Raw genomic sequence first — 70827 nt, forward strand, 5'->3', positions numbered from 1 at the left:
GGCTCTACCCTTCGCCCGAGAAATTCCTCAGCAGTTCACAGCCACGTCTTCTGCTGCTCAGACCAGGCAGTTGCCGGGAATTTGGGCCAGCCTCCTTTTCGCCCAGATGTTGGACCAAGTCCTTTGAATTCCCAGCAGAAGGGAGAGGTCCACAGACATCTCAGAGCTCAGATTAGGACTGTGGACTGTGGCTCTCTAGCCTGCTTTGTGGCGAGCTTGGGAAGTGACCCTGTGGCGTGGCGGCTGGCGAGTGCCTTCAGCCTGGGCAGCAAGACCCTTTTTCATGAGCGTGAACCGCCCTTGGCCCCGACGAAACAGCAGCGGGTTCCAGGCTTGAGGTTGTGCCCACAGGATTCGCTGAGCCCAGCTGGTCAGCCCAGCCAGAGACGCAGTCACCGAAAGCCACAAGAGTCCCACCCGAGGGACCTGTCCTGCCCTGTGCAGCTCCCCCCCCGGCCCCGCCAGGAAGGGCCAGCCCAGTCCTCCCTAGGAGGGCCCAGTTGCCGGGAGGGCCCCGTGTCAACGCGGGAGGGCCCAAGACTTGTGGCCCCCGCGTTGACAGGCAGTGGGTACACAGAGAGACGGGTGTGAGTGGAGCGCAGGGCCCCTGGAGCAGGGGCGTCGGGAGTGACTGGATTGAGGCCAGCATACACAGGCCCTGGTGGCCTTTCTCCTGGACTCACAGGAGGGCTGATGGGCGTGGGGTGGGGCGGGGCGAGCTCTGTATTTAGGTCCACGCTCCACTGGAGGACCGCTTCGTCCGTCCACATCGCTCTGCCTGGAACTGTGTCCGGTAACTAGTCGGCCCTTGGCACTGATGGCAACTCCGCTGTTCTGGTGTCTCTGGCTAAAACCCAGAGGTCACCCTTGAGGCCTCATTTTCTCGCATCTCACACCCAAACGCTGGGTCGCCTTATACTGGCTCACCTGCAAAGGGAAGTCCAAGGCCAGCTGCTTCTCTCCACCTGCACTGCCTCTGCCTGGTCCAGGCCGCCATCTTCTCGCCTGGGCCATGCTGTGGTATCCCCGCTGTGCTGTGTGTCCCCGTGAGCCCGCCCTCACCCTGCGTGCTCTCTCCCAACGTAGCAGGCCGAGGGATGCGTGGAGAACTTGACTTCCGTCCGCTCCTGGGCCTCCCCTCTCAGAAGCCCCCAAGGTCTTTCCATCTATACTGAGGTGAATAGCATCCCCCCGCCAAATTCACATCTGCCTGGACCTGTGAGCGTGACGTCATTTGGAAATAAGGTCTTTGCAGATGTAATCAAGTTTAAATGAGGCCAGACTAAAGTAGCCCTAATCTAATGACCAGGGTCTTTATAAGAAAAGGGGAATTTAGGCACAGACACAGAGGGAAGACACATGTGTGAAGACAGAGGTGCAGGGGGGAGGAATGCAGCCACAGGCCAAGGACACCTGAGGCCACCAGAAGCCAGAAGAGACAAGGCAGGATCCTCCCTGAGAGCCTTCAGGTGGAGCCTGGCCCCGCTGACACCTTGATTCCAGACTTCTGGTCTCCCAAACCGTGAGACAACATACTTCCGTTGTTTGACGCCACCCAGTTTGTGGCCATTTGTTATAACAGCCACAGGAGACTAATGCCGCCTCCTCTATCTGCCGTGTGGAGATTGCAATGCTCATCATCTAGCAAAGCCCCTGAGAAATTCTGCAAGTGAGCACGTGTTCCATTTTCCCGAGCTTATCCCATCATGCAGGCATCCAGCTGCAACTACCCTTTCACCTCCCATGGGACCCACTTTGGGAAACGTTGGACTAGAAAATTCCTGACGTCCCCTCCAGGCTGAAAGTTCTGTTGCTTTTGGAATTGGAAGCCAAGCCGTGAAATACATAGAAAAGTGTATGCGTGATTAGATACTAATTTTAAATATAGTCAAAATGCTCCTGCAATTGTGGGGAAGCAAAGCGAGTCCGGGGAAGAACAGCTGCTCTAGTTAAGCAGTCGGATGTGAACGCCACCGACCCCGTAGGAGCTCAGTCTGAGGTCGGTCACTGTGGGAATGAGAACAGTGTAGTGGGTAAGACTGTTTCCTTGGGCTGTGTTCCTAGAAGTGGACTTGCTGGGTCAAAGGTTTTGCATTTTTAAGACATGAGATTCATAGTGCCAAACTGCTCTCCAGAAGGTTGTACAGGTTTAAACTTCCACTAACGCAGACCAGCGGTACCCATTCTCCCATCTGTGCCAACACTGGCCATTATCCTATTTGACATCTATAAATTGTCCTGTGTGTTTTGACCACAAAGGTAAATAGAGCTTTTATTGAGTTATCTCAGTTTCTACCGAGTCATGCCCAGAGCAGCCTGCCCACCAGCCCATCGCTGCCAGCAGAGGACTCTTGCCAATGACTGGGCAGCGGTGCCCTGAGGTCAGGCCAAATTTTTGGAGGAAACAGCAGACCACACTCAGATTTGGCCCGAAATATTAAACTCTGAAAAAGAGAAGATTCAGTGTCATAGGATCCTTCCCCGGAACAGAGTGGGAGAGAGAAGAGACGTTGGGATTTGGAGTCAGGAACGCCCGAGGGTTTGTCCTGACCGGGCCCCTCTCTAGCTCCGTGACCTTGGGCAACTTACGCGAGCCTTTTGCACCTAAGTTTCCTTAGCTTTGATGTGGGATAACGACAGCCCCGACCTCTCTGAGTTTGATGGGGATTAAATCATTTCCTCGTTATGAGATGGGCTTTGCGTGTGGAACCCTAAAACAAGCTGAGGTTCCAGGTGGCCCAATCCAGAGAGCATCGCAGAGAGGTGTAGTCCAGCCACCAGAATGGGTTAGGAAGGAATCTGGATTCCCCCTTGCCCTTCTCTCAAACGTCAAGGGGAATCCACTCCTTAGCCCACAGTTGTGTTTCTTAACATCCTGCTTCCTCTGCCCCCTGCGTGTCTTGCGTCCATCCTGCGGCAGCTCCAGGACCCCCGCAGCCCCCCAATCCCCCGCAAAGGTCAGCTCTCACTTTTGCCCCTTGCCCCCTCCACTTTGCTTTTGTCATGGAAATGAGCTTCCTCTCTCCAGTTGTGCTTGTTTCCTCATGGCCTCCCCTAGGATCTAGATTCTCCCCAAGAAAGGGAGGATCCTCCCCTCTGTTTTCTGGCCTCTGTGGGTCCTGTTCCCCTCTACCTACTCCCGCCTCTGCCTACAACGTGGAACCAGTCTGAGAAAGACAGAACTCTCTTCGGGAAGCGGGGTGGGAGGGAGCTGAGTGGGCAAAGACAAAATACTCTTTAACTGATGTGGGCCCGTTCTGTAAACGTATCCGCGTGTGCTGCCGCTGGCTCCCCTGCTTCCGTCACTTCTCCCTTAACTGAAGCTTTGTAACATCTTTGGAGCTTTCCCTGTAGTGAACATGTTCTTTTCTTCCTCTGAGTCTCCCAAAAGAGAGGTGAGGGGGGGCAAGTTCTAACCCGAGTTTTGGGGCCAGACCGGCATGGCGGCCCAGCCTTGGGAGAGGCAGGCGTGGGAGGTTGGGGCTGGTGGGAGGTCGTCTTCAGTGGCTGCCTCTTTCTCTAGCCTCTTCCCCCCATTGTCAGAGGGCCCCGTTGATTGCACAGCATGTGTTCAAACAGAACCCACCGAGGTCGCCTCTCCCTCCGCCACCATCCTCACCCTCCTGCTGGGGTCCTGAGAGCGCCAGGTGCCGAGCCCCCCCTGAGCCTTGCCCTGAACCTTATCGTGTTCCCTGAGATGCAGAGCGTGCTCTGCTCCTGTGTGTCCTGTCCAGCCCTGACGGGAGGGTGGAGCAAGGTTCGGGGCTGGGAGAGCTGGAGAGGTGGGGTCAGCCTGGGGTCAGCCCTTCTTAGGAGCTGGGTGGCCTCACGTAGGGTGCTGCGCCTCTACAAGCGTCGCCCTCCTCATCCGCGAAGTGGTCGTGATGATACCTGCCCCCTCACGGCACAGGGCTCGGAGGAAGCCGAACCTGCTAGGCACGCTTAGCTGTGGGCCGCCGTGCATTCCCTCTCTGTGCACCAGGCATCTGCCGGCTGTCCATTCAGCACTCCGTGCCGGGCGTCCCGCCAACTCCTGGTGGTACCCGAGGAGTAGCAGCTGCCGGGGTGGTCGCTGACAGTCTCACCCAGTGGGTGTAATTGCTTTGATGAGAGTACGGGGCCTGTGGGCTTAAAGGGGGGCCTAACCCAGCCTGGGGTGACCAGGGAAGGCTCCCTGGAGGAGGTGGTGACTGAGCCAGGCCTTAAACAGTGTGTGAAAAGTAGTCGTTCATTTTTCCATCTGTGTGATTAACAAGCATCTATACCATGTCTACAGAGTAGGAATGCCAAGTCAGGTGTTGGGAAAACGAGGGCACATCAAGTGTTGGCCCTGGGAGATTTGAGGCCAGGAAAGTGGCGAGGATGTCTCAGACCTCCCTTTCCAGGCTGCACGGGGCCAGGGCGTGGCCAGGCTGGGTGAGGGAGTGCTGGCAGGGCTGTCCCCACGTGAGGGTCAGAGCCAAGGGCCCCGCACCCCGTTAGGTATGGGAGAGCCGTGTGGTGGAGTAGCATGCAGCCAACGACCTCCAAGATACATCGTTAAGTGAAAAACAAAGTGCCAGACTTGCAGGATGGGGCCATTATGCTACATACGTGTGCACGTGTGTGTGTGAGCACACGTACGGGACGCCCAGGACACGGACTGGAAGTCTCTCACCCACCTGAGACCCTGCTCCTGGGAGGATGTTTGCTGCTCATCTGAGGAGCCCACGGAGTTGCAGAAAGCCAGCAGGGCCGGGGGGAGAGGGGACAGGCCCAGAGCAGGCTAGCACAGCTGGCGAGAAGGCCCCCCCCCAACACGGGGTTGCCGCGTGGCATTGAGGTGGACGCTTGTTATATGCATACAAGCATGTGATGGGGTGTTACTCAGCCGTGACCCGCTCCACCACGCGTGAGCCTCGAAGACGTGCTGAGTGAAGGAAGCCAGGCACAGCGTGTGAGTCCGTCCACAAGCAGTGTCCAGAGCAGGCCAGTCCATAGAGACAGAGTGAAGGGTCGCTGGGGGCTGCGGAAGCGGGAGTCAGTGATGTTGGGTCTAGGGTTTTTTGGGGGATGATGGAAATGCTTTGGAACTAAACACAGGTAGTGGTTACACAACACTGTGAGGGTACCAAATGCCACTGAATTGTCTACTTTAAAATGGTCAGTTGTTTTTCTTCTTTTTTTTTTATTGAAGTGTAGTTGGTTTACAGTGTTGTGTTAATTTCTGCTGCACAGCAAAGTGACCCAGTTGTACATATACATTCTTTTCCATATTCTTTTCCATTCTGGTCTATCACAGGATATTGAGTACAGTTGCCTGTGCTCCACAGGAGGACCTTGTTGTTTACCCATCCTCTGTGCAAAGACATAGCTGCTCACCCCAAGCTCCCACAGTCCCCTCCCCCTTGGCAACCACAAGTCTGTTCTCTATGTCTGAGAGTCTGTTTGTGCTTCAGAGATGGGTTCACTTGTGTCATATTTTAGATTCCACATATAACTGATACCATATGGTAGTTGTCTTTCTCTTTCTGACTTACCTCACTTAGTATGATAATCTCTAGTTGCATCCATGTTGCTGCAAATGGCATTATTTCATTGTTTTTTATGGCTGAGTAATATTCCATTGTGTATATGTACCACATCTTCTTTATCCATTCCTATGTCGATGGACATTTCGGTTGTTTCCACGTCTTGGCTATTGTGAATAGTGCTGCTGTGAACATAGGGGTGCATGCATCTTTTTGAATTACAGTTTTGTCTGGACATATGCCCAGGAGTGGGATTGCTGGATCATATGGTAGCTCTATTTTTAGTTTTTAAGGAACCTCCATATTGTTTTCCATTGTGACTGTACCAGTTTACCTTCCCAGTAACAGTGCAGGAGGGTTCCCTTTTCTCCACACCCTCTCCAGCATTAATTATTTGTAGACTTTTTAATGATGGCCATTCTGACGGGTGTGAGGTGGTACCTCATTGTAGTTTTGATTTGCATTTCTCTAATAATTAGCGATGTTGAGCATCTTTTCATGTGCCTGTTGGCCACCTGTATGTCTTCTTTGCAGAACTGTCTATTTAGGTCTTCTACCCATTTTCAGTTGGGTTGTTTTTTTGTTGTTGAGTTGTATGAGCTGTTTGTATATTTTGGCAAGTAAGCCCTTGTTGGTCACATCATTTGCAAACATTTTCTCCCATTCTATAGGTTCTCTTTTCATTTTGTTTATGGTTTCCTTTGCTGTGCAAAAGCTTGTAAGTTTGTTTAAGTCCCATTTATTTTTGCTTTTACTTCTGTTGCCTTGGGGGACTGACCTAAGAGAACAGTGGTATGATTTATGTCAGAGAATGTCTTGCCTCTATGCTGTTCTAGGAGTTTTATGGTTGTCCTCTCTTACATTTAGGTCTTTAAGCCATTTTGAGTATATTTTTGTGTGTGGTGTGAGGGTGTGTTCCAGCTTCATTGATTTACGTGCAGCTGTCCCGCTTTTCCAGCACCACTTGCTGAAGAGACTGTCGTTTTCCCATTGTATATTCTTGCCTCCTTTGTCAAAGATTAATTGACCATAGGTGTGTGGGTTTATTTCTGGGCTCTCTGTTCTGTTCCGTTGATCCATATGTCTGTTTTTGTGCCAATACCATGCTGTTTTTATTACTGTAGCTTTGTAGTATTATCTGAAGTCTGGGAGCGTTATGCCTTAAAATGGTCAGTTTTATGTTATGTGAATTTTGCCCCCATAAGTTCTTTTAAAAGAATTCAAACGTTGTCCCGATGACTGTGCATGTAAGGACGGCCGCCCCGGGCCCCAGGCTGCTGACCAGGGAAGAATGGGGCCCAGGCAGCCATGAATCTGCATTTCTAGGTGAAACCTCCTGTTTTACAGATGGGAGCAACTGACTGTGGGTATTTGACCCACCCATGGGGGCCGGTTCCAGGTCACGGCCACAGTCTGTCGCCGCTGCCCAAGAGCATCCACCCTTGGTCCAGAGTGCCTTGGTGGCTGCCCACAGGCCTCGGGCTTTGCTGGGAAACAGGAGGGCCGATGGAAAAGTACCCCCGGTGGGGAGAGTCCCAGACAAACTGAAGGCGCTGGTGGTTTTCAAAGACACGAGCTGCAGCCTCTTAAAATTCCCCAGGCCTCCCTGCCATGGATAAAGTGCTTTCTGGGGAGATTGCAAATGTTTGCTCTGGTGGGACTTTGTTATAAATGGACTTGGTTTTGTTTAGTTGGTTACGGTTTTATTTGGTTAAAAAAACCCAACCCTACAAGATCATCTTAACTGAGGACTCCATGTTAATCCAAAAAAACCAAGAAAGGGCAAACAAGATGGACCAGTAGTCCGACTGCCCGCTGCACGTCGGGTCTGGCTGCAAAGCCCTTCATCGGACCAGCCTGTCATAGTTGCTACCGTTTCTGGAGTGCCTACTGTGTACCAACCGTCCCGGTCAGCCCTGTATGGTTCCTTCTTTCTAATCCTCCCAAAGGCTTCACAAGGCAGGAACTGTTGTTGCATTGTTTTAAAGATGAGCAAACTGAGGCCCAGAGAGGTGAAGGTGCTTGCCCCAGGTCACACAGCTGGAAGGTGGCAGGGATGGACATTGTAGCCTGTCTGGCTCTTTCAATGGTATCTCACAGCCACTTAGGCTGAAAGCCAGACCTGCCCTCAGAGTAACCCTCACGGAGGCCACCTGGTCACCGAGATTTCTGGGGCGATGAGCAGAGCCCTGTGTCTGCCAGCGAGCCTGCAAGGCCACCGGTGAGCAACCGTCCCCTGGTGCCTAGATGGCAAGGTGTCACCCAGGCCGAGGCCAGAGAAAGGCCATGTGCAGACCCCCCTCCCTGGCCACTTAAACCCGCACCCCTGCATCCCATTGGGGTGGCTTTCCACAGCAGATGCAACCCCTGCTCCCACCAAGGACCCCTCCCTAACAATCCACCCAAGACGGAAATGTCTTTGAAATTCCTGATCTTGAGAAGTCCGTTTGCTTTGCTCCTGGGCCCTGGGGGAGATGGTCAGCCCATCTTTGAGAAATCAGCTTCAGATGAGCCCCTGCCCCACCCAGCTGATGACCTTTGTGTCTGTGCACACGTGTTAACCCCTCAGCATCTTCTCTGAGCCTGGTAGGCTGACACGTGAGCTTCACCAGCTCTTCCAACCCCAGTGTTCTCTGATTTTAACCAGCTCCAATTCTGAGTTCACTGCCAAGCCTTTCCCTGCCCCAGGGCCTTTGCACAGTCCTTCCCTCCCCCAGGGGCCCTCCCTGATTCTTCTGTCTCTGTGATACTCTCGCTAATGCTCCCTCTCCCTGCTGCTGTTCTTTTTTTTTTTTTTTTTTTGCCTTATGCGGGCCTCTCACTGTTGTGGCGTCTCCCGCTACGGAGCACAGGCTCCGGACACGCAGGCTCAGCAGCCATGGCTCATGGGCCCACCCGCTCCGCGGCATGTGGGATCTTCCCGGACCGGGGCACGAACCCATGTCCCCTGCATCGGCAGGCAGACTCCCAACCGCTGTGCCACCAGGGAAGCCCCCTGCTGCTGTTCTTTTATATCACGAATCGCAGCATATAATTATACATTTAATTTCTTATGTTTGTGTTTACTGAGGGCAGAGGCCTCGCCAGCACACAGTAGGTGTTCAGTAAATATTTGTGGACCGGCCAGCTGGATGCGCCAATGTTGTAGGAATTTTTCTGTGGCCTGAGCAGTGTGCAGTGCCCATGCATTTGCTATCCCATGGCGCCCTCTGGTGGACATTAGGCAGATGCCAGGCTGAGACTAACCCCTTTCTCCTCTCCTCTCAGCATCGTCCCCAGCCCCGTGCCACCCGGGACCTGGCCACCAAGGTGTGGCCACCATCGGTGACGTGAGTACATGAAGCAGCAGAATTGGGTCTTCCTGGAGTTCTGTGAGCTGCTTCTGGATGACAAGGTGAGTTTGAAGTCAGCCAGCTTCTCATTATTATCATTAATAATATTGTCATTGTTATTAAATAGCGTTAGTAACGTTCAACATAAACACTCATTGTGCGCCACCCATGGGTCCCTGAGCAGCCTCTCCCTGTCGTCGCCTGGGTCCCTTCCCTCTCTCCTCTTGCAGGTGGTGATGGAAACCGTGGTGGGCATGTCCCTGTCATTAACCCATCTCCGTCGCCCCTGGATTTGCATTAAAGCTCATGGGGAAAAGGTCAAGCGAGTTTATATCCCGAGCCAGGGAATGTGATGCTGTGGGACACACATCCCAGACACTCAGAAAGCAGAGTCTGAATATCCGAGGAAGCCCACAAGTGCCCGGTTGGGCCTGGCACCTGCACACATGCTGAGCACAACACAGAGCTTCCGGTGCGGGGGCGGGCGCAGCTCCGGGAAATCGACAGCCATTGCTCAAGGCTGAGGGAGGCGCGACTCAGCCTGCAGACAAGGGTGAGGGTCATCTGGCATATGCTTTGCGGTTCAAACCCTGAACTGAAGATATTATCGAAAAAACCTCGGTGAAGGTTTTATTGTTCTCGACTCCTCTGTTTATTCAAGAAGTTATTATTTTTTTTACTGTTTTTACTTTAAAAAATAAAAACAGAGAAGGATCTAGGTTAGAAAAAAGTGCTTTTATTCTAGCCAAAACGCCCGTGGGGAATCCCTCCTTTCTCCGTACCTGTGACAACCTGGGCACATCCTGTAACCTTGAAGAAACTCAGTTGTTTTGGTCTATAAAAGGGGTACACTGTTACCTGCCTGAAGGTCGTAGGGAAAATGCAATCAGATCATGTATAGGAAGGCATTTTGGAGACCGGAAACGTCAGAACTGCGTCCTGGCGATCATTACTATTCTTTAACCTTGCACTTGGAGCTCTTCTTGGAACTCGAGCAAGTTCTTCCAGCCTGGGGCCGGTGCTGGTTTGTCGGAGGGCTGGTTGCTGCCTGTGAGCCTCAGCTTCCTGGTGCCCACGGGCCTGTCGAGCTTGGCCGTCCCATGCCGGGCACCTGCTTGGGAGAGGATTTCAGGGCTGGTGCGCCTGTGGACTCAGAACACTGTCTCTCGAATGAGCCAGAGCTTGTGTACCCAAAGGACCACGTCCGCTTCAAAGTGGGCCCCGGCCACCTCCGCACTGATTTGATGATGTCTCCGGACCTTAAGACAGGCCTGCCACTTAGGGGAAGTGGCTTCAGAGCTGGGTGAGCCCTTCCTCGGGGTGGCTGGGAAGCAGCCAGGGTCACTGCAGGGCGGCAGGTCAGCGAGGACCGCCCTGCGCTGCCGCAGGTCTCACCAAACTCCAGCAGCAGCCGGGATGCTAGCTCTGCAGGACTGCTACTCTCCCCTGCCACGTGACCCCGCCGAAGGCCCCCCCCCCCCCCACTGACCGACGCGTTTCCTGCTTAAATAATCGGCCTTTTCTTGCCTTTTCCTTCGGCCTGTATGAGCCGTGCCACCGTCCAGGCTTGTCTCGTTAAGCCGCAGGCTGTCCTCAGAATGAGGAGGCTCTAAACACCCTTCTAAAGTCGACGGCAAGCGGCTCGGCTCAGTAGCCTGCTTTCTGGGTCACGTACTCAAAACACTGTTTATTCTACAAACCTATGAGGACTTAAAAATTGAGATTTTCTGAAAGGCTCGTCACCTCAGCAAATCCAAATGCTCTCCTTGCCCTCTGTTCCCCTCCTGTTTCGACTTTATACGGACGCGCCTGTGTGCCCGTGCATGTCATCCTGACACAGGAGTGTAACCGAGGGTTGTCCTCTTCACTCACACAAGCGAAATACGTTTCAACGTTGCCAAATAGTTAATACTTTGACTGCGCAGCTACCATAGGGTAATTAACGCTTCCCATGTTGGCTGACATCTAGACTTTGCTACTCAAAGTGTGGGCCACGGACCAGCAGCAACAGCACCACCAGGAGTTGGTTAGAAATGCAGAGTCTCAGGCCGCACCCAGGACCTGCTGAATCAGAATCTAGTTTACCCGGATGCAGGGAATTTGTGTGTCCATGAAAGTGTCAGTGTGTAAAATGTTGGATGTATTTGGACAACACGGTGATGTCCTCACGAGAAGAAGGCCTTGCAGGGCGTTCACTTCTGTGGGTTCTCGTGTGTGAACGACTCTTGAGAAGAACCTGGGGGCTTTAGGGACCCGAGTGAATGTCAGTGCTTGCTCCCAGCTCTCTCCAGTCAGCCTGCAAAGTCGTGCTTCTCTGGGATGTTCCAGCACTGGAAAAGAAATCACAACCATAGAGCCAAGTGTCTCTGGCCCACCTGGGTGGACAGAGGAGATGACCAAAAAATGGGCCGGATGTTTTTAGGAACGATGGGCTGACGCCACAGGAAGGGAGACGGCATAACGGTGGCAACACCAAGTTTCATGAGTTGGAATTAAATGACGTCATCGCTGATTCCTGCAGCTGTTTAGTCTTACCCGGAGTTGCTGTGTTTGTGTTACTTGGAAAACGTGTGGTGACCATGTGACCTGCAACCAGGTCACCGTTCCTGCGGCGCCATCTTTAAAGCTCTGGGAGGTCCACGTGGTCTGGAGCAGCTCGTCACCCTTGGTCTGGGGCTGGGTAGGAGCCTTCATTTCTCCCTTCTCGACTCGTTCCACACGATGTCCTCAAGGACGACAGTGAGAACGAGGAGATGCAATAAAAGAAGCAGCATAATTAAACCCCAAATGTGTCATTTGGTTTGAACATTGCTTCTTTATCAATTTGAGGTCTCAAGTACCTCCCCCCAAAATTCCTCAAAACAAAGTATGTGCCACTAATGCTTGCATTGCGGCCCCCAGAGCAGTGACGCCGACCATTAACTCTCTACCAGACCCACCGCAGCACCCACCTCGGCTGGCGTTTTCAAGTGGTGTGCTGTTTCTTCGTGTTTAGTCTTGGTAGGTTTCTGATTCTAGGAATTGATCCTCTTCTTCTGGGTTATCCAGTTTGCAGGCCCGTAATTGTTCGTAGTGGTCTCTTGTGACCATTCTTCTTCCTCTGGCATCGGTTATAATGTCTAGTTTTTCATCTCTAGTCTTATTAAGTCTGCACAGACCTATAACTAATACAGAGATTGAGTCAGTGATCAAAAATCTCCCAACAAAGTCAAGTCCAGGAATAGATGGCTTCACTGGTAAAGTCCACCAAACACTTAAGGAAGAATTAATGCCATTCCTTCTCAAACTCTTTCAAAAAACTGAAAAGGTGGAAACACTTCCAAAGTGATTTTATGAGGCCAGCATTACCCTGATACCAAAGCCAACGACACCACAAGAAAAAACTACAGGCCAATATCCCTGATGAACATGGATGCAAAAATCCTCCATAAAACACCAACGAACTGAATCCAACAGCACATTAAAAGAATCGTATGCCATGACCAAGTGGGATTTAGCTTTGGAATGCAAGGATGTTTCAACAAACAAAAATCAATTAATGTGATACACCATATTAACCGAATAAAAGATAAAAGATATGATCGCCTCTATAGAAGCAAAAAAAAAAATAAAAAAGCATTTGACAAAATTCAACCCCCTTTCATGATAAAAACTCTCAACAAGCTAGGAATAGAAGGCAAGTAACTCAACGTAATAAAGGCTATATATAAAAAGCCCACAATTAATATCATACTCAATAGTGAAAAACTGAAAGCTTTTCCTCTGAACCAGAAACAAGGCAAGGATGCCCGCTCTCACCTCTTCCATTTAACACAGTACTGGAAGTCCCAGCCAGAGCAGGTAGGCAAGAAAAAGAAGTAAAAGGCATTCAGGTTGGAAAGGAAGAAATAAAACTGTCCCTGTTGGCAGACAACATAATGTTGCAAACTCTAAAGATGCCACCAAAAAACTGCTAAAACTAATAAATTCAGTAAAGTTGCAGAATACAAAATCAGCATGCAAAAATCAGCTGCATTTCTATACCCTAACCACAAACTGCCTGAAGGAAATTAGGAAAACAATCCTGTTTACAATGGCACCAAAAAAAAAAAAATACTTAGGAATAAACTTAACTAAGGAGGGAAAAAAAAAAAAAACTTAACTAAGGAGGTAAAAGACTTGTATACTGAAAACTACAGAACGCTGATCAAAGAAATTAAAGAAACAAACAAATGGAAAGACATCCATGTTTCTGGACTGGAAGACTTAATATTGTGAAAATGTCCATACTACCCAAATATATCTACAGATTCAGCACAATCCCTATCAAAATCCCAGCAGTATTTTTTACAGAAATAGAGAAAACTCTAAAATTCATATGGAACCACAGAAGATCACAAAGAGCCAAATCACTCTTGAGAAAGAACAAAGCTAGAGGCCTCACACTTTCTAGATTCAAAATATATCACAAAGCTGTTGTAATCAAAACTGTATGGTACTGGCATGAAGACAAACATATAGACCAATGGAACAGAATACAGAGCCCAGAAATAAAACCACGTGTGTACGGTCAACTGGTCTTCAACAAGGGTGCCAATGTTACACGATGGGGAAAGGACAGTCTCTTCAGCAAGTGATTTTTAGAAAACTGGACGTCCACACATCTTACACCACAGAGACTGGACCCTTACCTTACACCGCACATAAAACACATCAACTCCAAGTGGGTCAGACTTAAGAGGCCTGAAACTCATAGCATAGCACACAGGGGCTGAAAACAGTGTCCATACAACCTGTGCATGGATGTTTATGGCAGCTTTACCCATCATTGCCAAAACTTGGAGGCAAGCACGATGCCCTTAGGTGGACGAATGGATAAACCGTGGCACAGCCAGAGAGCGGAATACTATGCAGCACTAAAGAGAAATGCCCTGTCAAGCCGTGGAAAGACACGAGGAACCTTAAAGGCATATTACCGTGTGAAAGAAGCCAATCTGAAAAGGCTACTTTATGGTTCCAACTCTATGAGATTGTGGAAAAAGGCAAAACTATGAAGACAGTAAAAAGATCAGTGGTTGCCAGTGTGGGCAAGGGAGTGGAGGGATAGGTAGGCAGAGCACAGAATATTTCTAGGGCACTGAAAATACTCGGAGTGCTGCCATAATGGTGGACACACAGCATCAGACGCTTGTCCAAACCCATGGAATGTACACCACCAAGAGTGAACCTAATGTAACTGTGGACTCTGGGTGGTGATGATGTGTCAGTGTAGGTTCATCAGTTCATCAGTGACAAGTGCACCATCTGGCGGAGACGCTGACAGCGCAGGGAGGCTGTGCGTGTGTGGGAACAGCGGGTATGTGGGAACTCTCTCTACCTTCCTCTCAATTATACTGTGCACCTTAAACTGCTCTTAAAAAAGAAGTCTTTTATAATACTCTTGGAAATTAAAACTATCACAGCCTGAATAAAATATCCAATAATAGAGATAGAAGACAAAGTTAGGTATATTTTCCAGAAAACAGAGGAGACAATGAGAGGAAATCAGAGGAGAGTCTAGGCAGCCCAATGCGTAAAAGTCAGAAAAATAAGAAACTGGAGAGGGTGAAACTCCCAAAGACAGAACACGGCAGTCTTTTTTTTTTTTTTTAAACTTTATTTATTATTGGCTGTTGGGTCTTCGTTGCTGCGCGCGGGCTTTCTCTAGTTGCGGCGAGCAGGGGCTACTTTTCTTTGCGGTGCGTGGACTTCTCATTGTGATGGCTTCTCTTGTTGTGGAGCACAGGCTCTAGGCACGCGGGCTCAGTAGCTGTGGCTCGCGGGCTCTAGAGCTCAGGCTCAGTAGTTGTGGTGCACGGGCTTAGTTGCTCTGCGGCATGTGGGATCTTCCCGGACCAGGGCTCGAACCTGTGTCCCCTGCATTGGCAGGCGGATTCTGAACCACTGCGCCACCAGGGAAGCCCCTGGAACACAGCACTTTTGTCAGAACCGAGGAGCACGTGTCTAAGGTGGAAAGGGTCCACCAAGCATTGGCATCAAGGCAGAGGACTGTTGACTTTGAGGAACCAAGGACTAAAAAGAAGATAGTGAAGGCTTCCTGAGTTAAAAAAAAAAAAAAAAAAAGGTCGTCTGAGACAGGAACCGAAGTTCCCAGACCCTCTCGGCGGCAAAACTGGGAGGCCGCAGTGGGGTCTCCAAAGTACACAGAGACCCCGTAATTTCCACGCCTGCCATCAGTCCTGGGGCAGAGCCATTCCTTCCGTAAACATCAGCACCCGGCTCGGGGAGCGCTCGCTGACGCAGCCGCACACCTGCAGTTGGCCGTAACTTCCCTGTGTCCTGTGCGGGGAGCGATCCGGTTTCATACTGGATCCTCAGGCAACACTGTGGGCAGCTGGCCTGTCACTGAAGCCTCCAGAATGCTACTTTGGGATCAACAAGGATTTTATGGGCACCCCGCCCACCATTCCCGGGCTTTTCCCAGGCTGTCTCCCCTTCAGGATACTTCTCTCTGCTTAAGCTGCGAAACCCAAATCTAACGGAAGACGGGATTCAGCCACCTTCCTAGTTGGGTCATCTTTTCATTTTCCATTTTAATGCAGACGTCATCTGAGATGAGCCTATAAAACATTCCAACAGGAAGAACACAGAACCGCGGCACAATTCTGCAGAGCCACAGACACAAGCCTGAGGGCGGCTGCCGGCGCAGCGGCGTGCTCGGGGACGCGTCCGCAAGGCCGGCCAGTGCCTCCCTACGTGGCGGCCACCCTCGCCTCGCCTCTCTGGGTCCCTCCCTTGACTGCAAGTACTAGACACACTGTTGAATGAAGTTGTGGGCACCTGAGATGCTGGATGGAAGAGCGTGATCTTTACAATTTTTATTTCCAAGCGCACTAAAAAAATGAAGGGATGTTTAGGACAAAGCTAAGTGAGATCAGTTGCGTCGACTGGAAGTAAAATGTTAAATGTGGAGACGGCGACCTTTGGGAGAGCGGCTCACTTGTCCCCGGCGAGGATGGGGCTCTGGAAGCAGCAGGGGGGACCGCAGCGGCCCGGGTGCCGGTGTCAGAGCCGAGCACGGAAACACGCCAACGACCCACCAAGAACCGCGCCACTGAACAAAGGGCTGGAGAATGTCAACTGGTGGCTTTATTTCTTAAAAAAGTTACATTGAAAGAAGAGGTTGAAAAGTCAAGTATACTTGATTTGCACGTATTTGCCAAGTCTCACAGGATTCAACCACTTTGATAATTGTTTTTATTGATAACCAGGATATACATATGAAAAGCCTCACATTGAAGCCCAATACACACGTCCAACCCAGACGACAGATGCTGCAGAACAGTCTCGGGAAACCCATTAGTCTCCTGTTCTGTTAGTCCTCCGGCTGCGACTCGGCGCCCCCCGTCACAGCCCACGTCCTGCAGTGACTGAGTCCATTTCACACCCGTCCCACAGCTCGCTTACTCAGCTAGACTGTTGTCCAATAGGCCCTTTGTGGTTCTGCGCCAGCAGTGGTAGAAACCCTGATCAGGACAGGGGACGGGTTAATGCAAACGAAAGCAAAACAGCTCACAGATGAGCAGAGAGGTGTGGAGACCAGGAGGGAGACGCCCACTCTTCTCAGCGTGGGACGTGGGCTCAGGGGACACCACCCCCCCCCAAGACCTTGTCAGAGATGGCTTCCTCCTCAGTCCCGCGAAACACCGACAAACCAGGCAAGTTTAAGGCGAGTCCCCAGGGAGGGGAGCTGTTTGCTTTCTGGCATAATTTTAAGCTCTGCACCAAGGGTCCTATTTTATCGCTTGTGACGTGGGTAAAGAAACAAAATGATGCCCCAAAAAGGTAAAAACTGAAAAATCAAACAAGCTGTCGCCATCCTGAATGGTCTGCAAGCGAGGCCCACGGGGCCCAGGGGCTCCTGCCTCGCGGCCCCCTCACCTCGTCGGGGCCGCGTGCGCCCCCTGCAGGCCATCTGCGCGAGCATCAGGCTGCAGGTGCCAGGCCGCCACAGACGCTGCTCTCCTCTCACGGAGGGGCCGTTTACACGCTGCTCATTTGGCCAGAACCAGACAGGTCAGTGCCAAAGCCCTCTCACGCACTCAAGATTTTTGTAAAAAAAATTAAAACAGGAGGGCAACAGAAGACCACACAGGAATGATTGTTCTTTGGATTGAGATATTCTCCAATATGCAATACATTCATAGTAAACCCCACGGGAGGGGGGACCCCGCGCAGCTCTCCCCTCTTCCCTGAAACGTCGGTTTCTAAAAAATAGCTTGTCTGTGGCACACGCCCATAACGTGTTATGTTGCCTGAACAACACGGCCCACTTTAAAACACACGTGCACGCACACACACAGACACACGTGGACTTGCCCACAGGGTCAGGGCCCACCAGCCCCGGGCGGGGAGCGAACCTGCAGCCCTGATGCTCCGTGCAGCGCCTGCGGCTCCTGCATCCAGGCCCCTCCTGGACCGAGGCGGACCCTCGGGTATCACGGGGCCAGCGGGAGCTCCCCGAAGCCACCAGCCGCAGAATTCCTGGTCACTGGCTTGGCTCGTTTTCTTCATGAGTGAGAAAAGCAGCTCAGCACACAGGATTTTAATAACCCGTGTAACAACCCACGAAACTTCTTAAAAGATGCCAAGTACGTTAACAGAACTCCTAACTGTGCAGGAAGATAATGACATTTGGCTTCTCCGTGCCGCCACGTCCCTTTGTTACTGGACGGTGACACGCATCAGAGCGCCACCCAGTTAGTGTGGGAACTCCGCCATCTGTGACCGGAAACGTATAAACTCTGCTTGCTGCAAGCAACTGCTCTCCACTTGCCCTACTGGCCACAGATGAGCTGCTGATACCCTTTCCGACCCCAAATAGATAAAGTCCGTGAACAAGTCTCAGCACGATGAGAGCCTCACACCGAGAACTCGGGGCCCCCTTTCCTAGGTCTCGTCTGCAGTCGCCTGAATCGGAAGCCGACGAAGGGGTTCATCCAGAGCAGCGAGGGGGGGCCCCCAAAGACGGACTTCATCCCTTCCCACCGCAGCCTCCGCTCCCACGTCGGCTTCTCACTCTTCAGCCTCTCAATCTCCTGCGGGAGAAAGAAAAGCAAGTGGGCGGCAGCGCCAGGAAAACCCGCAGCAGGTACGGGTCAGGCGAGCGGTGACAACAGGGGAAGCACCACCAGACTCACACGTCCCTCCCTCTGCACGTGGGAACGAGGCGTCGGGGTCAGCAGCGGGGCCTCTCCTGGCACCAGCCCCGCGGCCCCCGAGCACAGCCAGGCTGCAGCCACCAGCGGGGTGGACAGCCTAGGCAGCCCCAGAGGCAAAGGGGGAGCCAGCCCTCCGGGCCAGGATTGTCTTTTTTTCCACGCACTATATTATTACAAATGCTGATGAAGCGCCTGCTCTGGGCCTTCAGTTCAAAGACATGAAGGCGACCAGCTCCCTGCAGCTGCCAGGGGGCGGGGCCTCCTAGAAACGGAATGTACCGGCTCTCCCCGCCTGGCTCTGTTGACTCTCACATCACAGGTACGCTTGAAACCCGAGCTGCACGCAGCGAGGGGGGCGCGTGCGGTGATGCTGTCGCGGCCCCTCGGGGCTGCCCCGTCCACCTCCCGGGTTAACACGCGGGCCCCGCTGTCCACAGCAGTGCTGCCCGCCGACTCGTGCCCGCACGAAGGCCGCAGCAGACACAGCAGACGAGGAGCGTACCGTTTCATCATTGCATATGGAGTGGATCTGGGTGCCGAACATCACTGCGGTGAAAGTGAAAAACAGCAGACCCTCAAGGCACAGGAAGATCAGCAGGATCACAGTGACTGGAGGTGAGAAACCACTGCATTCTGTGAACGAGAAGAGCTGGCTGTGGCCGGACATCGGAGCGCGGCGAGCGGCCCCGGCTCTGTGCCACCCTCAGGCCGGCGTCCACGGAGGAAGGAGCTCGTTTCGTAAACAGGCACACCCGCTGTCCACCAGGGGCGGGAGGCAGCCCTGCCAGGCAAGAACCCACACCACCACTTCCTGGTCGGCAGATGTGGAAGGTTCTGTATTACCCCGCTTTCTACTGAGACTGTATTCGTGTACAGCACTGCGTACTAAGATACAGCAAAAGCCAGAAAAGATGAGAGTCGCGTGTGCCTACACCTGTGAGCAGGCCGCACACCCAAGGCCAGGGCCTCCCAGCTCGCGCCTGCCTGGCTACACTCGCGGGGCGACTCGTACTCAGCCATGCACGCTCGACCAGCCAGAGCACACACAGGCCTGCTGGGAACAATACGCATTCTCACCCAGTCTCAAAAATCTGCAAGGTGCATAAACTATTAGCTGACTAAGGAAGACCAAGTGTATGTACATGGCTTCATTATAGCAAAATGGCAGTGTGAGAACTGTCCCATACTCTTTTCTTAAAAAGCTCATTTAACTCCTAAAATAACCAAGACGATTTCCTTCGAAACTGGAGGATCCCTTCTTCCTCTGCCTCCCCTCTCCCCCCACAGCGTGCACGTGCAGGGGGGCCTGCACCTGCACTTACCAGTCCACTGCCCTCGGACGCAGGCGACGAACTGCAGCCCGCAGAGCACGAGCGCGTGCACGGACGCCAGCGCGATGTACATCTGCGGGGAGACACCCATTAGCCCATGCGAGGACGAAAGGCCGCTGAACTGTACGTTTACTCCTGATCTCATGGGTCAGTGAAAATGAGTGAGGGAAGGAGTAACAGCAGCAGTTGACATCCGCCTCGCCAGGACCACACTGGACCAAGCACAGAAATCCACATGGGGAAATACGTTCTACCACTTCAGCAAGAGCCTATTAACAACTGGGGTTCAAGGTATCTGGGAGAGAATTAAATCACAGTAAAACACCCAGAATAACACAAGCAACGTACACTCATCTGGTGGACTACTTCCTACCAGTGACAGCACAGGTATAATTTGAGTCCCAGAGAAGAGGCTGCAGGGCTGACGTCAGAATAAACTTACTCGCTCCAGGTAAGATTCCAGATAAAGAACTTAGTACAAGTCACTCACTCCATGCGTATCTTTACTCACAGTGAAGAGCACGAAAAATCTCTGATTCTTTTCTCCGACACAGTTGTTCACCCAGGGGCAGTGATGATCCATTTTCCGAATACATCTTTTGCAAATACTGAAAAGGAGCAGTTAGATTTTCACTATTCCACGCTCGGAGGAAACACCGCCCAATGAAGACAGTACTGGGAAGAAGCCACCCAGGGGGCCTCCTGCCCTGTGGAAGGGGTCGCTGCAGGGGCTGGGGCTCAGGCTGCACCTGCAAAGGGTTCCATCCAGTGGTGGGTGTTCACACTGCCTGGGGAAGGGGTCCCAGCAGCACTGGGTTCTCTGGCTGCACCGGGGAAGGGCTCCCTCCAGTGGTGGGCACTTGGACTGCACTATGAAGGGTGTCTGCAGATTGGGCACTCAACATGCCCTGGGGAAGCCGTGCCTGCAGTAGTGGGGGGCTCAGCCCCAAGTAAGGGGTTACAGCAGTGGTGGGTCTATGGCTGCTGGGGAAGCGGTCCCTCCAGTGGTGGGTACTCAGGCTTCCCTGGGGCAGGGATTCCAGCAGTGCTCGGTACTCTGGCTGCCCTGAGGAGAGGGTCCCTCAGTGGTGGGTGCTCGGGTTGCCTAAGGAAAGGGGTCCCCGTAAGGGTGGGTGTGGGTGAACAGACTGCCCTGGGGAAGAAATCCTTCAGCGTGGGCTCTGGCTGTGCCGGGGAAGGGGCCCCTCCAGTCGTGGGCACACGGGCTTCCCCGGGGCAGGGGTCCCAGCACTGGTGGATGCACTGGCTGCCGCAGATAAGGGGTCCCTGCAGTGCTGGGTGCTCTGGTTGCCCTGGCAAAGGTGTCCCTTCAGTAATGGGTGCTCGGGTCACCCTGGGGAAGGGGTCCCTGCAGTGATGGGCACTCGGGTTCCCCTGGGGGAGGGCCGCCATACCTGCAGTGGTGGGCGCGCTCGGGCTTGATACAGCAGCACTTGGGGCATTTGTAGATCACTTCTCCAGGCTTCAGCTGCAAACTCTCCATGTATTCCTTAGTAGCATTCCCTTTGGGTACTGCCCCCTATGGTTTAATAACAGTGTATTTTAGCTGGGCGGAAGGAAACATCAGTGAATTTAGGAATTAGTCTTGGGTGTTATGTACCATGATATAATTTATCATGCTGTAGTTGCCACTTACATTAATATGAAAAATAACTATTACTCAGGCAGGACCAGAAGTTTTATTTTTCATGAAAAATAACATGCTTTAAAATGAATTCAAAATATAGAGTGCGTCATCCTTCATAAGGTGAGTCACCTGGGTTTTTCAAACTTCATGCAGGACGTGCCAGAGGTGAGGTGTGTTTGGAAGCCACTCCAGCCCCAGGGCAGCTGGTGTCCCCAGGGTGCGCACACTTCCTGACACACAGGTTTCCTATCAGCGGCAGCAGGGAGTGCTGAACAAAGCAATCTCAAAAAGGACTTTATCTTGTGTGTTTGAAGTTGCCAACCTAATCAGGAGCCGTCACACACGAGCCCCAAGCACCCCCCTCCCCCAGGCGTCCGGGCCCAGGGGCAGGAACAGTGGGGCTGTAAGTGTGTCTGCAGGAGCCCTGAGCGCTAGGGGAGCTTGAGAGGGACCAAGAATCTGGAAATGGGAGCAAGAGCCGGACAGCCCCGCACACGGGAGGGCAGCGGGCCCGAGTAGGCTGCAGAGGGGGAGGAATTGTTCTCTGGGCAGTGGAGACAGGCAGTGGAAATCACGTTTGGAAGATCATTCTGGGCACCACGGCCTGTGGACAAGGCCAGGACCCCGTTTCTGTGCCCCATGGAGCCTGTCCTTCACACAGAAATGCACGTTTTTGGAGAAGGAGCCCCACTGGGAGGGAGGAGTAGAGCAGGGGCGCAGTGACAGGAGAGCACGGGGAGACGGGGGCGCAGTGACAGGAGAGCACGGGGAGACGGGGGCGCAGTGACAGGAGAGCACAGGGAGACGGGGGCGCAGTGACAGGAGGGCACGGGGAGACGGGGGCGCAGTGACAGGAGGGCACGGGGAGACGGGGGCGCAGTGACAGGAGGGCACGGGGAGATGGGGGCGCAGTGACAGGAGAGCACGGGGAGACGGGGGCGCAGTGACAAGGCACGGGGAGATGGGGCGCAGGGCACGGGAAGACGGGGGCGCAGTGACAGGAGAGCACGGGGAGACGGGGGCGCAGTGACAGGAGAGCACGGGGAGACGGGGGTGCAGTGACAAGGAAGGCACGGGGAGACGGGGGCGCAGTGACAGGAGGGCACGGGGAGACGGGGGCGCAGTGACAGGAGAGCACGGGGAGACAGGGGCGCAGTGACAGGAGGGCACGGGGAGACGGGGGCGCAGTGACAGGAGGGCACGGGGAGACGGCAGGCACACCACTGGCAGCAGGAGCTGCGCTGGAGCTCTTGAAAGCCCACTGTCTGGCTGCCCGAGCCAACCTCTGCAGGGCCAGGGCCAACACCCACATCTGCAAAACCCAGCAGGCACGTGTGGAGACCCAGGACCACTGGCTCCAAGGCCCCCGGGGAGCCGGAGAGGCGGCCCTGTCACCAGCAGGAGTGAGGTCCCACAACGTGCCCCGGGTTCAGGGGGCAGTACAGGAAGGGCTGCAGGCAAAATGGGAAGGTTCACTGCCCGACCCTACCCTGCAGCTGACTGCCCTCCAGATGGGCACCGGTCAGTCCCCCATCCTAACACAGGGAAGCTGCTGTGGTCAAGATCCTGGCCTTAACATGCCACCTGTCTCCTTAATCTACAGTGTAAAAAAAGTTCAGGGTTTAAAGGTTCATTTTTGAGAATTCACATCAGAAGGTCAGGTCCAGCATTTTACTCAATTTTCCCAACACCCTCTGGAGTCTTTCTGGTCCCTCAACCAAGCCAGGACCCCAGCCCGCCCCACGCCTACCGCCGGCCCCGTGACACTGTTCTGACTTCAGGAGCTCCCACCTTGTACAGCCGCTCCTGGTGACAGCTCGGGTCACACGTTTCATAAGACGATGGAATGGAGCAGGTTTAGCCACACACACGCTGCTTCCACAGTAAAACACGTGACCTGACACTTCTGCGGAGCACGGCACCCCACGCTGCCCGCTGGTTGGAGAGCGCTCCTGCGATGCTCACGGAGGACAGGTGTGCATCTCGAGGGGGCGACACGTCAGATAACACGTAACCACCAGCCCACGTGGAGATGAAGGAATCTTCTGGTCCTTCTTGCGGCTCAGAGCCCTGGGCAGGCAGGCAGCCCGTCTCCCACAGTGCCTCTCGATGACTCACCCAGGTCCCCGCGGCTGGCGATCTACACTTCGATTCCGTAGTCCGATGTGCTCTCGCAGGCCAGACGCAGAGCAGAAGGGCGGGCCCGGGTCCGCTCAGCACCGGGTCTCACCAGGTCACACCAGAGGAGCGCCCGCTTCCTCGGCACCAGTGGGCCCCTCTTCGCTCCATCAAAGAAACCTTCCGAACAGGTGAGGCACGTTCCTCAAGCTCGCGTTCGCCTTCGAACCATTTTCAGGGCATGTTTTTTCTAAGACGCATCTTGAGTGTTTCATCTGTGTCTCGCCAGGACTGTGCTCCCTGCCATAGCCACGCCTCCTACCCCAGCACGGCCCAGACGGCTCCCCTGTGGCACAGCGTCCTCTTGACAGCTTTTCCATTCGCTGCTGCTGCTGGCGCCCGACGTCTCACACCTGCACCCACCCACCTCTGATCCGCCCTGGAGAAGGAAACCAGGTGCCCACTCTTAGGAAGAGTGCTCCCAACCACGGCATACATATATCCAGGGAAGTTATGATTTGCAAAGCACATTTCCCCCCCATATCTTTCCATCTTGACGCCCTGATTCCCTCCCTGTCACGCATCCTGGATCCCCAGGACCTGACCTAGGGGCACAGGAGTGTGGCGCTTCCCCTAGGTCTACCTGCTAATCCATGGGCAGCACAGGGGACGAGGAGCACGTTAAACCACGTACAGGGATATAAGCTGAAAACCCCAGAGCGGAAGGAGAAAAATGAGACACGTCAACCAGTCACAAAGGATAGATCTTATTTGGATCCTGATTCAAACAAAAGAATATAAAAGGACTGAGACGACTGAGGAGATGTGGACTCTCACTGGACACAGTAAGGAATTCTTCAACCGCTCCACATGAGCCACTGACGTTGTAGCCATGCTTTTATAAAGAAGAGCCCTTCTGGGACTTCCCTGGTGGCTCAGTGGTTAAGAATCCGCCTGCCGATGCAGGGGTTGAGCCCTGGACGGGAAGATCCCACATGCCGCGGAGCAACTGAGCCCGCGCGCCACAGCTACTAAAGCCCGCATGCCACAGCTACTGAGCCCACGTGCCACAACTACTGAAGCCCGCGCACCTAGAGCCCATGCTCTGCAACAAGAGAAGCCACCGCCATGAGAAGCCCGTGCACTGCAACGAAGAGTAGCCCCCGCTCGCCGCAACTAGAGAAAGCTCGCGCGCAGCAACGAAGACGCAACGCAGCCAAGAATAAAAAATAAATTTATATTAAAAAAAAAAAAGAGCCCTTTTTAAAGATACAGTTATTTACAAATAAAGTTTTATAATGTCTGAGATGTACTTCCAAATATTCTGGGGAGGGAAAGGAAGTAGGCGAGGATATCGCTGACACGAGATTGACCACGAGGTGATAAGCAAGGTTCATGACCCTCTTCTCTCCACTTCTGTGTATAATGAAATGTCTGTAAGAAGTTAACGAAAAAGCAAGGGCTTTGGCAACGGATAACTGTTCAAACCCCAGCTTTGCCTCTTGCCAGCTGTGGGTCTCACCTTCTAATGTGATGTACGCCCACCTCCGCAAGGTGCTGGTGGGTTAATGAACGCCCAAAGGCGTCCCAGGGCGCCCGGAACAAAGGCGCCTTAGTGGGCCCTCGGCACACATCTGCTGCTAAGGCTGATGCTTGTAGAACAAGGCTGGGGACAGAGGAGAGCAGGCTCTGGGCGCGGGGCAGCGGGTGGCCTTGCACAGTCTCATGCTTCTGACACTGAGACTCGCCTCCAGAGGTGAGCTTGCTGCCTTGGGATCGATCAGCTCCCTGGTCCATCACATGTCAGAGACCCCAACTTCCTTTCTGCTCCCCCCTCAAAGTACCAATAACTTCTCAAGAAACAACCCAGGCCAGAGCCAATCCTAGCAAAGACTGACTGTTCCTAATGGCTTAGTAAAAGGACGTCCGGCAGAGAACTGGCCTCACCCGGGTTGCGTGACGGCTCTCGTTCAGCCCAGACTGGACCCCGTGTTGAAGGTGATCCTCAGAGAGGAGAAAGCAGCCGCCCCGAGGAGAGGACGGAGCAGACACCCGACCCCGCCGGCCACGCAGTCTCCCCCACACGGTGCGTCTGGAACCCAGCGCTCCCAATTCCCTCTGGTGTGAGGGGCCACCGTCTTCACTAGGCGGCAGAGGGCCAGATGCCAGGAAGGACAGGGGTGCCTGGGGGCTCAGTCGGCCTCTCCCCTGCCTCCTTCCCGAGAGCTTCCCCACCCCAGTCCCAATGCCTGCCCGCGGCCAGACGCACCCCTGCCCTGGGCTCCTGACACCCCGCGGGGTGCCCTTGGTTCTATTCACACCGACTCCCGGTGGTTTCTGTAACTTGCCACTGGAGTCCTGACGTGTGGCATGGCGGAAGCAGTGACAGCCAGATGTCAAGACGGAGGACGTGAACGGACCGTCCTCCAAAGACCTACAAACGGCCGAGAAGCCCAGCATCCTTAGTCATCAGGGAAATGCAAATCAAAACACAATGGGGTACCACCTCACAGCCGTCAGGATGGCTCTCATCAAACACATGAACATCACCTGAGGAGGTGGAGAAGCAGGAACCTGTACACTGCTGGGGGGACTCTAACGCGCTGCAGCCGCCACGAAAAACCACCCTCAGCAGTTCAGCGTAGCGTGAACATATGACACGGTACTTCCACTCCTGGGTCTCTACCCAAGAGAAACGAAACATGGGTCCACACAAACCTGGTCCACAAGGGTTCACGGCAGAACTGTCCATAACAGCCAGAAAGTGCGAAGGACCCCGATGGCCACCAACTGACGATGGCTGTAAACAAAACGTGGCCCAACCCCACAGTGGAACAGTCTTCAGCCGTGAAGAGGAACGAAGCCCTGACAGTGCGCGGTGTGGGTGAGCCCTAGGAACCTCGCGCCGCGAAGGAAGCCAGACGTCAAGGCCATGTGTCCCTGTGTGATTCCATCTATGTGATCTGTCCAGAACAGGCCAGTCCAGAGACAGAAAGTACATCAGCAGTTGCCTGGCGCTGGGGGACCTGGGGGGGGCGGGGCGGTGACAGCTAAGGGCTGCAGGGTTTCTTTTTCGGGTGATGAAAATGTCTAAAATGACTGCGGTGATGTGAATACATGAAAATTATCGAACAAAAGGGTGAATTTTGCGGAATGTGAATTAAATTTCAATTAAAAAATGCTTGCATCCAGGACTCACACCCTCCCCCACCTCACACTCCAGCCCTCAGCGCTTCCATCCAGCTTCTTGGCAGCGAAACAAGTGAAGCGAACACGCCCGGCGGGAGCAGAGGCAGCGCCCTACACACACCTGCTACCCGACCCCCGGCTCTCGGGGCTTCCTGAAGAGCTGTGAGGCCTCTTCCCGCGGGAGAGGGGCTGTAGCAGGAGCGGGACCACGGGGGGAAGGACGCCTACACTGGTCAGAAGACACAAGCACTGTGATGAGAGGGGCCCAGCCGGGTAGCCCTCCCTCCCCCGGCCCCACCGGGCACACCGCAGCCTGGCACCTGGGCACCGACGTGGTGGCCTCCTCGCCGAAACGCCTTCAAACGATGGACCCAGCCCCGTTTTCAACATGCAGGAAGATGGCTGACACTACCAGCTCTTCCTACAGCGAACTTAAAAGATAATAGCTAACCTGCAGCCCAAAGAAGTTAAATTAGTTGCGTGTGATTCGTAAAGTGGTGAAACCTAGATGCCACATCGCTCAGCTTTCAGTCCATACTTCAGAGAAACAAAGTATTTAAACTAGAAGGGGGGACTTCCCTGGCGGTCCAGTGGCTAAGGCTCCGTGCTCCAAGTGCGGGGGGCGTGGGTTTGACCCGTGGTCCAGGAGCTAGATCCCATATGCCACAACTAAAGATCCCGCATGTCGCAACTAAAAAGATCCCGCAGGCCGCAACGAAGATCCCGCAAGCAGCAATAAAGATCCCACGCGCAGCGACTAAGACCCAGCACAGCCAAGTAAATAAATAAACATTAAAAAATAAAATAGGATTTCAGGCATTATTCAGTACACTTTCTTCATCTGAATAAACAGCTCAGTGTAATGTTTTCCATGAATATACCATGACATCACCTCTCTCTGGGCGCTGGGTTCTCTCCAGCGAAGCCACAAACAACGCCACCAGCCTGTATCCAGGAACTCGTGAACCCCGAGGCTGCGGGAGCATGAGGCCCTCCGCCCGGTGCCGCTGGTGCCTCCCCAACCCAGACCCGGCCGAAAACCCCAGCGAGAGGGCAGGTACTCACGGGGTCGGTGAGCATGGTCCTCAAGTGAGAGGACAGGGCAAGCACCGCCAGGCAGTTAAAAACGACTCCATTGACCACGGAGTACCAGAAGTCTTTGGAAGGCAGCAGCATGACAAACGTCACCACGAAGTCCGCGTACACGACCAGTAGCCACGTCACGACAGCACAGATCATGCCACAGCCGTCGCGGATGAACCAGACCCTGTCTGCCACGTCGGCCTCGGATGAAGAGGAGGAGGAAGAGTCGTAGTTGTCATTTTCGGTCAGGAGAGGATGGTGTTCGACATCCCGGAGCCGGTGTCCTGATGACGGCATGGTTTCCCTGGAGGGGCATGGGACACAACTGGTGAGGCTCCCGGGGACACACGGTCACCTGCGGCTGGCCCCAGCCACACTGCACAAGGACGACGCAGGGCAGGAGCTAGACACCCTTGGCACCCAGGCTCCAAGCCTGGGCAAGACGAGGCCTGGGGTACCACGGCCCCATCCACGGTGCCAAGGCCCGAGGGCCCGCAGCGCACACATGCCAGCAGCTGATGAGAGGCTGACAGACAAGGGGCTCTTTCACTGCTCGTTTCCACCCCGGCCCACGACCACAGAGCCCAGTTCTCGCCTGACTCTTCCCTGTTTCACTGAGTTCTTCACTCTCACTTCTCCCTCGTTTGAACTGTGACAACGTACGACCATGTTTTTGAGGCAGTCTTCTTTAACTCTGTGCTGTTTCTAGAACGCCCTTCCTCTTTCAGTCTTTTAACAGTTTCCTTCACTTATCTGTTCTTTCGACAACTCTCCCATATTTCCTAATACCCGAGAACACACAGGGTCAGAAACTAAAGGAAAACTTACACTTTTCCTAGCAAACATTTGCTGCTTCTTTAAACCTATAACCTCCTGTCATCAGTGTCTGATATGAGTAGAAATACTCATGATAAATAAAGAAAGGGAAACAGAGTCAGTTCATGTGGCCCTGTTGTTCGTGCAGGGGATAGAAAAACACTGATAGCACTTTATCAAACGACCCAAGGGCTTTCTCCACTCAGGCTCGGCTTCTTTCAAACAAGCACAGAGCAAGCGACTGTGGCCTCCCCAGCGTGGCGGGGGAGGAGGGATGAGAGTGCTCTTGGGGCCGGGTCTGCTACAGCTGACGCACAGCATCCGCTCGGAATCCTGGCATTACTTCCTTCCTTAACTGTAACTGGAGCACGGGAACGATGAAAACATTACTGAATGAGTGAATCTGCTGGTGAGAGTTCCTTCTGCAAATATTTTGCAGGTTTCCCTCTCGATACAAAGATACTGACTAGTACAAGACAGCAAGGAAACTGTTCCCCGCAGCCTGCTCTTAGATCAGACAACAAGAGCTTTAAAATTACTGAAGTGAAAAAACTGAAGATAAGAATTTGGGCAGCCCCGAACCAGCCGTTCTTCAGCCAGCACACACTGGACCCGACGGCTGCCTTCCTGCTAAGGCCTCTGCCGCAGAGGCCACCCGCCCTGCAGCGCCCGAGGCTTCTCTCTGCCAAGCAAGTCATCCTGCAGAGGCAGTCCTCGTGCCTCTGAAGAGCACTCTGCAAAGGGACTCTGAACAGCAGACACGGCTATCTGGAGAGGGTGCTGGAGCGCGGTCCTGTCTACACCACTGTAAAGCCTGATGCCGCCAGGGGGCTGAGACTCTCTGGGAGGAGGACCGGCTCGGCAGCTCCACGGGCAGTGCGCTCAGCACTCCCTACCCTGAGAGGGCGTCCGTGTCTCAGCCCTGGGCTGGCTGCCAGCCCTCGTGGGAAAGGCCTGGCTCTTCTCTCCGGGCTCCCCGTCGGGTGCCCGCACGCCCCTGGGCTCACGGCAAGCGCGCATCTGTTTCCAGGCAGACGCAACAACGTGAATTGGTCCCCGTCTCAGATCCAGAGAGAGGCCTAGTGATGGCCACGGAAGTTTTTTAGTGAATCATAAATGTTCATCAAAGCCTTAGCTGAAAAACTCCCCTGACCAGAATCCCTCTGCTCTATGGCTACTCCTCAGGTAAGACGCTTTCTAGGAGCAATGGGTGCCCGCCTGCTGGGCAGCGAGCAGTCGCAGGGGCCACGTGTCCAGAGACAGGCCAGCTTTTTGTCAGAGCACACTCGTGCAGCCCGAGTTCTGCCTAGAAATCAGAACCTGAGTCTTCTGGACGCCTGACCCAGTCCCGATTAACCTTCCCGGCTGAGGCACTGGTGACAGCAGCCGCAGGCCTCCCCCAGAGGGGCAGATGGCAGCTGTATTTGTGAGGAAGGGTGACTGCACACATACCAACCCAGTGGGCGGGAAGGGACATTCCCAGAAGCACTTTAGGATACTGAGGCATCACGCCTGTGTGCTTCAGAGCTGAATTTGTAAAATCCACTAGAAGGCAAAGGGAGAACAATCTGATGCCCAAAAGTCACTTCATTTGCAAGAAAGCAATCGGTGAACACGGCGAGGTTAGGCTGAACACATCCGGTTATCTGTCATCAAGAGCAGGCGCCTTCCGCTGAGTCACAGCACTTACACTTCATTAATGCAACAGGAAGGGAGGGGAGGAAATGAAGAAACAATTCCTTTACACTCAACTAATCTAAAAATGCTGGGAACACAAGAGCAAATGGCACGGCAACTGGCGATGCGAAGCCAGGGCAAGGGCACAGCCTCACTTTGTGCTGATACCCGTCACTGGTGACTGAATACTCTGCGTGATCACGTCTGAAAAAGACCTGAAAGCACTGTGCACTGACCGACGGTTTTTCTACTTTAATGTCCAGTTTAATGGGATACTGTCTACACTCCGAACCTGAGCTGTTTATCGTCGTGTTAAATCAAGCCCCGTTTCCCAGAACGCTAAGAGCAACATTGCAGACCCCCATTATTGAAGGGACAACCACTCGAGCAAAACCCTTCCAGTGGTTTACATTTGAGAACTCCCCTCATCTTGTAATACCTGCTAGTAACTGATCAATTCTCTTCATGGAATCTTCCTCCAGGGACACACTCTCCTTTTAGCGTAGGTGGTAAGCAAACCCAAAGACAATACGTGAAGAAAAAGATCTACTTGTCACCATTAACCATCTGAACTGCCCGTATTTGCCTTTTCAAAGGTGTGCAAGTTAGTGTCAGCCGTTAGAGAGGAAACAGTGATTAGAGACCTAAATAAGCAATCACTTACCTCACAAATTATTTTTAGACATTACTTGAACGTTTTGTGTCTTTTCTTCAGGATCTTAAGGTGCATACTGTCCTATGTGGTAGGATCTGAAAGATAAGAAAATCTGATTAGAAAAGTTACTTATTTTATGACCAAGGCGCATATACTATTTCTCAGTGCATATGATCAACTTTGGGAGCACATGTAACCGATGTGACGCTTCACACCTGAAGTTCCGTTGCTCAGAACCATCTTTAACTATGAAATCATGACTCCTCTAGGTTTTCGTTACTAGTAAACTGCTTGACAATCCTGAAAATTAAGTAATTTATTCTAAACCTGTCCATTTTACACTCTTGTTACTTTAGCCCTGGTCTTAAATACAAATCTCTAAGCCAAAATCCCTGAGAAAGAGCCCCAGGGATAATCCAGACCAAATCTGGTCAACCTGTATTTCAACAGGCAGCAAGTGTTCACCGTTCACCAGCCACAGCAGAGGAATTACAGAAAAGACGAGAGAGAAAGAGGTGAGAGGTGCACCAGGCCCCGCTGGGGGAGGGTGCCCCAGGGGAGGGGGCACGGTGCACCAAGGAGCGGGTGGAATGAGTGAGGGGCGTCCCAGCCTGGCAGCGTCCCCCACTGGGTGGGCAAGCAGACGTAGCCTCCCTAGAAGCACTCATCTGGCCCAAGAAAAGAGGCTGGAAGACACCAAGAGGCGGCGTGTCCCCCTCCCAAAGAGGTCAGATTGCTGCCAGGTTTCCCTAAGACCAGGGCCACAGAGGACAAAGGACCATGGACGCAGACGCTCCAAGCACACGCTCCTGGTACATCTCATCCTTAAATGTGAACCAAGAGCCAACAGATGTTCTGGAGAAAAGCTCAGACAGGTCTCATGGAAGAGCCCCAGAGAGAAAAGAGAGAAACCGGGATTTAGAGCAGGCATGATGCACAGAGAAGAAGACTTACGAGGAATAAGAGGCTGCATTTGTGAGACAAAGGGGAGCGTTCTGAGAACTGCCTAGCTACTGAAAAACAAAAATATGATGGTAGAAGTTTTTAATCTTACAAACAGGACTGGAAGAGAGAATGGGGAAATTTCCCAGAAAGGAGAACTAAACAACAAAGGGGAAGGGGGGAAGGATAAACTTGGAGTTTGGGATTAACATATACACACTATACAGAAAATAGATTAACCAACAAGGACCTCCTGTATAGCACAGGGAACTGTATTCGGTACCTTATGATAACCTATACTGGGAAAGAATCTGGAAAAGATTAGATATACATATATATAAAACTGAATCAGTCTGCTGTACACCTAAAACTAACACAACATTGTAAATCAGCTACAGTAAATCAGCAAAAAACAAAAACAAGACAAAGACAAAGACCTTAGGAGAGAAAATGAAATGAAATCAGAGGACCAATCCAGGAGGTCCATCTTCCAAACAACAGGTCTGGCAAAGGCACCCCGAACAAGACGTCCTTCCTCTGCACAGCTCCACTGCCACCCAGGCCGGCGGCCCCGTGTGCCTCGCAGCCTGTCCACTCTCTTTGCATCTGATATCCTTCCAACGTAACATTTTTCTCTCAGCAAACCCTCAGTTGGTGTCTGTTTTCTGAAACCAAGACCCCTGACTAGGACACCAGGGGGCTGGCGTGGAAGAGGGTGAGGGGACTCGGGGGTCGAGGGGTGGGCAGGGTAAGCTCCCCTGGTCTCCTCCCAGTAACTGGAGGCTGCTCGCTGCTTCCTGACCGGGAGTGCCCCTCCGCCGGGCCCGGCTCTGCTGTCAGGCTCCCCTGCCCACCCGACCCTACAAGTCTCCTCAGGACCCGTCCTCCCTCCACAAGGACGTGGACAGCCTCCCCGCACCCGTCACCGCCACCCTGCACACCAAAGGTTCCCTAGCCTATCTGTGGCTCTGAGTCCCCTCTGAACTTCTCAGTAACAAATGTGGCCGTGAACCACAAGCTGCTTAAACTAACGGAGGTGACTTGTAAAATATGGCATTTATATATATGTATACATGGTAACTCTATTCAAATACCTATGCAGTAGCCAACAGCTTTAAACGCCAGGTAACGTGCTGAACCAGTAACGCCTGATCATGCCTAGTGATGCTTTCAACTTTGCATTCACATTCATTTTGAGTGTCTTCAAATGAGCTTATGTTAGCACTGTTTTAAAAGAAAACCGGCATTGCAAAACCCAGGACTGCCCATCGCAGTCCTCAGGTCTACAGCAGAATCTCTACAATGAGACCAAACCCCGTTACTTTTATAAATTTTTAAAAATAACCAAAATGGCAACCACGTCGGAAAGCGGCCTGGTACTTTCTCAGAGTTAAACCAACACCCTCCCTGTGCCTCGGCAATTCCACTTCTAGGTATTTACCTCAAGGTGAATGTGAACACAAAACGTGTACAGAACTGTTCACAGCTGCTGCAGTCATTAAGTCACCAAAGCAGAACAACCCAAACACCCCTCGCCAGGAGATGAATCAACAAACCACAGTATATTCATACAAGGGGGACTGCGGACGGATACAGGCCACCGTGTGGGTGCATCTCAAAAAACCACGCCAAGTGAAAAACACAGTATGTACAGTAGGAGTCCATCTGCACGGCACTCTGAACCAGGCGAAGCTAATTTATTTTGAAAGAAATCAGAACGGGGTTGGAGCACAAGAGGGAATGACGGAGAGTCCAAGGTAACTTTCTGAGTTGACGGAAAGGGCAGCAGGCGACACAGGCACACGCACTGTCAAACCAAATTCAATGAGCTGTTAAAATTATACACTTAAAATTGTGCATTTCACTGTACGTTAACTATGCCTCAGTTAAAAAATGAACAGGAGAAAGAATAACCAGCACAGGTACACGTGCAGGTGTAAAAGGGTGTGGTAACAGCCAGGTTCTAAGCGCTGCTGAACCCGGTCTCGCCCTACAGACGCTGCCTTCCGAGCCAGACCCTGTCACAGTTTACTTTTAACAGTATCTTCGGGCAAGTGTCTTAAACTCTTCCCCTCACTTTTTTCCCCGTGTCTATAAACAGAAGATGCATTTCTCATAAACAAACTGAAGACAAGTAAACAAAAGACATCAATATACTTTAGTGATCAGTTGCTACAAAAAAGAATGAAGAGCCAATGACTTTCACTGTTGCAATAAAAGGAAATGTCTACCCTAGAGTCTGGTATTCACGTGTACGTTAAACACTGCTTAAACTCATCACTGTTTTACTATTCATACGCCCACTGCTGACCTATAAGAAACAGGAATAAGCACATCTCTGCTTCAGGCACAGAAGCAGCGTGTGAGGCAAACACAGGCCGTGAGATGTGCTGAATTCAAACGTGGGGGCGGGGCCTCTAAGCTGCAGACTCCATGTGAGGCCCAAGGATGCTCAACCTCGGACAGGCCCTCAGCCCACGAGGGCTCATGGGAGAGAGAGGCGGGGACCAGCCTGGTAAACAACGTGCTCGGTGTTATCCCCAGTGGCAGGCAGAGGGCGATGACGGAGAGAGATGACAATCGCTTATCCCGTCCAGAGGAACCAGAAAAGTGTCGGTTAGGACGACAGCAGGAGTGGGCCCACAGGACAGGCAAGATCGCACAGGAGAGGACAGTGCGGGAGGCACAGAGGCTGGAAGGGGAATCCGCCGGCTGCAGGGCCCTGGGCTCAGCGCGAGGGAGGGCGGGAAGGCAGGGAAGGGGAGGCCAGGGCCCTGAAATTCTGTACGTCATTCTGCTGCAAAGGGAGACTGGAACTTCGGTCAACAGACAAATGTTTTAGAAAGATAACTGGTGACAAACTAAGATTAGGATGGAAGGAGGAAGACGGGCAGCCGGGAGGCGGCGGCCATGCCCCAGAGCAGAGCTGACAGACGCAGGGCCAGCAGGGGAGCGGGGCCTGCAGGGGACGAGCAGGGGCTGGGAGCAGGAAGGCTGGCTGGAGCAGACAGCACACCAAGGGGCCGCGACCTTCTCCCAGCAGTTCCGGTAAAGAGCCAAGAAGCTTGCAGACTGGGTGGTGAGCAAACTAAAGAAGCAAATTTGTTTAAATGTGGTTAAGTCAAGGACATACGTAGCTGGAAGGAAAAAACAATTTTTCAATTTCCCCTCTTACGTATTATCTCATTTAAAGCTACAATGGGTCTTCCCTGGTGGCGCAGTGGTTGGGAATCTGCCTGCCAGTGCAGGAGACACGGGTTCGAGCCCCGGTCCGGGAAGATCCCACATGCCGCGGAGCAACTATGCCCGTGCGCCACAACTACTGAGCCTGCACTCTAGAACCCGCGCTCCGCAACGAGAAGCCACCACGGTGAGAAGCCTGCGCACCACAACAAAGAGCAGCCCCCGCTCTCTGCCACTAGAGAAAGCCTGTGTGCAGCAACGAAGACCCAATGCAGCCAAAAATAAATTAATTTAAAAAAATAATAGAGCTACGATGAACCTCTCAACAAGACAGAATTCTATTTGTTGTGTAAGCTGACTTCACCCTCACTGGCTCCCAATAAATAGAATTAATGTGGCTTCTGCAACGAATTTTAATTTGTGTAACAAATGATTGCTTTGTCCAAGTATTTAATTGATGTGATACCTTGTTTTCATTTTATATAAAACCCTTTATACTGTTCCAATAAATATCTTTATTAGTAAAAAAAAAATAATAAATAAAACAAGAGGACGGGACCAAGATGGCGGAGGAGTAGGACAAGGCGCTCACCTCCTCCCACAGGAACGTGGAAAGCACATCTGCACGTGGACGGCTCCCACAGAACAGCTCCTGAGCGCAGGCACAAGACCTCAGACTTCCCGAAGGGCAAGAAAACCTCCAGCTAACCTGGTAGAACAAAAGGAAAAAGAAAAAGAAAGGAATGTAGACGGGGCCTGCGCCCCAGGCAGGGAGCTGTGGAGATCAGCCTGGACAGGCGGCGAGCGTCGGAGCCTAGCAGGAGAGCACAGGAACCAGTCCGCGGAGGGCAGCACAGAGAGCAGCCTGCAAGGAAGGTCGGCGCCGCCACCCTGCGCTCCCCAGCCTCAGACGCTCATCCGTCAGTGCTGAAGCTCAGGCTTCGGAGGTCAGACCCAGGGAGAGGCCCGGGGCGGGATGCACGGAGACAGCTGAAGAGGCTGGACCGTGGCAACTGAGGGTGTGCTCGGAAGAAGCCGGGGCCTGTCAGAGAGCCAAGGCGCCGTACTGAGGGGTGCACGAGGAGAGGGGAGGGACCACCATAAGAGCTTCTTTCCTTACGAGCGCTCCCAGGCAACAGGACACTGCCTACAGGAGCTCTGGGGGCGGGCGCGAGTCGCTGCCGCCATCGTGCGCTCCAGAGGCAGGCACAGGCCACCGCTACGAGACCTGCGAGCAGTCGCCAAGTGCTGCCCCCGCCCTCCCAGTAGCGCACAAGGGCGGCTGCACCTGCACACCCCGTATCAAGGGAATAAAAGCCAGCAGGTGCTGAGGAAACAGACAGCAAGCGTCCAAACTAACAGCAGCCCCTCGATTCTGGAAAAGATGGCGGAGTAGAAGGATCGAGCTCACCACCTCTCACGAAAACAGCAACATCACAACGAACTGCTGAACAATCATCGACAAAAAAGACTGAAACCTACCAAAAAAGATATTTTACATTCAAAGACAAAAGAGAAGTCACAATGAGACGGTAGGCGAGGTGCTTTCGTGCCAAGATAATGAACAAAATGGCAATAAGAACATACATATAATTACCTAAAATTTAATGGGATTCGTAATGGATACAAAAACAAGACCCGTATATATGCTGTCTACAAAAGACCCACTTCAGACTCAGAGTCATGTGCAGACTGCAAGTGAGGCGATGGAAAAACGTATTCCATGCAAATGGAAATCAAAAGAAAGCTGGAGTAGCAATACTCTTAGCAGACAAAATAGACTTTAAAATAAAGAAGGTTACAAGAGACAAAGGACACTACATAATGAACAAGGGATCAATCCAAGAAGATATAACAATTGCAAATATATATGCACCCAGCATAGGAGCATCTCGATATATAAGGCAAATGCTAACAGCCATAAAAGGAGAAATCGAGAGTAACACAATAATAGTGGGGAAATTTAACACCCCACTTACATCAATGGACAGATAATTCAGATAGAAAATCAATAAGGAAACACAGGCCTTAAATGACCATGAAACCAGATGGACTTAATTGATATTTATAGAACATTCCATACAAAAGAAGCAAAATACACTTTCTTCTCAAGTGCACATGAAACATTCTCCAGGACAGATCAGACCTTGGGCCACAAATCAAGCCTCAGTAAATTTAAGAAAACTGAAATCATATCAAGCATCTTTCCGACCACAGTGCTATGAGATTAGAAATCAATTCGGGGGACCTCCCTGGTGGCACAGTGGTTAAGACTCTGCGCTCCCAAAGCAGGAGACCCAGGTTCGATCCCTAGTCCAGGAACTAGATCCCACATGCATGCTGCAACTAAGAGTCCGCATGCCACAGCTAAGGACCTGATGCAATCTAATAAATAATCAAATATTTAAAAATAAATAAATAAATATTTATTTGTTTATTTTTGGCTGTGTCGGGTCTTCGTTGCTGCACTTGGACTTTCTCTAGTTGCGGCGAGCGGGGGCTACTCTTCATTGCAGTGCACGGGCTTCTCACTGCAGTGGCTTCTCTGTTGTGGAGCACGGGCTCTAGGTGTGTGGGCTTCAGTAGTTGTGGCACGTGGGCCCAGTAGTTGTGGCTCATGGGCTCTAGAGTGCAGGCTCAGTAGTTGTGGTGCACGGGCTTATCTGCTCCATGGCATGTGGGATCTTCCCGGACCAGGGCTTGAACCTGTGTCCCCTGCATTGGCAGGCAGATTCTTAACCGCTGCGCCACCAGGGAAGTCCCAATAAAAAGAAAGAAAGGAAGAAAAAAGAAAGAAAGAAAGGGAGGAAGGAAGGAAGGAAGGAAGGAAGAAAGAGAGAGAGAAAGAGAGAGAGAAACAGAGAGAGAAAGAAAGAGAGAGAGAAAGAAAGAAAAAGAAAGAGAAAGAAAGAAAGGGAGGGAGGGAGGGAGGGAGGAAGGAAGGAAGGAAGGAAGGAAGGTAGGTCGGTCAATTCTGGGAATAAAAAACACAAATACACGAAGGCTAAACAATATGTTACTAGACAACCAATGGATCACTGACGATATCAGAGAGGAATTCCAAAAATACCTAGAGATAAATGACAACAAAAACAAGATGATCCAGAACATGTGGGACACAGCAAAAGCAGTTCTAAGAGGGAAGGTGAGAGCAATACAGTTTTACCTCAGGAAACAAGAAAAATCTCAAACAACTTAAACTTACACCTAAAGCAACTAGAAAAGAAAGAACAAACAAAACCCAAAGTTAGTAGAAGGAAAGAAATCATAGGGGCTTCCCTGGTGGTGCAGTGGTTAAGAATCCGCCTGCCAATGCAGGGAACATGGGTTCGAGCCCTGCTCCAGGAAGATCCCACATGCTGTGGAGCGACTAAGCCTGTGCACAATGAAAGCAATGAAGACCCAACGTAGCCAAAAATAAAAATAAATAAAAGAAAATAAGTAAATTTAAAAAAAAAAGAAAAGCTATGATGAACCTAAAGAAGGACTTGGTCTCCCTATTTTACAGATGAGCCACCCCGGACCCCCAGTTAGTCTGGGACCTCCACACAAGTCCCACCATGCTGCTTCTCGGTTTGAACAGGCCACACTTTTAAAAAGCCTAGGACAGCCCCAAAGAGATGTAACGAAGAGAGACTGAGGACGAAATGCCTAGTTAAGCCAACTAAACAATCAGATTAAGAAACTATAAACCAAGAGGTCCTGGCATGGTTGCTTTTTTCTTTCTCATTTTATGGTTATTTGAGCTTTTCCTGCAACTACAAAAGCAACACAGGCTCATTTTTTCTGTTTTTAAAGAATAAGGGTCCCAGTCTGCAGACGCAGGGGCTGACAGAGCAGAGGGACCCTTCTTCCCTAGGCGGGGGAGGGTGGGGTAGAGGGTACGGAGAAGATGGACAACGCGGAGCTAAAGCAGATCCCACCCCACACGCCGTTCTGAGCGGCAGGAGGTGGGCTGTGGGCGCTGGAAGTGGAGAAAAGCTGAGGACGGCGACTGAGACTGGAAAAAGGAAGGCGGGTAGGGGAGGTGGCAAGAGAGAGCTGAAACTCAGCACCGTGGGCCAGACAGCGCTGGAACCGCGGTTGCCAATAAACGCCACAACAGCCAGGCCTTTCATGCACAAGCGCAGCCTGGACCCACAGCCCTGCAGGGGGCTGGGGGTTCGCCATGGAGGGCAGGACGAAGGGGAGCAGCGTGCGAAGCCAGGTGACAGGAAACTGCGAGGGACTGGAGGTCCTGAGGCCTGCAGGATGTGCAAGGGAGTCAGGTCGCGGCAGGGGTGTGCGTGCGTGCGTGCGTGCGTGTGTGTGTGTGTGTGTGTGTGATTTATCCTCTTCAATGGTACATTTTCCATCATTTAGTCTAAATTTCATTCTTTCAATTTCTTGATATTCTCTCAACTTAGTATGATGTAAGATACATAAGTATGACCAAAAAAATAAGCCTGCAAGGTGCAATTTTAAGAACTCAGAGGAGAAAAAAAAATTTTTTTTTAATTAAAAAAAAAAAAAGTTTCTTGGGCTTCCCTGGTGGCGCAGTGGCTGAGAGTCCGCCTGCCGATGCAGGGGACACGGGTTCGTGCCCCGGTCTGGGAAGATCCCACGTGCCGCAGAGCGGCTGGGCCCGTGAGCCATGGCCGCTGAGCCTGCGCGTCCGGAGCCTGTGCTCCGCAAAGGGAGAGGCCACAACAGTTAGAGGCCCAAGTACCGCCAAAAAAAAAAAAAGAATGGAGCATTCAGACAGCCTACCCCAGTGCCTTGGCTCCAGTGCATTCAGTGCCACTGCAGTTATGTTCTTGTATGTTCTTTCCATCAATCTGCAGTCATAAAAGGTTTAGTCTGTGCTTTCAAAGCAGACCAGTAATGTATGCCATACGAACCAGTATCTTCTTCTCAAGTTACTGAATCTGAAGAACAGAATATTAACCTTTAAGGGAAAAAACCAATGGAATATTAAGTGAACAAAAGCCAGGTCTCAATAATGTGCTGGCACACTGTCCACACTGTGAACAGTAAACTTATGTAACCTTTCCAGAAAGGTCTTTGAAACTGCAACAAAACAGGGCAAACTGAGAAACACACAAGGAGCCAAGGCTCTGGGAAAGGAAAGCCAACCTCACGGGGGTGGGGAGGGGACGACACTGGGCTTTTCCCCATCCCAGCAGCCACTCTTCAGCCTCCTGCCAGGTCCTTCTCCTCCACAGACGTGGAACTGTGGCGGTGCCTGGGCTGGGTCCTGGGTTGTCCTCTTCAGCTACATGCTCTCTGAATAATCTCCCAGGATCTCAGGCCCATGTAGTCAGAAAAGATGCCCCTGGGAAGCTGCCAAGCGTAGTGCGTTACTGGGCGTCTCCAGTCCGTCACTCAGCAACTCCACGGCAGGGTCAAAGCAGAAACCCCTCCACCCACCAAAACCTCCTGAGCCTACCTTCTCGTCTCCATAAATGGTACCAAGGTCAAAAGCCAGGACACACCCTTCATTCCACTCTTTTCCCAACCTCCCCACACCTAACCCATCAGCAGGTCCTGTGGGCTGGACCTCCAACACCGACCCAGATCAAGGCTGCCCCGCCCGGGCAGCACAAACCAGCGCTCCGTTTCCACACTCACTGCCTCTGTGCGCCCATAACCCACTCCCCGATCAGCACCCAGGCCCAGCTTTTACAGATGTAAGTCGGGTCCTGCCACTCCCTTACCTATTAAAACCAGCCAATTGCTGCCTCTGGTTAGAATAAAACCCAAAGGCCACCCTGTGGCTACACAGCCCTACCTGGCCCGGAGCCTGCGGACCACACCTCTTACCTCCCCTCCCACCCGGGCTGTCTCGTTCCTCTGTCATCACCGCAACAGAATGTTCTCGTAATATCCCCAGCACACCCCGAACTCCGCAAACCCTTGTTCAGTGAGAGAAGGAAAAGCAAAAACAAACCTCAAAGGAACCGGAAAGGAGTAAGAAAGAGGGTCAAAGTGGGAGGCCTGGGGTGGGGTGGGATGGGATGGGGTCAGACGGTCCGGGGAGCTGAAGGGGGAGAAACGTGGACGGGTTAAGGGGGGAGAGGGAGAAGGGGAGGAAGGAGAGAGACCCACGCTGGCAGGGCTTTTTCTGGGTGTGTCACTGGGAGCACACAGGCTGCACGAGGCAGCCTCAAAGGCACGTGTACACAAATGCCAAAGCTTCCACCTTTATCCCCATACCAGAGCCACAGCCTGAAAGTCAAATGGAGGAGCTATTTTTAATCCCAACATGGTAACTAAACCCTCAAGAATTCCAAAGCCAGAGACAAAAAGACCCCCAGAGTCACCAAACGCTTCAAGTGTCCCGTCCCAGGGAAAAGCTGAGCCTGAACCAAGCTGGTGAATCCCCGCCTCTTTCCTTATCTTCCTAAATGGGGTTTCTTTGTTTAATAGGAAATGAACTTTTGTAACATCAGACTTGCCCAAACCTGCAACACGAGGCCCATCTGACCCGCTCACAGTGAACCTAGCTCTCAGATGCAAGTTAACGACAATGTAAGATACTGGAATGTGAAAGGACAGGCCAGTTACTGAACATCTGCCATGGGTCAGGACCTTTGTATACATCACGACGGTGAACCCTGCCGCTACCCTAAAAACGAGGTGCTCGCTAAGGGATGAGGAAATTGCGCCTTCGAGCTGCAGTACCCTGCCCAAGCTCACGGCCAGCAAAGTGTGGAGTCGGGGCTGTTCCGACTCCAAAGCCCATGCTCTTCCATGAAAACACGCCATCTCCCTGAGCGCTTGGTTTCAGAAAACATGTTCTGTAACGTGGACACTGAATCTGGGAAATACGGACCGCTAAGAATTCAAAACGTCCCGACCAGAAATACTGTAAGAGCCTGTCTCAAGAGAAACTGGAAGCTTCTCTATCCTGCCTGCCCCTGCTTATTACTAGGTCTGCAAACGCACTGCGCCCTGTCCCAGAATGACCCAAACCACCAGCTTAACACAGAGCTGGCCTCTCCTTCCATTTACTGATAACACTCCTCACACAGCCAGTATTTACTAAGCACCTTTTTTTTTTTTTAATGTTGAGCCTTCTTTTAATTTATTTATTTTTATTTTTGGCTGTGTTGGGTCTTCGTTTCAGTGCGAGCGCTTTCTCCAGTTGCGGCAAGCGGGGGCCACTCTTCATCGCGGTGCGCGGGCCTCTCACTGTCGTGGCCTCTCCTGTTGCGGAGCACAGGCTCCAGACGCGCAGGCTCAGTAGTTGTGGTGCACGGGCCCAGTTGCTCTGCGGCATGTGGGATCCTCCCAGACCAGGGCTCGAACCCGCGTCCCCTGCATTAGCAGGCAGATTCTCAACCACTGCGCCACCAGGGAAGCACTACTAAGCACCTTTTAACCTCTGGACACAAGGCCTCTTCTTCCCTCATTCCTACATGCTGCCCACGCTTCCTGCTTACAGCTCTGACCCTTCCCTTCCCACCTTTCTCACAACCCAAGCTTAGGCACCCTCACCTCTGGCTGTACCTCTGTAGAACCCTAACCAACAGAGGTGCCAAACCTTGGGACCATGGCATTCAAGGCGCCACTGAATCTGGCTCCCCTGCCCTTCCAGGCTCTTCCACGCAGCGTTCATCCTGCTTCCCCTGCCGGGCCTGTTCACACCTCTGTGCTTCTGCTCCCACTGTTTCCTCCAATTAGAAGACTCTCGCTCTCTGCCTATTTACCACGCACCCACTATGTACAAACCACTGCAGGGTAAGTGTTTTCAAAACTGTGAGGTGCTGTACCAATATAAGGCATTATCTTGGCCCCATGAAGAGTCTGGATTTATTAGACAATTATTAAAATTCTACTGGAGGTTTTTCAAGAATAGAATGAACTAGTAAGCAAAACAAGAATACGTCTGTAGATAGAGGCAAAGAAGTGAGTGAAAGAGAAAAAAAATCAGAGGCAAGTGAGAGTAAGTGACTAAATGCCGTCCCCTAACAGGCAGACCAAAGTACAGACACACGTTAAACTGGAAAGGAGGCGTTTTCTCCTCCTCAGAGGCAAGGGGAAGAAAAAGACTGATGGGCATTCAGAGCTATCTCAGCTGTAATGGAGTCAAAGTTGACAGAACTCTCCCAGCAGCCTCTGCTCTATGATCTATAAGGGAGAGTCCTCTGTCAATGGTAAAGCAAAAAAAAGTGTGTGTGTATATATATAATATAGATACACATATATACATAATTTTAAGTGAGGTATAGTTGATTTACAATATAGAAGTTTCAGGTGTATGGCAGTCACAATTTTTAAAGGTTATATTCCATTTATGCTGCAACTAAGGAGCCCTGGAGCCACAACTAAGGAGCCTGCCTGCCACAACTGAGGAGCCCACATGCTGCAACTGAAGAGCCAATGAGCTGCAACTAAGGAGCCCGCCTGCCACAACTGAGACCCGGTGCAACAAAGCAAATGAATAAAAAAATTTAAAACCTGGCTGTACCCCTGAGCTTTACAATATACCCTTGGAGCGTACTTATTAACGATGGTTTGTACCTCTTAATCCCCCACCCCCTTCTTGCCCCTCCCCTTCCCTCTCCCCACTGGTAACCACTGGTTTGTTCTATAGCTGTGAGTCTGCATCTCTTTTTAAAAAGTATATTTTTAAGGAAGGTACCATGAATGAAGGAAGGATGCTGTGTAATAAAGAATTTAACCACGCTCAAATGAAGGTCTGGGCTTTATCATCGGCTGACCATCTGATTTAGGGTGGGGACTGGCCACACCAGAAAGACCAACATGATTTAGGGTGGGGCTCTGGGTCACGCAGTATCAGTTGACCTGGAAACTGAGATCAACCTTGTGGGCGGTCAATCAATCAATCATTTATGCCCATGTCACAGAAGCCCAATAAAGACTGCAAACACCAAGGCTCAGGTGAGCATCCCTGGTTGGCAATACCCAGCGCACAGTGTCTCGTGTCGACACCAGTTACGCACCACGTTCCAGCCCCTTGGGGAGAGGACAATGGAAGCTCCGTGTTCGGTGCAGCCCCAGATCCTGTCCTGAGAGCCGCTTCACCTGGCTGACTTTAATAAGCCATAACTCTGAGCACAACAGCTTTCAGTGAGTTCCGTGAGGCCTGCTAGCTAGTAATCCAACCTGAGGGGGGCTTGGGGAACCCCCAGACTTGCAACTGGTGTCAGAAGTGACGGTGCTCTTGTGTGGACTATTCCCTCTCAACTTTGTAGCTGACCAACTCTGCAGGTGGCCCAAACTCTTCTCAGGTGCTTCAGCTGAAGGGTCACACACAAGTTGCTAACCTGACCCTGGAAACTGGCTTTGGGGACAAAAGGGAGCAAGAGTGAGTGTTTAGATTCTATACTTTATGCTCTGCTCCAGTGTTCGAACTTCTTTTTTTTTTTTTTTTTAAACAAAACAAGCATGTATTACCTCTGTAATTAAAAAATTACTTTAAAGAAACATACCCCCAAAAAGCTGCTTTAAGAAAACTATCTTGTAGAGTTGCTCAGCACGGATTGGAGCAGGGAAATTCTGGAATCATCAGGAAAACTACTTCTCAATTCATCCCAAGCATTAACTTCACATGTGAACTTACTGCTCGTTCCATTTCCTCACATTAACAAAGATTATGTGATTTATGTCACCAAAGGGTCCAAGCCTTGCAGGTAAGTTTCAGAAAGAATGTAAAAGCGTGTCCAGACTTTTGACTGGCTCAAGGCTGCTCTTATACAAAGTTCCTTTCAGTACTTTCTCTCTGTCGCTGAGATGGTCATTCTATTCATGCTAATATTTGTCCTTTCTAGAAGAGGATTTCTGCTTTCATAGTGCATTGATTAGCAAGGCTGAAAATTCCCAATTCACTCCTTGTAATCGAGGCAGGCTCTGAATCATTGGTAAAAAAAAATAATAATAAAAAATAACAAAAGAAAACTTCTGTATACATCTCTACCCACTTTGCTTTGACGTGAGATGTGTGCATAAAGAGTTCCAGTTGTTGGGCTTCCCTGGTGGCGCAGTGGTTGAGAGTCCGACTGCCGATGCAGGGGACACGGGTTCATGCCCCGGTCTGGGAAGATCCCACATGCCGCGGAGCGGCTGGGCCCGTGAGCCATGGCCGCTGAGCCTGTGCGTCCGGAGCCTGTGCTCCACAACGGGAGAGGCCACAACAGTGAGAGGCCCGCGTACCGCAAAAAAAAAAAAAAAAAAAAAAGAGAAAGAGTTCCAGTTGTTGATTTATGAATTATTTAGGAAATTACTATCAAATAGTCTCAGGCTCCTCCACCTCACAACTGAAAAGCCCACCTACCAGCCTCACTCCTGAAAGCACACAACCCAAATAATGTCAGTCACTTGACGCTTCTATTTACCAGAATCTTCAAGAGGTGCAATTTAAGACGTCTGTTCCATTCCGTTTTTCAAATATCCCAAGAGCCTCTCTCTTTAATCAAGTACTCTGGGGCTTCCCTGGTGGTCCAATGGCTAAGGCTCTGCGCCCCCAATGCAAGGGGCTTGGGTTTGATCCCTGGTCAGGGAACTAGATCCCACATGCCGCAACTAAGAGTTCGCATGCCGCAACTAAGTTTGCATGCTGCAACGAAGATCCCGCATGCCGTAACTAAGACCCAGCACAGCCAAAATAAATAAATATTAAAAAAAAAAAAGTATTCTGACTTCCTAAGAAGCAAATTTACTGTGCGGGCTTTCTCTAGTTGCAGCGAGCGGGGGCTACACTTCGTTGTGGGGCGCGGACTTCTCACTGCAGTGACTTCTCTTGTTGCGGAGCATGGGCTCTAGGCGTGTGGGCTTCAGTAGCTGTGGCTCGCAGGCTCAGTAGGTGTGGCTTGCGGGCTCTGGAGCGCAGGCTCAGTAGTTGTGGCCCACTGGCTTAGCTGCCCCGTGGCATGTGGGATCTTCCCAGACCAGGGCTCGAACCCGTGTCCCCTGCATTGGCAGGTGGATTCTTAACCACTGAGCGACCAGAGAAGTCCCCAAGGTGACTTTCTAAAAAGGCGACTTCAGATAAGTAAACCTTGTTAAGACAGAATCAAAAAGATTAAATCTGACTTTTAAAAAGGTGACTTTAAGCAAATAAAATTTGTGAAAGTATCAACAGATTAAATTCATCATCTTTAAGGTGAAGAGTCTAAGAAGAAATATACATTGGCCCAGATTTCTAGACCATTTGAGACAGCAGTAGTAAAACAGATAAACCTATGTGCATTAAGTACAAGCACTAAGCAGACTGCAAACGTTAAACACTGTAGCATTGCTTGGACAGCCCTTTACACCACCTGGTCAGTAAAAGAAGCTACAAAGCAGCTACGTCAACAGTTCTTAACCGCCCCCCCCGCCAAAAAAAAACTGGTTACCCATAAGCCAATAAAGTGTGTCCATCCGACAGCGAAAAGAGACTTAGTTTCAGCAGCAATGACGCCTCAGGAGAGATGAGCCTTGGCGACAGCAAGAAAAGATGCAAACATTGCCCTGAAGGCTGACCTGATTGTCCCAGGTGCCCTGGCAGGGGAAGGGAAGATAAGGAAGAAGGTGGGCAAAGAATAAAAAAGGAAAATTAAAACTTACAAGGGAGGGAAGAACTGGAGCATTCATTCGAGAAGCCATGGGTGACGTGAGAGGAAGCCCACTGTAACGCATGCCTATAAACTACTCCTTACAGCTTACACAGGATTTACTGCCACTCTTCTAACTCCAACGACAACCCCGTTATTAGTTATTAAAGGAGAAAACCGCGGCTCGGAGCCCTGAGTGTCGCACCCAAGGTCAGGCAGAAAGCTGGGGCTGCAATTCGGGCCCTACCCCGAAAGGTGCACTAAGGAGTGACAAGGAGACACCTGGAAGAGAAGTCAAGCGCTGGCACAGAGGTGCCCCGAGGAACTCGGGAAGGTCGCAGGTGCGGGGTGGGGTGGAGGAAAGGGCGCAGGGGGCTCGGGGCTGGCGGACGGGGGCCTGGAGTGGCCGGGAGACCCGGGCGCGAGCAGCCCGCCCCGGCCCACCGCACTCACCCGAGGCCCGGGCGGGGTCGCCCGGCGCTGCGGCTCCTCCCGGCCTGCGGCGGCGGCGGCGGCGACTGCAGCGGCCGAGGCAGGGACGCATCATGCGGCCGCACTCATGGCCGAGCCGGAGGGGGCCCCGCGGCTCGGCTCGGTCCTGCCGGGCCGGTCGGAGGGAGGCGGCCTCCGAGCGGACACGAGAGACGGAGCCCAACCTGGAGAGCTTGGCGGCACGACCCCCGGAAGTGAACCTCGCGTGGTCAGCGGCGCCGCGTTTGCGCAGTTCCGGTCGCGCCGCTCCCGGCAGCGGAGAAGGGTGTTTGAGGTGGTTTGCTGGGACTCGGCGGCCGGGATCCCTTTGGGACAGAGGACCTTAAAGACTGACATTTCCCAGAGAAAGGCGACTCTTAGTCGCAAGGTCCCCTCGCTAAAATAAAGGGACCCATTCAAACTGAGGTCCGGAAGAGAAAGGATGAGGGCTACGTGCTACCGCAAGGTCCAAGCCGCGCGGCTAGGCTTTTTGACTCGGGGAGGAGTTCTTGCCCGGGTTTACTGAGCCCGTGGTGGCCCTCCTGAGCCAGCGTTAGGTGTGACCTGGACGGCGTGCGAGGACGGAACACGGGTTAATGGAGAAGCGCGAGTGGGAACGACGGAGCCAGAAAGCACGTGGGGAGTAGGGGAAGCGCCATTGGATGCGCGATTCCTGATTCGCTGAGCCTCTGGTTCCCCTCTGAGCGACCTGGAAACCATGGCATCCCAGCGATTCCTTCCAGATGCTAAGTCCTAAGGTTTTTGAAGGTGGAAACGTGGTTGGGTTTTTTGGGGGGGTGGGAGTGGTATTTCCTACAATATTTGGGACAATTTCCGCAGGGCTGGGAAGTAGGCGCTCAGTGTTTGTTATTAAACTCTTTAAGTACCCACTAACTTGTAAGATTGATTAGAAACAGTCATTGCAGCTGCGGGATCTATCAGACTCCCACTGCCTGCAAGCCACCTTTTCACAATTTACCGTTCTTACTCCCAGGAACGCTTATCCAGCCAAGCTTTTGGAAGTAAGGGGTGCATTAATCATCAAAATTTGAACTTTGAAAGCTTAAAATTTTGTTACTGTACCTCTGCACTCACAATGGGACTATGCATTCAGTCAACCCTCATTGAGCCTCCTATCTCCTGGTCTGTTTATTCCCACGTGGAAGAAAAGTGGGGTAGGCCTCCAATCCGTGGTCAATTCTTTTTGCATAGGCTGAAAGAAAGGATGATTGTGTTTGGAGAACATCAAGACTACAAGTGCCTGCTATGCTTAAGATATACTTGCTATGAGCAAATTAAGAGTATCTTTTTTTTTAATTGAAGTATAGTTGATTTACAATATCGTGTTAGTTTCAGGTGTACAGCACAGTGATTTCAGTTATACATAGATATACGTATGTATCTATTCTTTTTCAGATTCTTTGCCCTTATAGGTTATTACAAAATATTGAGTGTAGTTCCTTGTGCTATACAGTAGGTCCTCGTTGGTTATCTATTTTATATATAGTAGTGTGTATGTTAATCCCAACCTCCTAATTTATCCCTCCCCCCAAAAGAGTATCTTTAAAAAAAAAAAGAAAAGCTTAAATCATGACTGTCATACAAATATAAACACATGTCAGAGATTTCATTTAACTCACTGATTCATGAGGAAGTAGGTAAGGTGATACATGTGGTTCAGAGATGAGTCCGAAAGGCAGGCACGTGTGCAGTGAGGAAGGCCGCAGTGAATTTGCTTAGTAGCTGCTTCTGGCTTCTACAATGGGGAAGTCAATTGAACTTCTACCAGACGAGATTCATTTGTATGTCTGATGTCGGTGGACAAAAATTGTTACCAGGTTGGTCAGCTGGACCTGCGCCGGGGTCCTAGCCCCAGCCGAGACCTCTTGTCTTTTTCCGATCAGATTCGCACAGACAACGATGAAACCAGTGCTGAGACTGGAACAGTACCAGCTGTATTTAGTGGCCAAAGAATGGAAAGGGGGCATCTAGTTCGCAAATCGACTTCTCCACCCAATTCAGGGGGAGCCACCAAATATATTGGCAGGTCGAGGTTAAAAGGAGGGAATTGGAAGGAGTGGGAGGAATATTCCTGACTCACTGGAGAACGGGTGTGGTTTGGACCTTGAACCGTTGCACCTCTCCTTTTCAGTCCTTATATGGGCTTTTCTGGTTGTTGTCATGGCAGTTGTCAACTTCCTGGCCCTGGTGGGTGTGTCATTTAACATATGCTAATATATTACAGAGTATAATGAGGCTCAAGGTCTACTGGAAGTCAAATCTTCGGCCATCTTGGGCCTGGTTGGTTCTAACCAGTTCTTATTTTTTTCTGTTTGCATCTTCCTCCTGAAACTTAGATAAGAATAATTGGTTTCCATTCGAGGGAGGGTCAGGGATATGATTCTGGGGCAACAGCCTTGGTAACAGAATCACTAGGATTGCTTTCGATTCTCCAAAACCTATAGAGTTATAAATAGCTTAAAGCAAAGAAAAAAATCCATAGAACCACATAACCCAAGGGTGTGCATGACAACACCTAGCTGTCCATTGAAGGCACCCAATAATTTTTTTTGACCCATTTCAAAGTCTTTCACAAAAAGACTCATAATTCTCCTCTGTCCCCACACTTGTATAGGCTTGTTTATTGTGACTTTAAAATTGCATTGTTGCTAAAGGAAATAGCACAGTAAAATCATTCATTCAAATATTTAACAGGGATGACAGCAGTTGACAAAAACAATTCAACTCTTTCAAGGACTTTCATCTCTTTCTCAACAGACTTGATATGTGGTCTTCTGCAAGTCATTTCCCCTCTCCAAACCTCAGCTTTTTTTTTTTTTTTAATCTCTAAAATATGATCTCAGACTTGATTTCTAAGGTTTCTTCCTGTTCTGAGACTGTGGTTCAACACAGTGTTTTGCCTCACCTTGATTTCATAAGGCCCATAGAACCAAAAACCTGACATTGGACGCCCTTGCAAGGATGGGAAACATCCCATCTTCAGGATTAGTTCCGTTTACCCATCAGGAGCTAGTTTCCAGCTAACCACTCATCCCAGGAAATAGTTCTTTTAAAGTGGAGCCTCTGTTCAACCACGTGGAAAGATCCTCAGCCTCATTCAAAGTAAAAGGAATGAATGCAAATTTAGAGTACCAAGAGACCGCATTTTTCACCTAGTGGGTTGGCAAAGATGAAAGTTTGGTGATCCTCTGTTGCCAAGGCAGCCCAAATTGATGCCATTGTCAATTTATTCAGCTCTTTGCAGAGCAAGATAGCAAACGTGAATCACAGAAATCTAAGTGTACGCACCCTGTGACCCAGCAGTCCCGCTCAGGAATTTACCCTACAGGCAGACTCACCCATGTACACAAAGATGTTTGCACTTCAGTGTTTACAGTAGGATGTTTGTAGAAGCAAAAAACTGCATCGCCCTGTATGCCATCAGCATATTAAATAAAGTATGTTATACATACAAAGGGAATGCTGCGGTGTGCAGTGGCCTTTGAGGTATATTAAGTCCATTGTGTAAAACTGTATTTGTGTGAAAAAGAAGATTTGGGGGATATATATGTTTACGTACACAGAATATCCCTGGAAAAATACACAAGGAATAGGTCTGTAACTTGTTAAGCTTGTAAACCATGTATCCATTCTTAAATACATAAAAATTAAATGAGACAACCCAATAGAACAATTGGCAAAACACAGGTACTTCACAAAAGAATATCCAAAACATGAAAAAATGCTCATTTTCATTAGTCATCAGGGAAATGCAAACTTAAACCACAATGAAATCGTATTTACACACCCACTAGAACGGCTAACGTGAAAAAACAAGTGCTGGCAAACGTAGAAAAACTGGGACTTCCATACACCTCACTGCTGGGGGTAGGGATGTGATGATTAAACCGCCCAGGGCAGCTGTTAGGAGTACCTGCTGAAGGTGGACCAAAAGACTTGTGCTAGAATGTTCCCACAATACACAGTACAGTGTTGTTCACAGATGTTTAGGTTGTTTGTAGTTTGGGGGTAGAATGAATGAATCGTGGTATACGTATACAGTGAAATACGGTACAGACTGAAAGTACACACAACATACAACAATACAAATAAATCTCACACAGGATGTTGAATAAAAGAAGCAAGACATGAAAGAGTACATACTGTATAATTTTATTAATAAAAAGCTCAAAGCTGGGCAAAACTGATCTTTGGTGTAGGAAGACAGGGCAGGGCAGTGATGACCACTGAGGTGGGGATGCTAGGGTGCCAGTTATATTCTATTTCTTGACCTGGGTGCTGGTTGTATGAGCGTTCACTTGGTAAAAATTCAGCCACGTACATTTATGATTTGTATGCTGTACTTTAAGTAAACAGTGGGAGAAAGAGAGAGAGACTTCCAACGGTTGGTTGTACAGTGGAAAATCAGAAATTTCTTCAGAAGGGAGTTTGGGTGGTTTCTTACTTTCTCCACTGAGATCGTGATGTTGAATGCATCAGGAAGCCAGAAGGTTGAAACTCCACAACCCATGGTGTTGAACAAGGCCCAGGAAGTCCAGAAACCCAAAGTGGTATGATATGTTCCTGAATTCCTTTTCACTGGGCCACCTCACCTCCAGCTGTGGGTAAAGCCTGCTGCGGCAGCAGGCCTGTGCTTGGGGCTCTGTGTCCCCTGGATGTCCCAAGCTGGCTCTCTCAGGCCCTCCAGGACTTGACTCGCAGCACATCTTCCTCCCCGGCAGCCTATTGAAAAATTCTCCCTCTCTCCCATTCCTGCAACAGTTCACTTCCCCCTCCCTGCTTTGCTCCTGGTCACAAGTCAGCTAACATCCTCTGTCACTTAGTTATGCCATCGTTTATCCCTCACTGCAATGCAAGCCTCGTGAAAGGCAGGGATTTTGTTGGTCTCGTTCGCTGTCAAAATGCAGCGACTCAATAAATGTGCATTGAATGAATGAATGAACATGCCATGGTTGGCCCCTTTTCAGACGAAGAAACAGGCCCAGTGAGTTTAAGGAGTGTGCTGAAGGTCACACAGCTAGGAGAGGAGCCTCGCTGCCTCACAGACTCTCTTCATCCTCATGTCTGTGAAACTGGTACGATCTCTGTGCAGCTGAGAAAACAGGCTCAGTTAAGTGATCGCCCCAAAGAAGCAGAGCACAGCTAGCCTGCAGACCTCATTCTGTCCAGCTCTGAAGATCCTGCTCTTTATACCATAACATTCTCACTCTCTAAGGAGCCAGAGGCCATGCGCTATACATAGCAGCTCTATACCAAGTCCTGAGGGCTCACCTGGGATGTGATCCCCAGCTCCTCCTACCAGGACCTGATCCACCAAGTTGCCTGGAAGCAAGTCCCTGCCCACTTGTGCTCTGGCTCCAACAACTCAGTCCTCTTCTTTTCCTCCGCCTCCACCCCCCAGATCCTTATCTTAAACCTATGTTGGTTCATTCAACAAATATTTAATCGCCTACTCTCGGAACCATGTTAAGTGCTGCAGACACGGGGGTGAGCAAAACCAAAGTTCCTACCTGTCGTGGAGCTCAGAGACTAATTAAACTGATAAAAAGAGTGGAGAAGCCACATTGCCTGCTTTATCCTGTATAGTTCTTTTTTGGATTCATCCTCTAATCAAAGTATTTTGAATATTGATTCACCCATCAAATGAATATACTATTTCTCCCACCTTTTCTTCATGCTCATTATACAATATCACACGATATCTTAGCAAATGCTTGGTTCCGGGTATCTGTTGCTTTCCCTTTTTTTTTTTTTATAAATTTATTTATTTATTTATTTTTGGCTGCGCTGGGTCTTCGTTGCTGTGCACGGGCTTTCTCTAGTTGCGGCGAGTGGGGACGACTCTTCGTTGCGGTGCGCAGGCTTCTCATTGCGGTGGCTTCTCTTGTTGCGGAGCACGGGCTCTAGGTACGTGGGCTTCAGTAATTGTGGCACACAGGCTCAGTAGTTGTGGCACACGGGCTTAGTTGCTCCGCCGCACGTGGGATCTTCCCGGACCAGGGCTCGAACCCCTGTCCCCTGCGTTGGCAGGCGGATTCTTAACCACTGCGCCACCAGGGAAGCCCCTGTTGCTTTCCGTTGCCTGACCCAAATCCACCCCTCTTCTACTGGCAAGAGCACCTCAGTTTCCCATGGGCACCCACCCTTCCCTCCCTCTCCACCCAGTAGTTAGGTGGGGCCAATCTCCAACACCTGGCCTCAGCGGTTGGTTTAAGGGCATGAGCACATGAGCGCTGCTGGTCCTTTCAGACCAAATCCTGAGACGTTTGCTGGAAATACCGAAGGAGAAAATTCTTTTTTTCCACAGGGGCTGCTGAGTTGAGAGAACATAAGCCTGTTGCTGCTGAAGACCACTCTATAAAAAGAACCTGATCTGAGAATGAAGCCCAGCTCAGAGGGAAGCAGTCAAGAAGGGGAGAGAGACCAAGTTCTGATGACATCACTTGGCCCCTGGATCCTGCTGGGCCAACCCCAGAACTTTTCAGTTTTTGAAAAACCAGTTTGCCGGGATTTCTGTCACTTATTACTGAAAGAATTTTGGTAAATATACCTTCCAGGTGCAAATACACTACTTCTATCATATTTCCTTGAATCGCGAGTCTATAGGTTTCATAGCTTGAAACCTCATGCTTAAGCCAGCATGACTTGGTCTTTGACGTCAGTGCTTCCGCTTCTGAGGGGTCACAGATGTTTTTCATGAGTTATCTGGCCTGAATGCTTCCCAGGCCCAATGTCAAGTTCACTGGTCTGTGGTTTGTAGAACTCACTACCCCCCCCTTTTTTTTTAAAATAAAATGGCCATATCATCTGCCTCTCTCCAACTTTCTGGCAAGTACAGAATATCTTTTATGTGGTATGGAGAGATAAGGTCCATATGAATCTCTTGAGGAGAAATGACATTTCCTCCAAATGGAATCCGACCCTGAATAAACTCACATTTTCCAATTTTCTTGACTAGTTGGTATATCCAGAGTCAGAACAAGGCTGCAAGAGCCCATGCCTGGTCCTGGGTTCACTCGCTGAACCAAGGGACGACTTCCTCTAGCCACAGATATGACCCTCCTCCATCCCATAAAGTCTTCATGATGGGCTTGTATCCTGCTGGACGCAGGGCAGAAACTCACAGGGACCAATGGCATGCCCACCAATCTGTAGTGCCCACATAGGGAATGAACGCCACCTTACACTCCTTCCCTTCCTGATTTCATACCAAGCGTAAAACACCCAGAGATCTGTTTCTTGCACATGATGGCTACACTGAGCTGGTCAAGCAAACCTGGAATGGACCTGTGGTGCTGAAGGCCCCATAACTCTTGTGGAACCACAGCTTCCAGCTTTGTCCTCCACGTTGGTCCCTTTAACTTCCCCCAACAAGTGTTTTCTTAACTTTTTGACCACACCACACGGGCATGCAGAATCTTAGTTCCCCAACCAGGAATCGAACCCATGCCCCCTGCAGTGGGGAAGGGAGTCTTAATCACTGGACTGCCAGGGAAGACCTCCCTCCCAGAAAGTCTTTTAAGTTCAATAGGCCAACTTCCCTGCGATCAGCAGCTCCATGCTTGGTGCACAGGAAAGACACTTGATCATCAATCCATATGTCATCTTTTCTCCTACATGGCAGATCTTTAGTTCCTTCTAGGAACTAAAGACTTCTAGGAACTAAAGACTAAAGAACTGCTAGGACTTCGGAGAACCCCCAGTTTTCTGAAATGGACAGTCTGCCCTAGTTCAGATACCAGGGCATTCATTTAAAGGTAGAGCTTTATTATGTCATACAGCCAACCCCCAGAAGGAGCACTGTAGTTCTGCAGTGTAGCTCTGGAAATGCCTTTAGAGAATTTGAGGCGTCAGAGCCCACACTGTTTTGCTAGGTGCTGGAACCAAGTTTGCCATAACCGCAAAATTACTGGGAGGGGGTGTCAGTTTACATTTCTGTACTTGCTCTAGAACGGAAAAAGCTCCCCTAGGACATACTTTTATTTTTTACCTTTGTGGTTTTGGTTTGTTTGAATTGAAGACACGTGGAAGAAACCGAAACCCGACAGCCTGAAAATTGTGTTTATTGTATCTGGTGAAAAGATGCTGATTGGCCTAGACGTTTCAGAGCAGAAGGTGGAATCCATCAGCTTTTAAGAAGCCCCCTTTCAAAAAATCAATCGGCCTCAAATTGCCCTTCTATTCTATACATCCTCGCTTGACTTGTTTTACAAGTATGCTCGTTAATGTCAAGACGTCACCCTAACTCTGAAATAGGCGAGGAGGAAATGGCAAAGGGCATCCTTGTTTTAAAGGTGCGGATACCACGGCGGGCAAGCAACCATTATCAGGCCATACTTTCTGGCTCCCTGCCGGGGCTCCCCCCTCCAAAATCACCAAATCACCCACTCATTTGTTTGCATAGCGGCCTGCGCCCACCCAGCTCTGCCCCGCCCCGGAGAACACCCTAGTTTTGAGCAGATCCAGCAAACGGGGTTCCCGGGACCCTCTGTTAGCGCGAACCACGGGAAGTCCCCGAGCGTGCCAGGGCCGCAGGACGAGGCCTCCCGCCGAGGGGCGACCCCAGGCCCGAGCGACGCGGGACTTGGACCGAAACCCTCGGGAGGGCCGGGCGCCAACAGCTGCACCGCCCCGTCACGTGACGCCGCTCCCGGGCCGCCCCGCGCCTGCGCAGACGGGACCGAGGGGGGTTGTGGGGTGGGCGGGGGCGGGGGCGGGGGCGGGGGCGGGCGCGGCCAGCTGACTGACAGCTCGCGCTGGCCGGCGCCTCAGAAGGACCCGGCTCTGGGGCCGGAGCAGTGGCCACATTCCCGAGCCCGACGGCGCCCGCTCGCTCCTCGTCTGCCCGGCCGGCCGGCCGGCCCCCGCCGCGGTGAGAGGGGACCCTGCCAGGGGCCGAGAGGGGAAGGCGTGCCGGGTTCTCCCGGCGGCGAGGGGGCTCTCCGAGGGGCGACAGCTGGAGCGCCCAGGGACCGGCGGGTGAGGGACCGTGGGGTGGGGTCGAGGGCCTCTGGGGTTTCTGCAGGAAATGGGAAGGCGGGGCAGGAGCCCACCGTATCAGGAGCAGTGCGATACCTGTGGGGGGGGGTTGGACAAGGTGTCCCCGCTCCCCGGTGGCTGACGGTGTCGCCAGGTGGCTTAGGGATGGAGCCGGTTCCCCCCCCCGCCCCCCCCCCCGCCCTGCCTCGACTCCTGGAAGGGCGTGCTGGGGAGGGGTGCGTGGGACCGGGATGGGAAAGACATTTGCCAAGTTGTGCTGTGTGTTGGATTTTAAGTTTGCTGTCCCTCTGCTCCTGGGGTGGCAGCTGGGGGCGGCATGGGGGCCAAGGAGAAAGGGCTCAGCTTGTGCCTTCCCAGGGCCCCCTCCTCCCCAGGCTCAGGAAGCAGGAGGAGCTTCGCAGAGGGGCCAGCACTACCGACACAGTGTTACAGGCTGTTTGGAACAGCTGGTTCAGGGTGGCCTGCACCAGCGTCCAGGGTCTTGGAAAGGACAGGATGCGGTCTTTCTGGAGCTGGGTGCGAGTTGCCCCTTGGAGGGGTCTGGGTTTCCCTGGGTTGTACGTTGATTGGATTTGGGAAGAGGAAGAGGACTTGGCAGTGGGCACCAGCCAGCTCCTATGACTGTGCTTAAGTGTGAGGCCAGGGTGCCAGCCTGCAGACTGGGCAGGAACTCACCTCTGAGCTGGCACAGGTGAGGTGCTTGACATGCAGGCTGTCCCTGAGGCGAGTCAGCGTTTGGAGGCAAGCCAACAGCTGTCAGGGACCAGGCTGCTGTAGCCAGACCGCCCTCCAGACCATTGTCACCTAATGCTAAGGTTTTGGGCTCATTTGCTGAGAGGCACCCCCTCCCTCACCCTAAACCAGGGCAGCCAAGATGCTTAACACCGAATTAAGCAAAGAAAAAAAAAAATCCAGTTGTATTACACGTGAGCGCTTCTTCCCATCTTTTCACGGTTCTGTTTGGAAGTGTATGTTCTCCCATTGTTCCATCTCTCCCTTGGGCTGTCACTGGTTTTTATTTCCACCTTGTGCAGAAATAGGACTGCTTACGCATTTGAAACACAGGGCGACCGGCTATTGAGATCAGTTCACGATGAGAAAGTTGACTCATAAGATTCTCGTTTTCCATTAAGGAAATGAAGATGGCTAAGGACTCAGGCATAGACACTTTAGCGAGCAGCAGATTAACTTCTTATTTGGTTCTGGAGTCCATTCCTGTGTTTTGTTTTGTTTTTTGCAGTGTTTGTCTTTTGTATGGCCTGTGTGAGTTAACGTGAAGATAGTTCATATTACTTGAGAACATAACGACTAAGGCCAATGAAAAGCTACTCGGTGACCTGAGTAAATCACAAGCCTTAAATAACTTGCTTTGGATTTCCAGAGAGTGGAGGGTATCCACAGATATTAGATGTGCTTGTTTTTGCATGACAATAGCTTTGGTTCTTTGAAGGTAAATTGCTTTGGGGTGACCCCAGATGGCTCTGAGGACACTTCTTTTAGGATAGTCTTTAGGAAGGGTTTAGGGTGGGATGAGTCATGCTACATGCCTCCCCATCCTCCCTCAAAAAAGAAAATAATCCAGTTAAAAGAACCATCAGAAGCAGCCTGGGAAGAGAAAACGTCAGGAAAAGTCAACCCTCATGACATGCAAAGGGAGGGGTAAAAATCCTTTTTGCCAATGATAACCCCTCACTTTTACGGGACGGAGTAATTTGCAAACGTCTTTCACACAGAATCTTAATTGATCTTCACAAATGTCACAGATGAGGAAACTGAGGCTAAGTGACTTGCTCAAGGTCACTTAGCTACTAGGGGGCAAAGCAGAGCGTTAACCCTAGCCATCTGACACCAGATGCAGTGGCCCGTCACCACTCTGCCGAGTGGGCTGTGGGAAGGATGAGGACAGATTACACACACATCCCAGGGCCCTAGGGCTTTCCCAGCATCCTCCTCTCCCACCGCTTGCCCCACCTGCTAAGTCAGCTTGGCTCGCAGGTGTAGATTCTCTTCACCACTTCCCTCTATCCCAGGCTTGGCAGTCTGCGCCTACTCAGATTTGTTTAAGTCTTTGAGAAATCTAGTGGGAAGTATGATTGCAGGGAGTGTCTTTTGCCCAAGCGCTCAGTGTTTCCTAGTAGTCTAGGTGTCTTCAGCCATGTGATGCAAGAGACCAAAGCAATTCTAGGGAAACTTACCAAATCATTTTCCTTGTCCTCCACCCGGAAGAAAAATGCAGTGGTTGTGAAACCTGAGGAGTTGGCCCAGTACTTTTGTTTATTTTATCCAGTTTTTTATGCATGGCATTGTCTGCGTTATGGTGACACTTTTTTTTTTTAAAGAGGGCACAGCTGTTCTCATTAGGGAAGAATAAGCTTGAATCCTGTTTTCTCGATCTGAGCATCTAGATCTGAAAAAGGACACCAGCGGAGGTTATCTGAGATGTGTTCCAGCAGGTCAGTGCTACAAAACAGAATTAAAACCAAGGCAATCTTGGGGCACGTCAGTGGACATGTAGATCTGGAATGACCAAGGTGAAAGTTCTCATCTACTTCATGCTTAGAATATCGAGTTCTTTTCTGGGCATCACATTTAATGAAGGACATAGAAAAAAAAAACATCAGGCATATTTACTGGAAACTGCTACAGTGGGGAATGAATTAGAGCTGGTAAGCCTGGAAATCTTGGGAGCCATGATTCAGGAATGTCATTTATCAGACTTGTTCTGTGAGGGTCCAAGATCCCAAGAATGAAAGGACAAAAGTTATACTTAAAAAGACTTCAGTTATAAGAACTTTATGGTGTCAGAGTGATCTTTTAAAAACGAAGAATCAAATCATGTCTCTCCCCAGTGACTTCTCAGTAGTCTTGCGGTCAGATGCAAACTACTTACCTGGGTCTACTATACGAGGACTGACTGACCTTCCTTGTTCCTCCAGCTTCATCAATTAACCCTCTCTCACTCTCTCACAAAAGTGCCTCTTTCTTTCTGTGCTTTGTCCAGGTCTAGCTTGCTCTGCCTCAGGTCCTTGCACTGGCTCTTCCTCCGGCCAGATTCTCCGTGGCTGACTCTTTGTCATTCAGGTCGCTGGTCCAGTATCACAGGCCTAGTGGGACCTTCCCTAACAATATAAATAATTTCATCCTGGTCCCCAACCCACTCACTGGTGTTACGGTGTTCTGCTTTCTTCAGAACATCAGAAATGGCCTTATTTGTAAGTGCTCTTATTGTCTGCTCCCCGTTTTACCGTTGTATCAACAGTGCTCCAAACCGTGCCTGCCTGGCACGTAGTAGGTGCTCAATGAATATTTGTTGAATGAATGATTTTTATGACAGACCTTTTCGAAGATGGGAGGGGTTGCTGCATTGGTAGATACTAAACTAGTCGTCTTTTACTAGAGACAGCCATCCACAGGCTGGCTAGCTGACCATCGGGCAAGAGAATTCAAGCCTTAGATAGACAGTAAACCCAGATCCCTTTCTGTATGAGTCTCCTAGGTCTGCTGTAACAAAGCACCACAAACTGGGGGCCTTAGAGCAATAGATATTCTCTTACGGATCTGGAGGCAAGACATCCAAAATCAAGGTGTCAGCAGGGTTGCTTCCTTCTTGGGGGCTCAGCGAGAGCGTCTGTTCGGGGCCCCCTCTCGGCCTCTGGGGGTTTCCAGCCATCCTTTCTGTTCCTCAGCTTGCAGCTGCATGACTCCTATTCCTGCCTCTGTGGTCACATGGCCTTCTCCGCACGTGCATGTGTGCATGTGTGTGCGTGTGCGTGTGTGTGTGTGTGTGTGTGTGTTTTCACATTATCTTCCCTCTGTGCGTGTCTCTCTGTCTCCTCTCTTCTTGTAAGGACACCAGTCAAATGGGATTTGGGGCCCACCCTATTCCATAATGACTTTATCTTAACTAATTACATCTGCAAAGACCCTGTTTCCAAATAAGGTCCCATTCACAGGTTCCAGGGCTTCGGACTTCAGCGTCTCTTTTCATTGTTCAATTCAATGCATAACACCTTCTAACTTCGAGATCCATCGACCTTTTAAAGGGAAGAACTGGCAGGAGGGGCTGGGTTGTTTTTCAGGCTAAGGACATGGTTTTGGATGTTTGTGCCCCAAGCGTTTGTGATGCTTACAACTCGCAACTGACAGCTTGTGATCTGTGTGTGTCCGAGGTGAGGGGAGGGAGGGTCTGAGCCGTTGAGTGACTTGCCGGAGGTCGTGCAGGACCCGACCAGCCTCCTGACTGATTGCAGAGCCCGTGGCCTCTCCTCCCCTCCCCCATCCGCCAGTGGCAGGCCTTTCTCGTGGCTCCGGCCCAGGTTAGGATGTGGGTTTCTCTGATGGCTCTTCAGGGGCCCTGGAGGGATGATTTCCTCCCTTGGCCTTCTGCTTTACCCCGTCGTCCTTGTGGTAGAGGAGTGGCTCACTGACAGTGAGATAAACGGTGCAGCTGGACACGATGTTCCCAGGTCAGACCTCGCGCAGCTGGTCAAAGCCGGAGGCCACAACATCAGAGAAGTCGCGTTTTTCCTTTGTTGGGCTTTTCCAGTGGTTCTGAGGGGCTTTCAAGTAAGGTCTGGAGAACTCTGAGTTGCAGTGTCTCAGATTTTGACCCTGAGAAAGTATTGCCGATGTTCTAAAGATGAGCCGTGCAGGAGTTCGTAGAGAGACTTTTCTGATTTGGGCCCGGGGGGCGGGGGCGGTGAGAGCAGGGCAGGCTGCCAGCGAGATAGCCAACGGGACTGGTCCCTTCGCCTTCAGGACCTTTCTGTTTCTGGCTCTGTCTCACCCAAATACCCAATATCCCCCGCTCCCTTATTTCATTTTTTGTTGGCTGGGTCATACATGCAGACGGTACAAAACTCAAATAATACAGAAAGATGTGCAGTGAAAAGTGGTTTCTGTCACTGCTTCCCCTACCCTCCCCCAGCTTCCCAGTCTCTTCCCCAGTGGCACCATCTCCACCAGTTTCTTCTGTCTCCTTGCAGAGACCTTGCTGTCCTTTGCTGTCCCCAAGTATCACCTCCACCCCGCCCCACCCCGCGGGCTGTGCTCCCATCCCTGCTTTCCGTTCCTCCTTCCTCCGGCCTTTTCAGACCCCTTGCTGTGGGCACCTGAGAGGCTGGTCTGTTCCCAGGTGCTAAGAGCTAATGACAACACCTCAGCCAGGAGTTTTATATTTAGACGGGAGGTGCTTAAATGAGTCTGTAACGGTAAAATGTGGGGCTTTCAGGGAAGAGTGTGGGGAAAGAGCTTGTATTTATGGGGCGCTTTCTGGATCGGGTTACTTGAACTTCAGGGTTAGCCCTGATGAAGAGGTGCGTACAGAGACTCAGGGAAGGAAGGAGGGAGGGGCAGTGGATGGTGTGTTTCCCCCGGGGATCGAGATGGTGTCTTTCCAGCTCGGATTTGCTGTGCCGGGTGCTCTCTGGGGGGTGTCCCTAAACCTCACAAGAACACTAATGGGGGAGCTGCTGATACCCTCCCCGTTTCACAGGTGAGAAAGCTGAGGCGCAGAGAGGCAGAGGCCTCCGTCACATCTGCTTGTAAGGGCAGAGCTGGCTCGCAGCTCCAGGCAGGTTCAGTCCAGGTACCAAAGCTGCGTGTACATGTCGTCTCCCCTGAGTTTGGTGGTATCTTCATAGCTCTCAGAAGGCAGCGTGATCCCAGTGTGGCACACGGGTGAGACTCCATGTTGTGCCCCAGAGGAGGAACCTCACAGAAGGAAAATCTGTCATCCCTCAGGCTTTCTGGGCTCATTCAAGAAATGTTCTCCTGCCTCTAAAGATGCAAAATGACGGGACTTCCCTGGCGGTTCAGTGGTTAAGTCTTCACCTTCCAATGCAGGGGGTGTGGGTTTGATCCCTGGTGGGGGAGCTGAGATCCCACATGCCTCATGGCCAAACAACCAAAACAAAGCAGAAGCAATATTGTAACCAATTCAGTTAAGACTGAAAAAAAAAAAGATGCAAAACGAATGACCAAGACTCATCCCACCGTAGGGATAATCTCCAACAAAAGCTGAAAGAAATGGTAAATTCGGAGGGGAGAAAAAGAGAGAGAGAAAAGGGGATTATTTTTTTCTCCTCTTTACCAAATCCACATGCGCAAGCTCGTGCCTGGGTGCAGGCCGTGTTCCTCAGGGACAGCCTTTCACAGACAGGTGTGCTCTGAGGCCTTTGCATCACAGCCTGGCATGAGTCAGAGAAGATGACTCACCAGTAGCAAAAATGACCAATGAGCTGGGGAAAAAGGAGACTCTAGGATCAGCAGAGCAAAGGGAAAATACCAGGGTAAATGAGCTTGGAGGGCTGCCGTGCAGCTGACATCCTTGAGCGAGAGGCTTTGGGAGTAAAGCAGGGAGGCTAAGATCAAAAATAGGGCCCAAGAAAAGTGGGGGAAAAAACCACGCCAGAGAAGAAAACGGAACTGAACTGTGCGTTCATAGTAAATACCAAGACTGAAGTAAAAGAATGAAGTGAGATCAGAACAGTGAAAACCCAAGACCCCTCCCCGCTTAGTTCGTGTGGTGGTGTACAGGAATAGGAAACCCGTCCACGGAGGAAAGCTGGTCTGGTTCCCTCTCTGCTCTAGGAGCGGGTAGATCATGCTGAACTTCTTGAAGCAGCAGGATCGCTCTTAGAACACCGAGGCTCGGTGTGGGCGATGAAAAACTTCAGGGCCACCCCTGGTCGGGGAACTAAGATCCCGCATGCCGTGCGGTGAGGCCAAAAAGAAAAAGAAAAAGAAAAACATTTCACTAATCTGAAAGAAGAAAGTGAGGAGGACGAAAGAGGTCGTGTACATAATCAAAATCTAATGTAAGGGGAATTAACAAGAGTCCTGTGCCCTGTGGCAAAGACCTCCTCTCTCAGGTCACGTCGAGGGGCTGAAAGCCGAGGGGTCCCGCTAGGTTGAGCCCTCCCGCCTGATGGTCCTGCTCTGTCCTCGCCTCCGTGCCTGTCGACTCTCTGCACGGCCATCCGAGTGCAGCATCTTTGCAAAATCGGAAACAGACTGTGGTGTTCCCTTGGTGCAAACCCTCCATTGCTCTCCCGTTGTTGCTGGGGTGAAATCCCGACTCCTTAACTTGGCTCCCAAGCCACTACCTAGTGCACGGCCTGCAGCTCTGCCAGCCTCAGCCGGGCCAAGTTCATTCCCACCGCAGAGCCCGTAAACTTGTCATTTCCTGGGGCCGAGGACGCTGGTGGTGGAGGTCTCTCAGGCTGAGCCACATGCATGGGCTTCAGCTTCTAGCAGCCACGCGAAACAAGTAAAGGAAACAGGCCCAGTTAATTTTGCTAGTAGATTTTATTTAATCCAAGATATCCAGAATATTATCGTTGACGTATCTAATCAACATAAAAATTATTAATGAGACAGCGTACGTTCTCTTTTTGCGCTAAGTCTGGGATCTGCGTGGTTGGCACGTCTCAGTTTGAACGAGCCACGTTCGCTGGCTCAGTGACCACACGGGGACAGTGGCTGCAGCTCCAACCTGCTAGTGCTTCATTCACAGCACTTATGACGGACCATGATGCCGTCTGTTTACCTCTGTTCTCTGACTTGAGCACACGCTCCTGGAGGCCCGGACTTTCGTTTGCCTTGTCCACGTGGCCCAGCACCTGGCACCCTGTGATGCTCAAGAATGTTTTGAGTGATCAAATAAACACATGACCGAACAAACGAACTCACCTCCATCCTCTTCCTGTCCCAGAGGCAACTCAGTAGTTAGTGCCATTTGGAGCCTCTTCTGATCAGGGAGATTGCATGCACAGGGTTCCCTGCTTCTTGTAGGTCCCTAACTGTTTCTTCTCGGGACTTGTGTATTGTCAAAGGCCCATCATGATTATTCTTTATTGGGCTTTTTTTGGGGGGAGTGACAGTGATACTAACGAGAGAAGGATTTTCAAAAGGAAGCAGTTAACAGGATTGAGACCCTGGTGGTGTTACTGCTAGGAGTTAATCTAGATCAGGGATTTCAACTGGGGACGACATCTAGGGACCTTTTGGTTGTCACGACTGGGGGTTGCTTCCGGCATCCAGCGGGTGGAGGCAAGGGATGCTTCTAACCGTGCTACAGCTTGGCCCACGGGACAGATCCCACCACCAAGAATTACCCAGCCTGCGTGTTGATGGAGTCACTGTTGGAAGCCCTGCTGTAGACCAGCGCAGCTCCGCATTGGCTGCGTTTCTGAACTGCCTCTGGTAACGTCAGGGAGGTTATTAGTCTCCAGAAGCTTGACAGGTTCTATGCCGGGCCCCATCCTTTCATTCCCTTGTCTCTCTTTCATGTAAACCGGCCCCTACTTATCATTTATTCTCCTAAAAGGATAGCCCAAACGGGAGCTGTCTCCAGCTAAAGCCCTTGAGATGAAAGCAAATCAGCTCCACGTTTACAGCATGAATTAGAATTCTGCAGAGAAGACGTCTGGAGAGGCCCGTGCCTCGAGAACCACGGATCAATGCACTTGAAGCCCTTGGAGGCCGTTTGGAAAGCTTTAAAGCAGTGCAGCGGCAGAAACCCGTCTCTTTTCACCTACGTTGAAATAAACATCTGTCAACTACACTTTCAAACAAACAAACACACACGTATTTATACTCAGAAGCAGGACTGGAGTGCCAAATTACATATATTTCAATTCTTGTTCAATGTTAAGGCCCCCGAAATAAGAGAATTCAGCTCTCATAGTATTGTGCATAGAAAAGGGATTGATTATATATGTTTCGATTTTAAGGTTTGGGGGAATACTTGCAAATATAGAGTTGTGGTAGACTTGGCAATATTTTTTATCTTTCCCAGTCCTCCGACTAGTTCTGAATAAGTCTGAACAGTTGTGTGTGTGTGTCGGGTGGTTCCCACCACCCCTCGCCCGCTGCTTCGTGCTGTTTTCTCCTGCAGTGTCTTCCCTTGTCTGACTGTCAGGCTCCTACCAGATGTGACCCAAGCGCTGCAGTCTAAGTCTCCCCAGGCAGCATCGAAGCCTCTGCTTCTGGGCTTCCATGCACGTCTGCATCCTGGAGTTACAGCACTTGTCCCGTTGCTATAATCATTTACTTATGTCTGTGTCTTCTTAGATTGTGTTTGGGAAAGGAAGGCCCATATCCTCTTCATCTTTGTATCCCCAGGACTTAATCACAGTTCACAGGACATGGTAGGGGCTTCATAAATGTCTGTCGCGTGAATGACCTGAACGCTACAAGATAACACCTTTTATCCGTCACGCTGGTACGGCCTCCATCCGAGAAGTGAGGCAGCGGCTCTGTTCTTCGCCTTGGATGGTGAAGTTGCAGGACTCGGCACTGAGCGGAGATGACAAACCAGTCCCGGGGTAGTAGTGGCCCCGCATTGTCCCTGGGTCTCTGTTTTAGTCGGCTGGTGACACTGTGGGCGGAAAGTGTGGGTTCCAGACGCAGCTCTGTGTGCACCGCTGTGCGGCTTTGCTGACACGCCATCCCCCTGTCCCTTCCCTGCCCTGGGTCTCCATTTCCCATCTTAGGGCAGCTTCCACGAGCCTGTGCCTTTCCCCTGAACTTCTTGTCTGCCGCCCCATCCCTTTCTTGTCTGTCTGCCAGCCGCCACCGTCTTCTGGAAGTCTGAAGTCTCATCCAAGCCTAACATCTTGGGGCTTTATTCGAGTAAAACAAAATCTAGAATTACGTAGTGCATAACGGTTTTGTTCCCGCTCCTTTGCAAACATCTCCTTTCTTCTTCTCTTTTTAAAATTAATTTATTTTATTTATTTCGTTTTTGGCTGTGTTGGGTCTTTGTTGCTGCGCGCGGGCTTTCTCTAGTTACGGCGAGCGGGGGCTACTCTTGGTTGCGGTGTGTGGGCTTCTCATTGCGGTGGCTTCTCTTGTTGCGGAGCACGGGCTCTAGGCGCGCGGACTTCAGTAGTTGTGTCACGCGGGCTCACTCGTTGTGGCTCATGGGCTCAGTCGTTGTGGTGCACAGGCTTAGTTGCTCCGTGGCATGTGGGATCTTCCCGGACCAGGGCTCGAACCTGTGTCCCCTGCATGGGCAGGCGGATTCTTTTTTTTTGGTCACCATCATAAAAAATCATTTATTAGATGCCAAGTTGCACATCACATAGACAGTAACTACTGCCCAGTGAGAGCTTGAACTCTAGAGCTAAGACTAGATGAGATGAGAATATACCAAAAATTATAAAATCAAAACATTAAACAAGGGCTTCCCTGGTGGCGCAGTGGTTGAGAGTCCGCCTGCCGATGCAGGGGACGCGGGTTCGTGCCCCGGTCCGGGAAGATCCCACATGCCGCGGAGCGGCTGGGCCCGTGAGCCATGGCCGCTGAGCCTGCGCGTCCGGAGCCTGTGCTCCGCAACGGGAGAGGCCGCAACAGTGAGAGGCCCGCGTACCGCCAAAAAAAAAAAAAAAACATTAAACATTAAATTAAACATTAAATAGCACAAGTGCTTCCAACAAACATATTACATCTAAGGTATCCAAAGGAACTAGAGATTGCAGCATATTCTCAGGTTTATATACCTGTATATTTATATCATATCCCCGCACCCCCTAGACTGTTAATACAAGGAAGGATGTCAAAAAATAAGACAAAACACCTGTAGTCAGACAGGCCGTGAAAAGATGGGTGATGGTCATCCTGATACCAGATCAATAGCTCTCTCAATCTACAAAACTAAAACAGAGGAATATACACCCTTCTCATGAAGATCATTTAGTTACTTTTTAAACAGATGTCCAGGCAAAAACACTTCCCAGTGGAAATCCTATAGGCTTAACAAGTTTAATGAACAATTTCAAATAGACTCTTTATTCAGATAAATACAACCTGCTTAGTACACGTATGCAGTAAACTGGCAGAGTACTTTGAGCAGAATCTGCAGTATCAGATTGCATGACGTGCTGCAGTCGTCAGAACAATGCCACTTGATTATATGGAATCGCAGGAGTCAAAGACTCGAAACAGCATTTGCTGTGAAATGTCACTTGTGTTTAGTTTTAACTCCCTGAATGACTGGGTTAGCCATTTTCTATGTTAAATGCAGCGATGTGGACAGACTATTACCCACTGCAACAAAGCTGTAAACAAAACTATTTTGAGTTCAACTCCTTCAAGAATAACAATTAAATTGCACAGTTTCTTTAATTACAAAACGTAAACTGTTGACATCTGCATGCTACTGGAATAATGCTGGTTCATCAGTGATGGATGTTACGTAACCTGATAGTCCAGGAATCACATTAAGGACTTTGATACACATTTTCATCACTGCATCAACAACAAAACCCAAGAAATTTGTTCAACAGTTGAATTCTTCAGTACAGAGTTTTCACTCTGCCTGTGTCAACATCCATGCTGCGAAATGTCGTGAACCAACCGTACCTAGCAATAAATTCCTGCATTTAGTTTTTCATCACTATATATATATAGTTTTGTTTTTGTTGTTTTTTTGTTGTTGTTGTTTTTGTTTCTTGCGGTTCGCGGGTCTCTCACTGTTGTGGCCTACTCCCGTTGCGGAGCACAGCCTTCGGACGTGCAGGCTCAGCGGCCATGGCTCACGGGCCCAGCCGCTCCGCGGCATGTGGGATCTTCCCGGACCAGGGCACGAACCTGTGTCCCCTGCATCGGCAGGCGGACTCTCAACCGCTGCGCCACCAGGGAAGCCCTTCATCACTATATTAACTTTCATCCAAGTATTCATTAAAACTGACATGGTAGGATAACGATGTCTCTGAATTAATGACCATCTGTGGCATCTGTCAGTTAACACTGTAAACAGAGGGTGAAAAAGCCGTCAGCATAAAAATAGCACGGGTCTCACTGACGGGCACTGACCGCTTCCTTCAACTCCCTGTGCTCAGAGCAGCTCGAATTACATCCAGCAAATGGATTTCGATGCAAGTGCCCGATAAAGCAACAACTGAAAATATGCCTCTTTCACAGTAACTGAAACTCAGGGATTTTATTTTCCTCTGCATACCAATCATTAACAATATTACACCGAAAAGGCATTTTAATTACACTCACGTATATATTAATGTCTTCGTAAAAGATATTTTTCTAATCTTTTATGGAGACCGTCTTTCTACACGATTCTAAGCACCTCAGACAGAGAGACTTGCTGAAGAAGAACCTATAGAAGACCTCGCTTTTTTAGTTGAGACTCCGAAGGCCCGGCAGACTGGTGTCCTGTATCCGAATGGTGGAGACATCGGAAACAATGAGCCAGGTGTGACTTTGACATACAGAGCACAGGGTCTCAACTGTGGATCTGCAAACAAGAAGCAAAAGAAGAATGAGGAAGGGGGGGAAAGGAGTGGGTGAGCTGGGTTAGGGCTGCTGGTTTCCCTTTTCCTCACCAACGGTATCTTCGGCCGGCGGATTCTTAAACACTGCGCCACCAGGGAAGCCTCTCCTTTATTCTTTTTTCTCTTTTTTTTCTCGACTGTGCCACGCAGCTGATGGGATCGAACCCGTGCTCCCTGCATTGGAAACTCGGAGTCCTAACCACTGGACCGCCAGGGAATTCCCAGTTCTTTTATTATTATTTTAAAATCGTTCAGTTTTTTTTCCTGAAGGCCCTGAGTAACTAATATGAAAGCCTAGGATTTGTGGGTGAACAGTGCTAAACCCTTCTTCTTTGCCTGTCTCTACTGAAATAGGAATTAGAAAACTTCTTTAAATGCTTTGGAATAAATGTCACATTGCTAAATCAGACGTTGCCTGTATCACTTCCAAACAGGAAGACCTGTAGCTCCGGTAGGGACTGGTGAGGGGGGCTTAATCCACTCCAGTGGTTGACGGCTCTTTGGAGCGTCCTTATCTGTACCCCAAATGAGCACAGTTACCTACTTGCCCTACAGCAAGGCTGTGGACTCAGACTCTGCTGGGGCTTATCTAGACTTTCGTATTTAGCTCTATGGCTTTAGACAGCTACTTAAAAATATCTATCTAAAAAGCTCTTTACACAGCTTTTCTAAGCCTTAAAGTTTCTTCAGCTGTAAAATGGGGATAATAATAACCTAGCTTCTGTGTTACAGGAGAATGAAATCAGGTTCTCAGCACAGAGCACTTAGCTTAGGGCCTGGCGTGCGTGTCGTGAGCATACAATGAGTATTGGTTGCAATTATCAAAAAGTACTAAATAATAGTAATAGGAAAAGAACAGTCCAAGTCAGCTTGGCTTTCTCACGCCATTGTCGTTGGCGGAAGCAGCATTAGGGAGCGGTGGCTTTGACCTTCTAGAGAGAACGTCACACCGGGAACCACAGGAGGACTCAGGTGTGGCAGGAGGTCTCAGGTGAATGCGTGAGAGGTGGGAGCGGTGACTCTTTTGAGATGTCTGGAAATGCCATCTTTTTATTCAAATTAAAATTTGCCAGGGGGAGAAAATTTTTAGAAAAATGTGATTGTGTATCGCTTCTATCATGGCTGGTATAAAACTGTTTAAAAGGTTTGGTGGAAGACTCTCGTTTCACATCTCAGACCACTCTGTAGAACTGATGATACTCTGTCGTTAGATCCAGCGTTGAAACCCACCATCACCCCACCCCCGTCTCCCTCTCTGTGTCTCTTTTGCTGTCTCCGTCTCTCTCACTTTCTTTCTGCCTCTGTCTCTGTCCGTCTGTCTCTCCGGTCATTGGAGCAACCTAGCAAGTACGGTCTGGTTAGAGGCCCTTGATGAGATGACACTTTCCTCCATGTCATGTTTTGGGGGATTCTGAGGCCAAAGGCACGTGGGATCTCTTATGTTAACACGAAGAGTCTGGAATGGGATTTTAGGAATACACTCACATTTGCTCCATAAGGGGGGCAGCAGTGGGGAATTGGGGGTAAATCACTTGAGGAAAGAACAAGCAAAACCAGCCGTGGATGTGGCACCCTGGAAGCAGGCATCCTGTCTCATCCCAGCAGGGCACCCAGAGCCATCGCCCCTGGTTCTCCTGAGCCCTGGGCCTTGGGTGGAAAGACGGGCCGATGGCCAGCAGAGGTTTGGGTCAGGCTGTGGCCCAGCACAGAGAGTGTGGCCTCCTCCCCAATCTGCCCTGCATGACTGACGTGTGTTAAATTGCCTGAAATGCCTTACAGGGACCTTCGTGCCTTTAGAAAGGCGTGAACGTTTCCCCATCTCTCTTTCCTAAAAACCACAGTGGCTCTGAAAGAAGAAGGCTTGTCTCTTCTCCTCGTGGACACTCGACGAGGTCTCTGCAGCTCAGCGCCTTTGTCCAGCCAGTAGCAAGGAAGCTGGGTCCACAGCGTGAGCTCGGAGGAAGGAGGTGACCCCGGGCCCAGAGTGCACGTCAGGGGCCACGGGTCCCCAGGAAGGGGAGGTGGTGGGCTCCTGTGTCACCCGGTCCAGGCTTGCAGGGAGGTGACTCAGAAACCAGGCCCCAAGGGGTAGCTTCGACTGCATTTACTGTCCGTGGTGCAGAAGAGTGAGACCCCAACTCTCCCAGCAGCTCTGGAATCAGCCTGTCTCCTGCCACCGCCAAAAGGCAAGTGCTTCCCTTAAAATAGGAGGTGTTCCTCCCCAGTCATGGGCGTGGTCTGTAACAGACAGATGCGTTCCTGGACGTTTCCTTGACAGGAAAGAGTGGGTGGAGAGGAGGCCGGGGCTGCCACCCAGCTCCTCCCAGAGCTGCAAGGGGCTGTCTTACTTTGCACAGTGAGCCGGTTCTCTGGGGAGACAGTGCTTGTATTTGATACTTCAGCGGAGGCTCCGTGACTGTGTTTTAACAGTGTAGTGCGGGGGCTCTTGGAATTGAGCCCCACTTCAAAGGTTCAGTGACCCTAAGTCATTGTCACCGCAGAGAGGGGACCAAGTCCTGCCCTGCGCGTGTGTGGAGGGGGCCTGTCCTTCAGCCCCTGCGGGCTGCGTTGACGTCAGACCTGTGGTCAGCTCACGAGGCTTAATGGAGCTCCTGTGGGTTCCTGACCTTGATCCTCAAGTCCAGCTTGGGCTTTTAAAAAATTATTATTATTATTGTTTTTGCGGTACGCGGGCCTCTCACTGTTGTGGCCTCTCCCGTTGCGGAGCACAGGCTCCGGACGCACAGGCTCAGCGGCCATGGCTCACGGGCCCAGCCGCTCCGCGGCATGTGGGATCTTCCCAGACCGGGGCACGAAC

The 70827-nt window shown here is 51.0% G+C and overlaps 1 protein-coding gene across 3 annotated transcripts; it reads right to left on the minus strand.

Moving 5' to 3' along the window:
- Positions 1–15955: 15955 nt before the first annotated feature.
- ZDHHC7 (zDHHC palmitoyltransferase 7) lies at positions 15956–46883 on the minus strand. 3 transcript variants are annotated; one of them, XR_014298216.1, is made up of 10 exons: positions 46678–46883; positions 35277–35393; positions 30569–30654; positions 27394–27715; positions 20789–20913; positions 19885–19981; positions 19365–19446; positions 18545–18675; positions 17242–17919; positions 15956–16347 (listed from the first exon to the last, which is right to left on the minus strand). XR_014298216.1 is itself a non-coding variant. In XM_082677530.1 (9 exons), exons 4-9 carry the CDS (start codon positions 27706–27708, stop codon positions 17743–17745), a joined length of 927 nt encoding a protein of 308 aa, XP_082533656.1. In that variant the 5' UTR covers positions 27709–27715; positions 30569–30654; positions 35277–35393; positions 46678–46883; the 3' UTR covers positions 15956–17742. The 3 variants fall into 3 exon arrangements, 2 of the variants coding, with proteins under 2 accessions (XP_082533656.1, XP_082533657.1); XM_082677530.1 differs by having other exon boundaries at positions 15956–17919; XM_082677531.1 differs by lacking the exon at positions 46678–46883 and having other exon boundaries at positions 15956–17919; positions 35277–36511.
- Between the last annotated feature and the right edge of the window lie 23944 nt (positions 46884–70827).

This window comes from Grampus griseus (genome assembly GCF_964374135.1).
Source record: "Grampus griseus genome assembly, chromosome: 19".
Classification (NCBI taxonomy): Eukaryota; Metazoa; Chordata; class Mammalia; order Artiodactyla; family Delphinidae; genus Grampus; species Grampus griseus.

What these genes read in the sequence shown, in the direction of transcription:
- ZDHHC7 (XM_082677530.1), bottom strand. Translation starts at nt 27,708, where the DNA reads ATGCCGTCATCAGGACACCGGCTCCGGGATGTCGAACACCATCCTCTC. An exon ending in GATTTTTCGTGCTCTTCACT is followed by an intron (nt 19,447 to 19,884) that starts GTGAGTAAAGAT and finishes GTCTCCCCGCAG; the next exon opens with ATGTACATCGCGCTGGCGTC. An exon ending in CCATATGCAATGATGAAACG is followed by an intron (nt 17,920 to 18,544) that starts GTACGCTCCTCG and finishes TTTCTCCCGCAG; the next exon opens with GAGATTGAGAGGCTGAAGAG.